Below are 62,721 nucleotides of genomic sequence, written 5' to 3' on the forward strand. Positions count from 1 at the left end.
ATATCGCTAGCCAGATATCCGGCCTTCCTCAGCTTTTTGATGTGTCCCTCCGTGACGGAGAAGACCATCCACTTGCCTCCCGCTCCGGACATGACTGGAGAAGGTTGAGGTGGTAGTGCGGACTTGGGTGCTGGAGCTCGAGTGCGCAAGAATGGATAGGCAAAGGAGGAAGAAGGCGTGGGTGAAAAGGTGGATCCTTATCCCCTTATATGGGTGGACGCAACAACGTGTCCCCACCAGCCTGGTAAAACTCGCTTATCTCCAAGCGTCGTAATCAATGGCGCGGTTGGGTTACCCACGCCCGTATTGATGAGAATCCCAGAATAAGGGGACACGATCTTTGCTTTAACAAGACGTGCCAAGGAGACCGCCTCGCGTAACGCGCTAAGATGGGACAGTAAAACGGTTTGAATAAAAGCTTGGCCATGGTGTGATGTCACACTACGGAATACGTCAGCAGATTAGATTTGTGTAAATATTATTCTCTCTATGGCAATATGTGGAAACTTATTTTGCAGAACCGGACACTATCCTTGTGTTCAAAATCTTCTATGAAGTACTTGGAGGAGGAACCCGCCTTGCAATGCCGAAGACAATTTGCGCGCCGGGCTCGTCGTCATTGAAGCCTGGTTCAGGGGCTACTGAGGGAGTCCTGGATTAGGGGGTGTTCGGATAGTCGAATTATACCTTCAGCCGGACTCCTGGACTATGAAGATACAAGATTGAAGACCCCGTCCCGTGTCCGGAAGGGACTTTCCTTGGCGTGGAAGGCAAGCTTGTCAATACGGATGTTCAGATCTCCTACCATTGTAACCGACTCTATGTAAACCTAACCCTATCAGGTGTCTATATAAACCGGGGGGTTTTAGTCCGTAGGACAACATACACATCAATAATCATACCATAGGCTAGCTTCTAGGGTTTAGCCTCTCTGATCTCGTCGTAGATCTACTCTTGTACTACCCATACCATCAATATTAATCAAGCAGGGCGTAGGGTTTTACCTCCATCGAGAGGGCCCGAACCTGGGTAAAACTTCGTGTCCCTTGCCTCCTGTTACCATCCGGCCTAGACGCATAGGTCGGGACCCCCTACCCGAGATCCGCCGGTTTTGACACCGACACTCAGCTTGGTGGACATGTCCTTCACATAGAAAATATGTGCCACATCATTGGCTAGGACGAATGGTTCGTCTGCATACACAAGATTGTTGAGATCCACTGTTGTCATTCCGTACTGCAGGTCTTCCGTTACCCCGCCTCGTGTCATATTCACCCATTTGCACCGAAACAAAGGGACCTTCAAACCACATCCATAGTCAAGTTCCCATATGTCCTCTATGTAACCATATTATATTTCCTTTCCAGTCTTGGTTGCTACATCAAAGCGGACACCTCTGTTTTGGTTGGTGCTCTTCTTATCCTGGGCGATCGTGTAAAATGTATTATCATTTATCTCGTACCCTTTGAAAGTCATTACATTCGAAGATGGTAACTGGGACAGCAAGTACAGGTCGGTGTCATGCATGGCACGTGGCTGCAACCAGCCGGCGAAAGTCCCTGTTTGTTCATGTGTAATCTAGTCGTCAGACTGCTCCGGGTGTTTGGAGCATAGAAAATTCTTGTGTTCGTCCATATACGGAGCCACCAAGGCGGAATTCTGTAGAACTATGTAGTGTTCTTGAGCGACAGAATGCCCTTCCATACATATTATTTGATCCCCTCCTAGCATGCCTTTTCCATCTAGTCTGCCCTTATGCAGTGATTCAGGAACACCAATCGGCTTAAGGTCAGGAACAAAGTCAATACAAAACTCAATGACCTCCTGATGACCCACAAGAATAGGGGAGCTATCGTAGTCCTTTCGATAAGTAAGAGTGTCAAACCCAACGAGGAGCAGAAGGAAATGATAAGCGGTTTTCAGCAAGGTATTCTCTGCAAACACTGAAATTATCGGTAACAGATAGTTTTGTGATAAGGTAATTGGTAACGAGTAGCAAGTAATAGAAGTAAATAAGGTGCAGCAAGATGGCCTAATCCTTTTTGTAGCAAAGGACAAGCCTGGACAAACTCTTATATGAAGGAAAGCGCTCCCGAGGACACATGGGAATTATCGTCAAGCTAGTTTTCATCATGTTCATATGATTCGCGTTCGGTACTTTGATAATTTGATATGTGGGTGGACCGGTGCTTGGTACTGTCCTTACTTGGACAAGCATCCCACTTATGATTAACCCCCATTGCAAGCATCCGCAACTACAACAGAAGTATTAAGGTAAACCTAACCATAGCATGAAACATATGGATCCAAATCAGCCCCTTACGAAGCAACTCATAAACTAGGGTTTAAGCCTCTATCACTCTAGCAACCCATCATCTACTTATTACTTCCCAATGCCTCCCTCTAGGACCAAACAATGGTGAAGTGTCATGTAGTCGACGTTCACATGACACCACTAGAGGGATAACAACATCCATCTCATCAAAATATCGAACGAATACCAAATTCACATGACTACTAATAGCAAGACTTCTCCCATGTCCTCAGGAACAAACATAGCTACTCACAAAGCATATTCATGTTCATAATCAGAGGGGTATTAATATGCATAATGGATCTGAACATATGATCTTCCACCAAGTAAACCAACTAGCATCAACTACAAGGAGTAATCAACACTACTAGCAACCCATAGGTACCAATCTGAGGTTTGGATACAAAGATTGGATACAAGAGATGAACTAGGGTTTGAGATGAGATGGTGCTGGTGAAGATGTTGATGGAGATTGACCCCCTCCCGATGAGAGGATCGTTGGTGATGACGATGGTGATGATTTCCCCCTCCCGGAGGAAAGTTTCCCCGGCAGAACAGCTCCGCCAGAGCCCTAGATTGGTTCCGCCAAGGTTCCGCCTCGTGGCGGTGGAGTTTCATCCCGTAAGCTTGCTTATGATTTTTTCTCGGATGAAAGACCTCATATAGCAGAAGATGGGCATCGGAGAGCCACCAGGGGGCCCACAAGGCAGGGGGCGCGCCCCCCACCCTCGTGGCTGGTGGGTGGCCCCTTCTGGTACTTCTTGTGCTCAGTATTTTTTATATATTCTGGAAATAACTTCCGTGAAGTTTCAGGACTTTTGGAGCTGTGCAAAATAGGTCTCTAATATTTGCTCCTTTTCCAGCCCAGAATCCCAGCTGCCGGCATTCTCCCTCTTCATGTAAACCTTGCAAAATAAGAGAGAATAGGCATAAGTATTGTGACATAACGTGTAATAACAACCCATAATGCAATAAATATTGATATAAAAGCATGATGCAAAATGGAGGTATCAACTCCCCCAAGCTTAGACCTTGCTTGTCCTCAAGTGAAAGCTGAAATCAAAAAATATGTCCACATGTTTAGAGATAGAGGTGTCGATAAAAATAAAATACGAACATGAGGGCATCATGATCATTCTTGGAACAACAACATATAATATATATATATATATTGTCAGGTGATCTCTTATGCTAAAGTAACAATGCAATCACAATTTCAAGTATGAATCATAAACTTCGTTGAGAACCAACAAACTCTAATCTCAGTCATTAAGGTAATTGCAATTTATCATAACATAGGAAAGAGTCAATAAGAGCTTTTCAGCAAGTCCACATACTCAACTATCATTTAGTCTTTCACAATTGCTAACACTCACGCAATATTTATGGGTATGGAGTTTTAATCGGACATAGAGAAAGATAGGGGCTTATAGTTTTGCCTCCCAACGTTTTACCTCAAGGGTAATGTCAACCATAATAGTTCATGAAAACTCACATCCAATTCGCTATATATATCTGGATCTTTCCAACACATTGTGCTTGCCAAAGGATAAAATGTAAAAAGGAAAGGTGGATAACACCATGACTCTTTGCATGAAGTATAAGACAAGAATAAAAGATAGGCCCTTCGTAGAGGGAAGCAGAGGTTGTCATGCGCTTTTATAGTTGGATGCACGAAATCTTAATGCAAAAGAACGTCACTTTATATTTCCACTTGTGATCTGAACCTTTATTATGCAGTCCGTCGCTTTTATTTCTTCCATATCACAAGATCTTATAAAGCTTATTTTCTCCACATTAATAAGTCATACATATTTAGAGAGCAATTTTTATTGCTTGCACCGATGACAACTTACTTGAAGGATCTTACTCAATCCATAGGTAGATATGGTGGACTCTCATGGCAAAACTGGGTTTAGGGATGTTTGGAAGCACAAGTAGTATCTCTACTTGGTGCAAAGAAATTGGCTAGCATGAGAGGGAAAGGCAAGCTCAACATGTTGGATGATCCATGACAATATAATTTATCTCAGATGTAAGAAAACATAACCCATTACGTTGTCTTCCTTGTCCAACGTCAACTCTTTAGCATGTCATATTTTAATGAGTGCTCACAATCATAAAAGATGTCCAAGATAGTGTATTTATATGTGAACCCCTCTTTCTTTATTACTTCCTATTAATTGCAACGATGACCAAAACTATGTTTGTCAACTCTCAACAACTTTATTCATCATACTCTTATATGTGAAGTCATTACTCTCCATAAGATCCATATGATCTCTTTATTTCTTTTTATTCTTCTCTTTTTTATTTTATTCCCTCAAGATCATAGCAAAATAATCAAGCCCTTGACTCAACACTAATCTTTATTATATATAGCTCACGGACTCAATTACATAGGAAGATCATAAAGCAAAACTCACAACTAGATCATACTAAAACTTTATTCTACTAGATCAAGATATTATCAAAAGGATCGAACTAAGAAAAATGGTAAAGATAGAAGTGATGGTGATACGATACCGGGGCACTCCCCCAAGCTTGGCAGTTGCCAAGGGGAGTGCCCATACCCGATGCTCAGTTCTTCTTTGTTGGTGAAGAAGATGATGGTTTTGTTGATGGCGTAGGCTTCTTCCTTAATTTGCGCTTGAGCACAGAATTTTGATCCCTCAGGTCATCGATCTCCTGCTCCAGGCTTAGTATCTTTTTGCATAATTCCTGCTTGTTTTCCTGCAAGAGGCAAAAAAGGATAAACCCGATCTTAGGTTTCTTTGCTCTATCTGGGAGGCTTGACTTTTTGAACTCCACATGCATGTCCCCAGGTTGAGGTAGTGGGACTTCATCTTCATCTGAGCTCGTCTCCTCCTTTCCCTTAGGTTCATAGTCCTCTTCTTCTTCCGTAGTCCAACCACAATGCTCCACATCCCCATAGACCTTAGGATCTGCAAGGTAATCAGCCACATAGCTTTCTCCTTCCGAATCCTGGGACGACATGTTGCTCAAATCTACAGCAGGATAGCTCGAAACAAAGATAGGAGATATTTGCATGATACGGTGGTCAAAACCTTCGGGAGGTTATATAATGAATTTTTACTGACTAAAAGAAGTATCGTGCAAGAAAACGGAGTTCGGAGAGCACACGAGGTGCCCACGAGGCAGGGGGCGCGCCCAGGGGGTAGGGCGTGCCCTCCACCCTCGTGGAAGCCCCGTGTCCTTTCCGGTCTGCTTCTTATTTTCTATTTTCTTAAATATTCCAAAACGGAGTAAAATTGCCATTATAACTGTTTTGGAGTTGGTTTACTTACCGTACCACGTACCTATTCCTTTTATGAGTCTGAAACGTTCTGGAAAGTGTCCCTTATGTATTCCTCCGGGGTTAGGGTTTCAATAATATTAGTTACAACATTTATAGGATTACCTGAGTTATAATGTTTGATTCTTTGACCGTTCACCACCCTCGAATTAGTGCCTTCGAAGTTGTTGCTTTTATGGCACCGAAACGATAGACCTCCTCGATAACGTGAGGACCTTCCCATTTAGAGAGAATTTTTCCTGCAAAAAATCTTAAACGAGAGTTGTATAGCAATACATAATCACCTACATTAAACTCACGCTTTTGTATCCTTTTGTCATGCCATCTTTTAACTTTTTATTTAAACAATTTGGCATTTTCATAGGCTTGGGTTCTCCATTCATCAAGTGAGCTAATGTCAAATAACCTCTTCTCACCGGCAAGTTTGAAATCATAGTTGAGCTCTTTGATAGCCCAATATGCCTTATGTTCTAGTTCGAGAGGTAAGTGACAAGCTTTACCATAAACCATTTTATAAGGAGACATACCCATAGGATGTTTATATGCAGTTCTATAAGCCCATAATGCATCATCAAGTTTCTTGGACCAATTCTTCCTAGATCTATTAACAATCTTTTGCAAAATGAATTTGAGCTCTCTATTACTTAATTCTACTTGACCACTAGACTGTGGGTGATATGGAGATGCAACTCTATGATTAACATCATACTTAGCAAGCATTTTACGAAAAGCACCATGAATAAAATGTGAACCACCATCAGTCATTAAATATCTAGGGACTCCAAACCACGTAAAAATAACTTCTTTAAGCATCTTAATAGAGGTGTTATGATCAGCACTACTAGTTGGAATAGCTTCTACCCACTTAGTAACGTAATCAACAGCAACTAAAATATGTGTATACCCATTAGAGGAAGGAAATGGTCCCATATAATCAAAGCCCCAGACATCAAATGGTTCAATAACAAGTGAATAATTCATAGGCATTTCTTGGCATCTACTAATATTACCAATTCTTTGACATTCATCACAAGACAAGACAAACTTACGGGCATCCTTGAAGAGAGTAGGCCAATAAAAACCGGATTACAATACCTTATGTGCAGTTATATCTCCAACATGGTGTCCTCCATAAGCCTCGGAGTGACACTTGCGTAGGATCTGTTCTTGTTCATGCTCAGGTACACAACGTATAATAATACCATCTACTCCTTCTTTATAAAGATGTGGGTCATCCCAAAAGTAATGTCTCAAATCATAGAAGATCTTTTTCTTTTGCTGGTATGTGAAACTAGGTGGTATAAATTTAGCAACAATATAATTAGCATAATCAACATACCATGGAGCAGTTCGAGAAGCATTTATGACATTTAATTGTTCATCAGGAAAGCTATCATCAATAGGTAGTGGGTCATCAAGAACATTCTCTAACCTAGACAAGTTGTCTGCAATGGGGTTCTCAGCTCCCTTTCTATCAATAATATGAAAATCAAATTCTTGTAGCAGGAGAACCCATCTAATAAGTCTAGGTTTAGCATCTTTCTTTTCCATAAGGTATTTAATAGCAGCATGATCAGTGTGAATAGTTACTTTAGAATCAACAATATAAGGTCTGAACTTATCACAAGCAAATACAACTGCTAAAAATTCCTTTTCAGTGGTAGCATAATTTCTCTGGGCATTGACTAGAGTTTTACTAGCATATTGTATAACATTCAATTTCTTATCAACTCTTTGTCCTAGAATAGCCCCTACAGCATAATCACTGGCATCACACATAATTTCAAAGGGTAAATTCCAATCAGGTGGCTGAACAATAGGTGCAGAAATTAATGCTTTCTTAAGTATTTCAAATGATTCTACACAATCATCATCAAAGACAAAAGGAATATCTTTTTGTAATAGGTTAGTCAGAGGCCGAGAAATTTTTGAGAAGTCCTTAATGATCCTCCTATAAAAACTAGCATGACCAAGGAAACTTCTTATACCTTTGATGTCCTTGGGACACGGTATCTTTTCAATAGCATCGACTTTAGCTTTATCAACTTCAATACCTCTTTCAGAATTTTTTTGCCCCAAGACAATACCTTCATTAACCATAAAGTGGCATTTCTCCCAATTCAAAACAAGATTAGTTTCTTCACATCTCTACAAAACTCGATCAAGGTTGCTCAAGCAATCATCAAAAGAGGATCCATAAATGGAGAAATCGTCCATGAAAACCTCACATATCTTTTCACAAAAGTCAGAAAATATAGCCATCGTGCATCTTTGAAAGGTAGCAGGTGCATTACATAAACCAAAAGGCATACGTCTATAAGAAAAAGTATCGAAAGGGCAAGTGAAAGTGGTCTTTGCTTGATCATCAGCTGACACAGGTATTTGAGAGAAACCAGAGTAACCATCTAGAAAGCAAAATGTGTATGTTTGGATAATCTTTCTAGCATTTGATCAATAAAAGGTAAGGGGTAATGATCTTTTTTAGTAGCCTTATTTAATTTGCGGAAATCAATTACCATCCTATAACCTGTAATAATTCTTTGCGGAATCAATTCATCTTTATTATTAGGAACGACAGTGATACCTCCCTTCTTAGGGACACAATGGACAGGACTTACCCACTGACTATCAGCAATGGGATAAATTATACCTGCCTCAAGGAGCTTTAGTGTTTCTTTTCTTACCACTTCTTTCATCTTAGGATTCAGCTGTCGTTGGTGATCAATAACTAGTTTGGCGTCTTTCTCCAAATTTATTTTGTGTTGACATAGAGTGGGACTAATGCCTTTAAGATCATCAAGAGTATATCCAATAGCAGCACGGTGCTTCTTCAGAGTTTTCAATAGTTTCTCTTCTTCATGCTCTGAAAGGTTAGCACTAATAATAACAGGATATATCTTCTTCCCATCAAGATAAACATATTTAAGAGTATCAGGCAATGGTTTAAGCTCAAACATGGGATCACCCTTGGGTGGAGGATGATCCCCTAAGATTTCAACAGGCAAATTGTGTTTCAGAATGGGTCCTTGTTTAAAGAATACTTCATCTATTTCCCTTCTTTCATTCATAAACATATCATTCTCATGGTCTAGCAAATATTGTTCTAAAGGATCATTAGGAGGCACAACAATAGAAGCAAGACCAATAATTTCATCTTTACTAGGCAATTCTTCATCACGGGGTTGTCTACAAAATTTAAAAAAATTAAACTCATGAGACATATCATCCAAACCAATAGAAACAATATCCTTATTGCAGTCTATCTTAGCATTAACAGTATTCGAGAAGGGTCTACCAAATATAATGGGACAAAAGCTATCTTGTGGGGAACCAAGAACAAGAAAATCAGCAGGATATTTAACCTTCCCACACAAGACTTCAACATCTCTAACAATCCCAATTGGTGAAATAGTATCTCTATTAGCAAGCTTAATGGTAACACCGATATCCTCTATCTCAGCAGGTGAAATATCATGCATAATTTCTTTGTATAAGGAAATAGGTATTGCACTAGCACTAGCACCCATATCACATAAGCCATGATAACAATGATCTCCTATTTTAACAGAAATAACAGGCATGCCTACCACAGGTCTATGTTTATCTCTAGCACCAGGTTTAGCAATTCTAGCAGTCTCATCACAAAAGTAAATAACATGCCCATAAATATTATCAGCCAAGAGATCTTTAACAATAGCAATATTAGGTTCAAGTTTAACTTGCTCAGGGGGTGCATAAGTTCTAGTATTACTTTTACGAACCACAGTTGAAGCTTTAGCACGATCCTTTATTCTAACAGGGAAAGGTGGTTTCTCAACATAAGCAGTAGGAAAAATAGGATCATTATAAGTGATAGTCTTTTCTTCAACTTTAATAGGTTCAACTACTTTTGTTTCAATGGGAGGATTATATTTAAACCACTTCTCCTTAGGGAGATCAACATGAGTAGCAAAAGATTCATAGAAAGAAGCTACTATCTCAGAGTCAAGTCCATATTTAGTGCTAAACTTACGGAAAACTCAGTATCCATAAAAGATTTAACACAATCAAACTTAGGGGTCATACCTAACTCCTTACCTTCTCGAGATCCCAATATTCAGAGTTGTGTTTAATTCTCTCCAATAAATTCCATTTGAATTCAATAGTCTTCATCATAAAGGAACCAGTACAAGAAGTATCGAGCATGGAGTGATTGTTGTCAGAAAGCCGAGCATAAAAGTTTTGAATAATCATTTCTATTGAGAGCTCATTATTGGGGCATGAATATAACATTGACTTAAGCCTCCCCCAAGGTTTGAGCGATGCTTTCTCCTTTGCGAGGCCAAAAATTATATATATAATTATGATCACGATGAACAAGATGCATAGGATAAAACTTCTGATGGAATTCCAATTTCAACCGTTTGTAGTCCCATGATCCCATATCATCACATAGCCTATACCATGTCAATGCATCTCCTTTCAAAGATAAAGGGAAGACCTTCTTATTGATAACATCATCGGGCATACCTACAAGCTTAAATAATCCACAAACTTCATCCACATAGATTAAGTGTAAGTCGGGATGTAATGTTCCATCTCCTGCAAAAGGATTAGCTAGCAATTTCTCTATCATACCCAAAGGAATTTCAAAGTAAACATTTTCAGTAGGTTCAGTAGGTTGAGGAGCAACTATTTGCTCTACCGGTCGGGGTGAAGATACCCCGAACAAGCCCCTCAAAGGATTACTTTTCATAGTAACAAGTGATAGTAAATTTCAACACACTATATAAATTTTCCCTTACCAAATTCCACCTACCAAAGGCGCTTCACTCCCCGGCAACGGCGCCAGAAAATAGTCTTGATGACCCACAAGTATAGGGGATCTATCGTAGTCCTTTCGATAAGTAAGAGTGTCGAACCCAATGAGGAGCAGAAGGAAATGATAAGCGGTTTTCAACAAGGTATTCTCTGCAAGCACTGAAATTATCGGTAACAGATAATTTTGTGATAAGGTAATTGGTAACGAGTAGCAAGTAATAAAAGTAAATAAGGTGCAGCAATATGGCCCAATCCTTTTTGTAGCAAAGGACAAGCCTGGACAAACTCTTATATGAAGGAAAGCACTCCCGAGGACACATGGGAATTATCGTTAAGCTAGTTTTCATCACGTTCATATGATTCGTGTTCGGTACTTTGATAATTTGATATGTGGGGGGACCGGTGCTTGGGTACTGTCCTTACTTGGACAAGCATCCCACTTATGATTAACCCCCATTGCAAGCATCCGCAACTACAACAGAAGTATTAAGGTAAACCTAACCATAGCATGAAACATATGGATCCAAATCAACCCCTTGCGAAGCAACGCATAAACTAGGGTTTAAGCTTCTGTCACTCTAGCAACCCATCATCTACTTATTACTTCCCAATGCCTCCCTCTAGGCCCAAACAATGGTGAAGTATCATGTAGTCGACATTCACATGACACCACTAGAGGGATAACAACATACATCTCATCAAAATATCGAACGAATACCAAATTCACATGACTACTAATAGCAAGACTTCTCCCATGTCCTCAGGAACAAGCGTAGCTACTCACAAAGCATATTCATGTTCATAATCAGAGGGGTATTAATATGCATAATGGATCTGAACATATGATCTTCCACCAAGTAAACCAACTAGCATCAACTACAAGGAGTAATCAACACTACTAGCAACCCACATGTACCAATCTGAGGTTTGGATACAAAGATTGGATGCAAGAGATGAACTAGGGTTTGAGATGAGATGGTGCTGGTGAAGATGTTGATGGAGATTGACCCCCTCCCGATGAGAGGATCATTGGTGATAACGATGGTGATGATTTCCCCCTCCCGGAGGGAAGTTTCCCCGGCAGAACAGCTCCGCCAGAGCCCTAGATTGGTCCTGCCAAGGTTCCGCCTCATGGCGGCAGAGTTTCGTCCCATAATCTTGCTTATGATTTTTTCTCGGACGAAAGACCTCATATAGAAGAAGATGGGCATCGAAGGGCCACGAGGGGGCCACGAGGCAGGGGTGCGCCCAGGGGGGTAGGGCGCGCCCCCCACCCTCGTGGTTGGTGGGTGGCCCCCCTCTGGTACTTCTTGCGCTCCGTATTTTTTATATATTCTGGAAATAACTTCCGTGAAGTTTCAGGACTTTTGGAGCTGTGCAGAATAGGTCTCTAATATTTGCTCCTTTTCCAGCCCAGAATCCCAGCTGCCGGCATTCTCCCTCTTCATGTAAACCTTGTAAAATAATAGAGAATAGGCATAAGTATTGTGACATAATGTGTAATAATAGCCCATAATGCAATAAATATTGATATATAAGCATGATGCAAAATGGACGTATCACCTCCTCATTTTCATGGCCCTTGGAGATGCTTCCTTCTGGCCTAGCACAGTTATGAACATATTATTTCTTTAAGACTCCCATGAACCTCTCAAAGGGGAACATATTGTGTAGAAATACATGACCAAGAATGTGTGTCATGATGTTGAAGAAGGATGGAGAGAACACCAACTCGAAACTGGCAAGACATTGCACCAAATCATTCTCTGACCTTGGTATGATTTCTAGATCGATTACCTTCTGAGAGATTGCATTGAGGAATGCACATAGCTTCACAATGGCTAATCGAACATTTTCCGGTAGAAGCCCCCTCAGTAGCTTCACAATGCGTTTTTCGGTAGAAGCCCCCACAATGGCTACTCAATTACCTTTTGAGAGATTGCATAGTATCTTTTTATTTCTTGTTTCTACCTTATAGTTCCTATTGTAGTAAACATCTTTTTATTCTGTTTCCCTAGCTAGACTAGACTATTTCCAAACTCCAGTTTGGGTGCGTACGTAGTTGCGTTAAGACTACCCATAGTGGGAGTAACATAGGTAGTAATATCACACAAAGTTGTGTTAGACAGTTTGCTGGGCAGGCTGCGGTGAGGATGGATTTGGTGAGCTCCGGGCGAAAGCCTAGCTCGACCTCGGTCATTGCCGGCATCGACGGCGTCCTAGGACGTCGTTCCCTCCTTGGAGGCGTCGTCGTGGAGCCCCTTCACCACCATTGTCGCCTCGGTTTCGGGCTCTCCAGGTGAAAACCCGAGTTTCGACCTTTGGTCGGAGCGGGCGTCGGTGGCATACTTGTCGCTTCCCTCTTGGGGGCGACGCCTTGGAGGTCTAGTCCTTCGTCAATTCACGGTGGCTCGGGTGGCTTTGCAGGTTCATCGTCGGCCATGCGTGTGTGCGGCCTCGGGGCCGGTGAGGAAGTCGGAGCGGCGGCTCCGGAAAACAATGTTGTGGAGTGTCGGATCTGGTCGTGTGGGCGGCAGCGTCGTCAGCTCAGGTGGAGCGCGGCCTCGGGGCCGGCAGGGAAGTCGAAGCGGCGGCTCTGGAGTGCACCTCTGTGCTGTGGAGTGTCAGTTTTGGTCGTGTGGACGACAGAGTCGTCGACTCGTGCGGGGTGCGGCCTCGGGGCCGACGTGTTATGTGGTTTGTAAGCCGGAGTGGCGGCTCCGGGTCGTGTGGTGGAGCGGCAACTCTGGTCGTTTGGGCGACAGGGAAGTCGGCTCGTTAGGTACGCAGCCTCGGGGCTGGTGTGTATCGATGTATCGGCTTTCGGCCAGTTTTCCTTATAAACTGGCCAATTCTCTTCTTCTTAATGCAAAGGCAGAGCTCCTGCTATTTCCTCGAAAAAAATAAATGAAAAAAAAGGCATATGGTAACATAGCTAATTATTACTAGTATAAGTAACATCACACATATCAAGGCAAGATAAATCTATAGCCTAATAAATGAAGTGTTACATGTTACCACACATATGTTACTCCCCACTATAGAGGTAGTAACATAGAGTAGTGACATGAGCATGTTACTACTCTATGTTACTATCCATTATGGCTAATGACAATGTAGTTGCAGGGTCAGTGATTCCCTCCTTTTTCCGTTCTGTGTGGGTTTGACACTTACTTATCACAAAAGTGCTACTACAGCCCTGTGTACCTGCAGGCCATCAGTGGTGAACTCAGCAGCTGGGAGTTCCTCGTGCATGACAAACAACCAATTTTTAGCACTTGGGTCTTGGTAGAGACACATATATATTCCACCATTGACTTGTCCGACAGAGCACATATGCTTCGAGCCATGATACAGTCAAGCAAAGAGTGACTCCAGTTGTCCATTAACCCGCATAACGCACACGCATCCATCGTGGCCATAGTTCTGTTATGTGATACTCCCTCCGTTTTTATTTAGTCCGCGTATTAGCTTTAATCAAAATCAAGCTTTGTAAATTTTAACCAAGTTTATAAACAAAAATATTAACATATATAATAACAAATCAATATCATTAGATTCATTATTGAATGTACTTTCATATCATATAGATTTGTTATGGTAAATGTTTATATTTTTTTCTATAAACTTGGTCAAATTTTACGAAGTTTGACTTCAGTCAAACCTAATATGCAAACTAAATAAAAATGGAGGGAGTACATCACCTATTGGGATATAGCTATGCGCTAGCCGCCAAGAAAAAAAAGAGCTTTGAGGGAACTTTTGTTTACCTGATCACTGTCCATCTTTTGCTCTCAAATTCAGTGCCAGACGCACTATCTCGATGCTCAATCCCGTCCTCTTAAGCCATCTCAAGTCTCATGGTCATATGGTATGTTGACAAAACCAAAAAACCTCCTCTCTCATCCGCTTGCAAAGCCCAAAAATTATCTATATGTCTCATGCATAAAGGGATCTTCAAAATTACTTTAGCGTCTATCAGAATAAAAACTACCGTGCAACGTCCTCCCGCCATGTTGCTATAGTAACATCATGAGGGTTTTGCATAAGCGAAGTGAGTGGTCTCATCATGCCTTCCCGAGAAATCCAGTTATAAGTCCAAATGTTTGTTGTCTCCCCATCTCCTATTCTTTTGATTATCCCTTATTGGATAATGTCCCTCCATCTAATATAGCTTTCCAAATCAGAGATGACCGTGAACCCATCTCAACTTCTAGTATGATCATGGACGAAAATGCAATGCCTTCAGTATTCTTGCACCTAGCAAAGATGGTTCATTAAGAACACGCCAAGCCTGACAAGACAACAAAGTAAGATTGAACACTTCTAGGTCCCGAAATCCTAGTCCTCCAAGAATTTTTAGCCGTGTCATAACGTCCCATGAAACCCAACATGGTCTCCTTCTGCCTTGTTTATTTCTTGTAACGCCCCGAGACCGATGTGCCAAGTGTCTTCCAGTTATTCGATGTTGTTGCCTTGTCATTGCTTGCATGTCATGCATTGCATATCATGTCATCATGTGCATTTCATTTGCATACATGTTCGTCTCATGTATCCGAGCATTTTCCCCGTTGTCCATTTTACAATCCGGCGCTCCTATGTCATCCGGTGTCCCTTTCTACCTCTTTTCGTGTGCGGGTGTTAAATATTTTCGGATTGAACCGAGACTTGTCATGCGGCCTTGGTTTACTACCGGTAGACCGTCTGTCAAGTTTCGTGCCATTTGGACTTCGTTTGATACTCCAACGGTTAACCGAGGGACCGAAAAGGCCTCGTGTGTGTTGCAGCCCAACACCTCTCCAAAGTGGCCCAAAACCCACCTAAACCTCCTCCATCGTCTAGATCGTTCGATCACGATCGCGTGGCTGAAAACCGCACCTCATTTGGACTCTCCTAGCTCCCTCTACCTATAAATATGTGCTCTTCTCTGAAATCTCGCGCAGATGAAACCCTAGCTTCGTCCTCCTCGCGCTGCCGGACAATTCCTCCCGCGCTGGCCGGACATGTCCGCTGCGCCGCTGCCACGTCGCCCGGCCAAATGGCGTTGCGCCACGTCGCCCTTTCCGCCGCCTCAGCCTCTCAGGCGCCGCCACCTGTCCCGCCGTCCTGTGCCCCGCTACACCGGCCCGCGTAGCCCGCGGCCGGCCCGCTCCCCGTCGCGACCGGGCCCGCGCCCTGCGTCTCTCCTCCTGCGCCGCCGCCGCCAGAGGCGCACCCCGCTGCCGCCGCCCGATGCTCCCTCGCCGCCGCCGCCATGCACCACCGGGCCGCGCCCGCGCCGCCGCATCCCGCAGCGCGCCACCCCGCCAGCTCGCCGTTCCGGCCGTCGCCTGACGCCGCTCCGGCACCGCCGTTGCCGGATCCGACGATCCCGAGCTCGCCGGCGACCTCCCTCTACTTCTCCGGCGACCGCGCCTTGCTCCGGCCACCGCGTCTCCATCTTCGGCTCCGACCTCCGGCGATCCTCGAACCACGTGCAGATCCAGATCCGGGTTGGTTGAGGGTTGACTTTTGCCCCAAACCCTAATTATTTTGCATATGTTCATCATGTCATAACTTTGCACCCGTTGCTTCGATTCGTGCGTGTAGCATATCAAAATGTTCGTCTCGACGAGTACATCATTTCATCTCATTGCATCATATTCATTTGAGCTCATCTTGATGCCCGGAATGCTGTTGGAAGAGGGCTATGTGATGATAGTTTCAGATCTGTTTCAGCAAATGCACTTTTGTCATTTTTGCTATGATTAATGTGTGCATGCTATGATTCTGAGCTCTACATGTGTTTTGATGTATGCCATGCCATCTTTACAGGGGTGTATGCCATGTATTTTTGTGATCTCTGTGGTGACTAGCACAAGCATGCAAAGTAGCTTACTCAATGATGCTGATTTTAGGGACTTAGAATTTCACTAAGTCCTTGCCCTGTCATTATTTTTATGCCATATGTTCATGTTGTTTCCTAGTGATCCGTGCCTCTTTGGAGCATGATCGGTAAGGATGTTTTGTTGATAATGTTGTGCTATATCCACCCATGTCTTTGTTTGCAATTATGGAGCACCCTAGCTTGAGTCAATCGAGCTCTACTTTTGCTATAAAATGTTCCTGGCAGATTGTTAACATGTTTAGCAATTTTGCCGAGCTTGTTGTTGTTGATTCGCGCATGCTATGTTGTTGTTCTTACCATGTCTAGTTTCAATGCCATGTCTATTTGCTGGGTGTATGCTTAGATTATCATGCAATGCCTCGTAGTGAGTGCATCGAGCTCGTAAACATGCCTACTTGATATCTGTTTTGCCATGCTCCAGTTTTTCACTAAGTCTGAATCTGTTTATGTTTTTGCTATGTTCACATGCTTGCAATTGTATTTTCTGATCCCTTTTGGCTTATGGTCAGTAAGGGACTTTTGTTATATGCTTTTAGTAGCTTCATGCCATGCCTTGCTTTGCCATGATATATTCCTGTAGCATGTAGTTTCCATGCTTTAAAGGTTGCTTCCTGATGATAAATTCCTGACTTCCAGTTAATTTCACTAAGTCTGAAACTTGTAATCTTTTGCACTTTTGCCATGCTTGTTTGAACCTGTTATTGAGTGAATTAGCCATAGCTCAGTGTTCATCTTTTCTCAAGCATCTTGAGTGGATCCCTGCCATGTATTTTGTTGCTATATTTGAGTGCTGTAGCACATTTATCTTGATGCATTTAGATAGCTACTTGCTGTTAATCGCAGACCGGTGCCATATTTGTTTTGCTTGCCATTTCCAAACCGTGCATCCGATTCCGGTGATCTTTATATAGATTTCGACCGAAATCAACTCCTCTTTCCAGTGGCACTCTTGATTTTCCAAGTTGAGGCCAGGTTCAATCATTCCTTTCAAATCATGCATATGCACCGCATCCCGCATATCATGCCATGTTCATGTGTTGGTTGTTTACTATGTTGTGTGCTTCTTTCCGGTGTTGCTTCTTCGGGTTGGTTCCGATAACGTCGCGTTTGTGAGGACCCATTCGACTACGTCCGTTTGTCTTCTTCATGGACTCGTTCTTCTTCCTTGCGGGATTTCAGGCAAGATGACCATACCCTCGAAATCACTTTATCTTTGCTTGCTAGTTGCTCGCTCTTTTGCTATGCCTATGCTACGATACCTACCACTTGCTTATCATGCCTCCCATATTGCCATGTTAACCTCTAACCCACCTTGCCCTAGCAAACCATTGTTTGGCTATGTTACCGCTTTGCTCAGCCCCTCTTATAGCGTTGCTAGTTGCAGGTGAAGATTGGAGATCGTTCCTTGTTGGAACATGTTTCTCGTTGGGATATCACAATATTATCTTGTTTATCTTAATGCATCTATATACTTGGTAAAGGGTGGAAGGCTCGGCCTTATGCCTGGTGTTTTGTTCCACTCTTGCCACCCTAGTTTCCGTCATATCGATGTTATATTCCCGGATTTTGCGTTCCTTACACGGTTGGGTTATAATGGGAACCCCTTGACAGTTCGCCTTGAATAAAACTCCTCCAGCATGGCCCAACATTGGTTTTACCATTCGCCACCTAGCCTTTTCTTTCCCTTGGGTAGGCCAGCCCAAGGGTCATCTTTATTTAAACCCCCGGGCCAGTGCTCCTCTGAGTGTTGGTCCACCTTATCAGCTGCCGGTGGCCACCAGGGGCAACTCTGGGCTGGCCTACCAGAAGTTTGGACAATCCGGTGTGCCCTGAGAACGAGATATGTGCAGCTCCTATCGGGATTTGTCGGCACATCTGGGTGGCTTTGCTGGTCTTGTTTTACCATTGTCGAAATGTCTTGTAACCGGGATTCCGAGCCTGATCGGGTCTTCCTGAGAGAAGGAATATCCTTCGTTGACCGTGAGAGCTTGTGATGGGCTAAGTTGGGACACCCCTACAGGGATTTGAACTTTCAAAAACCATGCCCGCGGTTATGGGCAGATGGGAATTTGTTAATGTCCGGTTGTAGAAAACCTGAAGTTGATCTTAATTAAAATACATCACCCGCGTGTGTAGCCATGATGGTCTCTTCTCGGCGGGGTCCGGGAAGTGAACACGGTGTTGGAGTAATGCTTGACGTAGGTTGCTCTAGGATCACTTCTTGATCATAGTCTCGACCGTGCTTTTGCCTTCTCTTCTCGCTCTCATTTGCGTATGTTAGCCACCATATATGCTAGTCGCTTGCTGCAGCTCCACCTCATACCTTTTACCTACCTTTAAGCTTAAATAGTCTTGATCGCGAGGGTGTGAGATTGCTGAGTCCCCGTGACTCACAGATACTTCCAAAACCAGTTTGCAGGTGCCGAGGTTACCGAGCAGGTGACGCAACCAAGCTTAAGGAGGAGCTCGATGAAGATCTTGTCCTTTGTGTTGTTTCGTTCTAGTTGATCAGTAGTGGAGCCCAGTTGGGGTCGATCGGGGATCTGTGTAGCATTTGGGGTAGTCTTCTTTTATTTTGGTTCCGTAGTCGGACCTTGAGTGTATTTGGATGAATGCAATGCTTTAATTCATGTATTGAGTGAAGTGGTGGTTGTAAGCCAACTATGTATCTCTTTCCCTTATGTATTACATGGGTTGTGTGAAGATTACCTCACTTGCGACATTGCTTTCAATGCGGTTATGCCTCTAAGTCGTGCTTCGACACGTGGGAGATATAGCCGCATCGAGGGCGTTACACTTCCCCATCAGAACTATTAGATAATGGATGTTACACTCTCGCAGAGGCCCCTTGGTAACCTTAAACAAGACATGGAAAATACTGGAATAGCTTGAGGCACAGCTTTGATAAGTACCTCCTTGCCTGCAGCGGATAACAATTTCTCCATCCATCCTCTAACCTTCTCCCAAAGTTCGTCTCTCAGATATTTGAAGGTACCATTATTCGAGTGTCCCACTTGGGTTGGCATGCCCAAATACTTCTCACCGAGAGACTCGTTCTACATATTCAGAATGGTTTTACTTCATGTCTCAAGTTCTAATGGCATCCTCTAATAAAAAAGATCGATGACTTTTCATTATTCATCCCCCGCCCTGAAGCATCACAATAGGTAAGTAGCAAGTTTGGTACCTCATTAGCACCCTCCACACTTGACTTAAAAAACAACTGTTGGGGCCACCTTAACTCCAGAAAGAACCGATGACTGATAATTGAATTTTAAAAGGCAGGAAAGGCCCTCTGCTACAATCAAGAAAAGGTAAGGGGAAATAGGATCTCCCTAAAGAATACCTTTGGTTGGTTTGATATGCTCCAACTTTTCACCAATGAAGAGGACTGAGAAAGAAATTGATTTTACCATCCCCATTACCGTGTCAACACAGGCTGGGGCAAAAACAAGTTTAGCCATGATGGTCTGGAGGTAGGGCCACTCCAATCTATCATAGGCCTTCATCATGTCCAGCTTTAGTGCACAAAAACTATTTGACTTGGATTTGTTCTTCTTCATAAAGTGGAGACACTCACATACACAAAAAATATTATCAGTGATCAAATCTACCTAGGACAAAATCTGGCTGCTCCTCCGAAGTGATATCAGGCAGGATAATTTTCAATCTCTTTATACTAAGTTGAATGGGCCTCACGCAGCTGCCTCTTCCTCCCCCAAAAGCCTAGGTGATGGTGTCCTGGACTAGGGGGTACCAACCTACTTGGCCCATAGTCCTCGGGCCGAGCTTATGGCCACCATTCTCACAAGGAAGGACTTCGGAAGTCTCGCACCTCGACGTGATCAAGATGGACTCTGCCAAAGACTTGGCGTGTACTCCAAGGACCGCTTCGGCCGTCGCCATGCGCATCTCTAGACCAACAACCGACCATGTAACCCTAGGCATCCCCCTGGCGTGTATATAAGCCAAGGGGTTTAGCCTGTAGAAGGGATCCGATCATAATCACATCCTCCTAGCCCTAGGGTTAGAACACTACTTACGATCTCGAGGTAGATTAAGCTTATACTCGATACACAATCATCAATACAATCAAAGCAGGACATGGGTATTACCTCTTTGAGAGGGCCCAAACCTGGGTAAATACTGTCTCATTCGTCCCTTGTTACCCATTGATCTGAGATCCACAGCTCGGGACCCCCTACCCCGAGGTCCACTGGTTTTAGTATCGACACTAGGGTTCCTTTGCCTCCCGCCGACGGCGCCGCTGGTCCCCCTCGTCCCCGGTGGCCTTAGGGCCATGGCGGCGCGGTGGATCCCGGCCCTTACCGGCGGAAGGGGTCCGTTTTTAGACGTTCCTTCAAGTTTTATTAGAGTTTTGTCCTACTCAGGAAGACGAGACGGCGGCGGCTCCCTGAAGATGAAATAAGCCTAGTCCCCTGCCCTGGTGGTGCATCTAGCATCGTCGGTGGGCGTGTGAAGGTGTGTCTGTGATGAATCTATCCTTGGTGGATTTGCTCGGATCTGGTCGTAGTTCGTCTACATTCATGTGTCTATAGGTTGAATCCTTCCGATCTAGGCTACTATTCAACGACAAGGTTGTTGTTCTAGTGCATTGGTCCTATGGGGCCTTAACACGGAGACTTTCCAACTATTTACTACAACAAGTTTTGCCCTGCTCTTGGGAGGGAGGGCGACGACGGCGGCGTGCCTTCGGCTCGCTTTAGTGCTTGTAGTCATTGCTAGGTGGTCTACGGATTTAGATTTTATTTTTATTATTTTTGATGTTCGTTGTACTTCCATGATTCAAAATGAATAGATAGAAAGTTTTCTCGCAAAAATAAAATCTGTTTGCAAAGACCTTGGAAACAAACTTGTAGAGCAGAGAATTTCTTTCATTTTCTGCCATGGACAGTCTTTCACCTGCAATCTGGGCCTGCGCCAAAAGCAAGCCAGAGAACACGACCCAACCCAGTAACCCACCAGAAACCCACGCAGGCCCGGCACGCGAAACCCACTCACCCATTCGCACTGCCGCCTCCGCGCGCTCACACCGCCGCACCTCCTCGCCGTTTCCGCGTTTCCTCCCACAACGGCGACCCCGATGCCACGGCCGGATGCCAAAACCGGCAACCCGGAGCGCGCGCCGTCGAAATATAAGGATGCCCCGTTTCCCTAGCCCTAGCCCCAGCCCGCGCCTCCTCCGACCCTCACCCGCCGCCGTCTCTCGAAACCCTACCCCACTCCGGCGGATAGATCCGGCACGTCCTGCCCTCTCCGCCGCCAGTCGCCAGAGATGGCCGCCCGCAACTCATCCGCGTTCGCCTCCGACCCGGTCCACCAGGCTGCCATGGCCGTCCCCAAGTCGCCCGTGCTAGCCGCCGACCCGCTCCACCAGGCCGCCGAGTCGGGGGGGATTGACGGCGTTCCTGGAGCGCTCCCGACCGAGCAAGGGGTGCCACCCCCGCCGCTGCAAGGCACGCCTGTGATGAAGACGGCCCCGCAGCAGGGCGCCTACATGGCGGCGCAGACGCCCCCGCAAGGCTCCCCCGTGACGCATCCGGTGATGCAAGGGGCAAACACGGTGGTGCCGATTTCCCTGCGGGAGCCGGTCATTACCGTGCCCCCGCAAGGCAGACCTGTGATGGCACCTCTGCCTTTCCCTGCCGTTCCTCCATCCTTCATCCATGATGCCGGATACATGATGGGGCAATCACTGTTGCCGGCCGGCCCTCAACCCATGGCGGGGCTGCAGCCTCCACCTGCCGGATACATGATGGGGCACCCGCTGTTGCGTGCAAACCCTTTACCGATGACGGTGCTGCATCTCCCACAGGCCGTACACATGATGGCACGGCCGCCTTTGCCCGCTGGCCCCCCTCCTCTCAAGCGTCACCGCCCTGACTACTTCGGTTTGTCCTTACTGCTCAATGCTCTGCCTCTGTTAGATTAATGCTTTGTTTTATTCCTGCAGATTCATATAAAAGTTTAAGGGACAACAGTAGTAGATGTGATAGTTTAGCAAAGAGAAATGAAACCGTATCAGATCTGTTGATGCTTATGGTTTTAGTTTATAGAGTAGATTTTGTTGATGCTTATGGTTTTAGTTTATAGAGTAGATTTTGTTGATGCTTATGGTTGTAGTTCATACAATGTTTTTTATGATTATAGTTGTAGCTTATACAATTGTCTGATTGTTGGCCATATGTACGGTCAGGCTTTCGATTATGTCTATATAAGCAGTATAGACATATCTTTGAGTTTTTTCTGGGAAGCTTAATAGTCAGCGCTGTGGTTGTTTCTCTTATGGTTCAACATGGACATTCGAAATGTTGTTGATTGTCATATCGTACCTGTTTTTAAGCATCACTGCATCACGTTTGTAGACTGGAGGTTTGAATTTGTTAATGACAGCTTATTGTTTCCTTAGCCTAAGTTTTCCTTTTAAATCTTCGAAGAAAAAAAATCCTAAGATAGTTATAGGATGGAGTTCTGGGATTTTTTTCTCTATGGTGGTGGTAGCATTTTGACATGTCGATTAAGTGTTGCCTAGCTTTTGTTCTGTTAAAAACATTGGCGCACAACTGACATCACATATTTCTACTATTGTTCTAAAGAGCTTTGAAATGGACCTCATATGACCAAATATATTATAAATCTGAAAAAAATGGAATTCGTCAATAGTGCTTCCGTCAATCTGGTCGGTCTAGCTTAGGGTTTGCATGCTGCTACGTCGTAGCACGATAGCACCCTTACTTTTGATGCAACAATTAATAGTTTAATAAAGCCAGTTGCTCTTTCCTCTTAGTACCCTTCCAATATTTTATTGAGTATGACTAATTGTCATTTGGGCATTAGTTTTATATTTGTTGTCGTCGTTGAGCTGCATGATATAGGTTAACTAAATCGCAATCTACTCAAAAAGCTCCCTACATTTATCAGTATGTGTGAATATCTTTAATGTGTGTTATGAAAAATCAGCGTGCATATGCCCATTTCAACCTCATAGATGACAAATGAGGTCATCATTAGCACGATACTGAAACGTTGATATACTCGTCATTTTTTAACTTATTTAAACCCTTTCCACATTGGTAACGCCGTAACAGTGAGATTACCTTTTCCCCCTCTCCGGATGTCCCTTTCTTGATGTGATCTAGTTAGATCCACATTTTAGTTAATGTTGTCCTGTTTCTTTTTATTGGGCTTGCTTTTTAAATGGTAGGCATAATTAATAATTTCAAGCAATCATGATCAGAGAACTGAGCGCTAGCCCAGTGGTAGGAGTTCAGGTTGTTCAACCTACACATCTGCGTTTAAATCCCCATGGGGACTCCGATTGGGTGCTATCCGCGTTTATTCGCGGAGTGGTCTTACTTCTACCTTATCCGCTTGGGTGCTATCCGCGTTTATTCGCGGAGTGGTCTCACTTCTACCTTATCCGCTTGGGTGCTCTCCACGTATATTGGCGGAGTGGTCTCACTTCTACCTAACAGTGGACAGTTAAGGGAGGGATCTGTCCCCCTTTAGCCCTATTTGTTAGCAATCACGAGTCACGTGCCGCCCAGTGTCTTTTAGAAGTTCATTCCTTCCCAGTAACATATATAAGTATATAATTTAGTTATTACACCCTTCTGTAGACATGCCTTTTGGACCGCGGATGACTGGTTGTGAGCAGGAAATGGCTGGATTTGATGAATCAATGGGACTGCCTTATGGGCCTTACATAAACAATGAGGTAACACAATAATCCCTTGTTCCTCATTAAGACTAGCAGCTTCGTCAGTAAATGTGAAGTACGGAATTATTTAATTGACCTGGTGCATCTTTACAGATGCCTTCTATTGGTTCTTATGAACCATATCTTCCTTCAGACGCATCAAACACCCTACATGTTGAAGGTTTCCCGCCCAACTGTACTAGACGGGAACTTGCACGTATCCTTTGCTATTATTATTTTGAGTTTATTTGTCATTTTATTAATAAGTGAATTATGTTGTATGTTTATGTTCTTACCAATCTTATGTCTCAGTCTTTTCTTGTGTTTTAGCTTGCACCATTTAGTGCTTCAGCTCCTTGACTCTTGCTTCTCTAGATATATTTCGCCCTTTTACTGGGTTCTGTGCAGTAAGGCTGGTCAACACAGGATATAATAGTCGACATGTAATAGCTTATGCTGACTTTGAAACTCCTGCCCAAGCCTTCTCTGCCATGAAGTCTCTGCAAGGTGAATATAACATCATTGTCAGTCGAAACTGTGTCCCTTACATTCTACTCCCTCCGTCCGGAAATACTTGTCGAAGAAATGCATAAAAATAGATGTATCTAGAATTAAAATACGTCTAGACACATTCATTTCTCCGACAAGTATTTCCGGACAGAGGGAGTAGTATTCTATACTTAGATTACCAATTCTTTTGAGCTTTGGTCTGCACATCCTTTGTATCAATATCATTGTGTGCCTAAGTTGTGATTATTACATAAGTACTTACGACAGTTGTCAACCCTTGGTGATTGTTTCATTGTTTGTTTGCACAACTTTCCTGTTCTTACTGAGCTAGAGTTTACATGCTAGAATCTGCATGCAGAATAGAGAATACATCCCTTTGCTGTATTCTTTTCTGCCATGTTTCACTTCCAGTAGGTTGCGTGTTAACTATTGTTTATATATCACACATCTTGCAAATATAAGTGTAGCATTTATTCATTTCATATCCAGCATCTGCCAGATAACTTTTACCTGAATATTGAGACAAGTGCCTCGTATTGCTACTACTATTTTTCCTTTTTTTTAGTATTTTAGTGCATCAACTTTGTTTCCTAGACGATTGATTTCAGACTTTCTACAGTTAGCATAATCCCTTGTTTTGTTTGTGTCTCACTATCCCAAAATATGTCAGTGTTATAGCACGAAGTTGGCACTTGTTTGGTTGTGGGCTTGAAATTAACAATGGCTCTTCTTTTTGCAGGCTATTTGTTTGACATGCATGACCGATACTCAGTCAAATTGGACCTCCAGTTCCTTCCTGGTCCGTCCAAGGTAAACTGATGGCTCGTGCTAGGCGATAAATCTTGTGGGTCTCAGTTTCTTATATATCAATCTGAAACCATCAATTTGCAAATTCTTCCTTGCTTATGTTACCTCATGGGTGAGAATGGACAACTTGATTAATTGTTTCTCAGGCTTTACCTGATACACTATGATGAGCCTATATTAGAACTGGAATTGGTTTTTTAAAGTTAAATGTTGTATGAGATGCTCTAGTTTGTCATTTTGTACCGTAACTTATCATGTATCTGCGTGGCCCATACAATACAGTTATGAGCAACTGAAGGTTTCATATCACCAATGTTTTACAAAAGTAAAAGGTTTCTGTTTGGTGGGCATATTATGTCTATAGTTTTATTGTGAATTACACAAGGGCCATGACATGGCATGTGCCTGGTGCTCTTTAAGGTGCTTATCTTGAAGATAAGCAAAGTTCTGTTCTGTCCAAAGATGTTTTCTGTTGTTGGGTTACTCAGGCAAGATCGATTGTGTTCGGTTCATAATCACTTAGTCACCTAACCCACCTGTCATGCTCTTCTGGCTAAATTGCCACAATTGTGTCCATCACACTTCGGCCAACCAAGTAACCATATGCCATGAGTAATGTAACATATAATGGATCTTTCCATTTTATGGCTTCTCCTTACATTTTTAACCCCAGTCTCTCGAATCCTTGGCGCTCAATTGAAAAATCACTGTGCTAGTCAATGCAGGTTGTGAGGAATGGCCTGACATGAATGAGCCTACCCAGTCTTATCTTGTGTAACTTAACAGTTGAAGTAGTAATAATTGCAGCAGGTTTGTAATGTTCACCTAGTTTCTTGACCTCGATTCTTTGTGGCAATCCTCTGGTTATTCCAACATGTGCATTATAGTAGACACTCTAATTTAGCTGTTGGATTCGTTCTGCACCAAGCTATTTTCCCATCATGCCTTATCTGGATCCCTCTAATGTATTCTCCGCTCTGGTCATGTCATGCGCTCATTTCAACATAAACTGAAGATTGTTTGGTAATCTATTTATTTTGTATGAACAAGACATCATGCTGGAGACATTGTATAAAGGCCTATGGCTGTCCACAGTTAGACATAGTAGCTTTCAAGACCTGCAGATTTAGTGTGTACATCTTTTAATTTGCAATGGTAAACAATAGGACCCTCATTAGTATTGGTATGCTATCTTGGCAGTTGGTACAGCCAGTAAGTTGTTGTTTCTTTTGCCATTCAAATTTGACTACATAAAACTAGGATCCTGTTGTATGGAATTTCTGGATCAAACCAAAACAATCTTTCTGCATCTAAGGACCATGTTGACATGTACTCCCTCTGTCCCATAATGTAAGACATTTTTTGACACTACACTAGAGTCAAAAAACGTCTTACATTACGGGACGGAGGGAGTAGTTGGGTTAGTCCAATGCTTACCTTCTTTAGCCTGCATATAATTGCATGGCGACACATTTAGTTATATCTCTGGCTCAAGAGAAGGGCTGGGCGACCCTAACTAGACCAGTGTCAACATGCCATGGGGGCTAGCATCGTCAGACCAAGTCGGCGTTCTTGCTTGCAAATGCTTGAGAGAGGAGGTTGGTAAAGAACGCGATGTGCCTTGACGATGCACATGGAGCCATGCTGACGGACAACACAAATAACCAGCCCGTCGTCCATAAAGAAAAATGGGGACAAAAACTTCCAGGCACCTCAACAACGCCACAGCAGGCATCACCGAGACGGGATTGGAGCTGGAGGACTTTTATTCGAGATGACACCGCCATCAGGGTAGGAGCGATGGCGCTGTGAGACCAAAACCTACTGCACAAAGGACGAGAGAAGATAATCCTCTCCCCTCCACACCGCAGCGACGGATTGACGGCCGGAGGCTGAGGGGAGAGGAGATTGCTCTTGTTGGCGGCTAGGGTTTCTTTCTTCTGTTAAGTGTGTTTGGATGAACTCAAGTTTGTTTTTTTGTCAAAAAAATTGTAAAGAATAAACGACTTCATGTATGATCATGCTTGTCCAAAAGTGGAAGTACCACTTCTTTAGGTGTAGTGTTGCCATGCATAAAAGAATTTTGAAAACAAGTATGTGAGGATAAATATTGGTAGGATGGGGTACTTACATGTTTGTGTTAAAATTTCACATGTGATATTGTGATGCGATTCTAACTTCTGCCTGGTCTGACTCCTGTGTGTATGGTGACGAGTGCAGGTCTGCTGCCTTTTGTAGTTCTGTATGCTAATGGGAAACCATAAGATGAAGGCCCTTGTGTTTTGCTGAGGTATGTGCATTAATCTTGTACTCTATATATTTAACGTCTGCTGGCTTTGATGTTGGTCTTCATTCATCTAAAACAAATGGTAGCTGTGTTGGCATGCCTTCCATTTTGTAGCACTGTCTACAAGGCGGACCTGTGTTGCACTGCTGCTGCTCCATCCATGATAGCGGATCTGTCTTCGTACAATTGCACTTCAGTCAATGATGTTGCATCAGCCTCTACAGGCCGGATACATGATGGGACAACCATTACCTCCACTCCCCCCCCCCCCCCCCCCCCCCCCCCATCCACTCAAAGCGTCAACGTCCTGCCTTTGGGTTGTGCTTGTTTACTGCTCATTTCTCTGCCTATGTAGGCAGATTAATTTTTTGTTTTGTTCCTTGAGATTCATATAGAAGTGCAAGGGACAACGGTAACAGATGTGGTAGTTTAGCATAGATAAATGGAATAGTATCTGATTTTGTTGATGCTTATGTTAGTAGTTTATACAATAGATTTTCTTGATGCTTATGGTTGTAGCTTATGCAATTGTCTGTTTGTTGGCTTTGTGTACGCCTAGGCTTTTTGTTATGTCTACAAAAACATGGGGCTACAGTAGCAGTATAGCCCTATCTTCAAATATTTTTCTGGGAAGCTTAATAGTCAACCCTATGGTTGTTTTCTAGCTTAACAGGGATATTTGAGATATTGTTGATTGTTAGATTTTTTTAGCTGTTTTTGAGCATCACTACATTAGGTTTTGTAGACTAATACATGTTTGGATTTGTTAACGAGAATATAGAACAGAAGCATGGCAGATTATTGTTTCCTTAGCCTAAGTTTTTCTGTTAAAGCTTTGAGGCAATCCTATGACAGTTATAGGATGGAGTTCTGGTGTTCTTTTCTACAGTGCTGGTAGCAGTTTGACCTTTGGGGTTAGTGTCGTCTAGTTTTTGCTTAAAACATTACCACACAGCTGTCAGCACATATTTCTACTGTTCTAAAGAGCTTTGAAATGGATCTATTATGATCAACTATATTGTAAATTGGAAAAAATTGGATTCGTGCCATTTTGGCATTAGTTTGATATTTGTTGTCAAGCTGCATGATAAGTTAAATAAATCACCATCTCCTCAATTGAGAACTTGGGATTTTCTTATCTCAAAAAGGCCCTTATATTTATCAGTATGTATGAATATCTTTTAGTGAGTGTTGCGAGAAATCAGCGGTCATATCGGATCTTGATCCCTTTACAGTCTTGTTGGTCCAAAAAAAATATATCTTGATTTGGCTGAAACTGCCGGCGTTCCATGTCATCTAGTGTTGTCAAAGAAATCGTCAAGAATGTTGCTTCTTCAAAAGTGGAAGCACCACTTTTTTTAGGTGCATTGTTGCCATGCATTATAAAAATGGCAGGTATGCGAGGATAAACAATGGTAGGATGTGGTTCATGCACTTTGCGCTCAAATATTTTTTGTTTTTGAAACTGAATAGTTTGTGCAAAAATTTGATCAATAAGCTGGTCTGTTCAACCAACTTAAATGTATTATTCCCATGCATTATTTTCAATGTTTTTCATGGCATTCATAAATTTAAATGTACCATTGGAACAATCAATTGACATTATGTTTACCTCATGTCAGGCATCAAGGTCAAGATCATATTTCTCTGAAATGCGTTGAAAGGATTCTGACGATATTGTCGTTGGTGATGTTAGAGTCGCTGAAGAGTTAATTGCGTTAGACATTGCTATTCACCCAAGATATGAAAAGCAAATGAGACCACATCAGTTGGCAGGTTTCCACTTTATGGTTGTTTCATGAGTATTGTTCTTTGCTATGCTGGATACGGTCACGGGTGTTATTGTGGTGATCTGTTTCCTGCTAGTACATTGTTGTTTGCAAGCTTGTATATTTGTAGGTATTGAAGCAACTTTGCTCTTTGAAATGCTAGTGTGAATATAGTTTTGCCCAGTTGAAGCATTTCCACTGCCCTCTACACTCACGTCACCTTTGTGTTTTTCTTTTCTTTAGACACTCCTTTTCTGGGCAGTCTGTGCATGACTGGATGCAAAGAACAGTATTTGAGTTTGGACTGAATTTACTGTAGGTGATATTTCTAGTGTATCTCTAGTAGCTACTAGCTACTAGCTTTATGCATAAAGTTTCATTACTACTTGAATTGGATTGTTCCAAGTGAAATACAGAGCTCGATGCCAAAATTAAGGATACCTAGTAAACCTATGAGAAGGAATTGATGAATAAAGTGCCTATTTGTTCATCAATTACTATGCTTGTGTTAAACAAGTGGTGGGTCGACTACTACATAATGGCCGCTGCATTTTATGATCATTATAGTTCTCCACATGTAACTGTCTGTGCTTCTACTTATGATTGCCTTGTATGCATCCCACATTTTTCTTGTCCACCTTGCATGGGGCTTATATGCAACATCAGCAGAAGTGCTACTTCCATTGCTGGTGCAAATTTATTTCTTCTCTCTTACTCCTTCCGTTCCAAATTACTTGTCGCAGAAATGGATGTATCTAGAACTAAAATACATCTAGATACATCCATACCTGCGACAAGTAATTCGGAATGGAGGGAGTATATGATAACTAATCAGTCATCTGTTTCTGTAGGCATGTATTACCGCAGAAAAAGGAAGATTTCCAACCCCATCAATAATCTTTCACTTACTGCAAATACCATTCGCAGTTCTGGATGTGGCAGTGTTACCGAGGAGTGGGACAGCTTGTATGCTCAGAAGGTCCAATTGTTAACTTTCCTTTCTACTCTGCCCGAGCCCGTTCTGAGTTATGGGCCGAGTGTTAAAACTAATATGGCCAATTCTATTGAGCACAGAGAACAGAAAAAGAGTGACATAATAGTTCTTGATTCGGATGATGATGATGAAAGCACAGGAGCACACAAATGACTGACGCCTGAGAAAAACAACAGCTCACACCTGAGAAAATAAACAGCTGATACCATCAGAACAGGCTGGTGCTCATGAGAGGTAACCGAAGAAATTGATGAAGTAAATGAGACAATGCATGCTAGAGATCAAAACAGTCAAATTGTTCCATATAGTCCAAGTGCAACTTCAATGAATCAGTATCCTTCGGCCAGCTATCAACCATCAGCAGTTCTGTTTGAGAGAGTTATATTGCAGAAAAGACCTGAGGAGGAACGTATCCATGATCTGGCTGTATGTACGTTTCACTTGCATTTTTTTACTGAGAGTTATATTGTTGTTTTTTGTTCTACATGTTTGTAATGTCAAACTAGTAGCATCAACTTTGCACTGCCTCATCAGTATCTCTGAGGGGCACTGCGAAACTGTTATCTTTGTTTTCAATTTTTTTTAATGCCACTTGATGATGTGGATACTAATTGATGATGAGGCAGTGCAAAAATTGAAAACAAAGATAACAGTTTCGCAGTGCCCCTCAGAGATACTGATGAGGCAGTGCGAAACTGGACCTGCGAAACTGTTATCTTTGTTTTCAATTTTTTTAATGATCAGTATCTCTGAGGGGCACTGCGAAACTGGACCTACTTGATGATGTGGATAGCTTGCATGTTAAGATAAATAGGATAGTGGGGATGAATCTCTTAGGTATATAGGATGAGTACTCAGTGGCACTTGAAAGCTCTAAGGTACAAATTATAATCACAGATTTATGACTTTTGTTGCTGCAGCATTTTGAAACATATCATTTTGTAATTTGATAGTTGTGCTTATAATAGCGTGCTCTGTCTGCAAATTGATTCAACTTGGTAAGTTTGAGAATAGATGAACTCAGCTCAATAAGAGAAATCTGCAAACTTAATCTTTAGTAAATTGTTTATTTGGATTTATGTTGTTTGCCGTAATGATTTAGTTATATTTATTGGCCAGCTCGACACACTTGAAGAGGCAGCCAATGAGAAAGAGGTGAACAATGTCTGCAATCATGAAATACAGATTCATGAAGATCTGGGCCATGTATGCCGTGTCCGCGATATGATTGTGAAAAGGCCTGACACAATCATTGATTATCAGTGGAAAAAGGTATGTTATTTGTTTAAGATACAGACATATGTAGTTTTACTTTTTTGCAAGTTCTTAGCGAATATCCTTTTTAGCAACAAGCAAAGTGGCTCACAGGCACGTGTGGGATTCCCATTTGGTGTGCTGAAACTGCTTTGAAATACATTTTTTTTTATTTTCGGCCCACAGGCACGTGTGGGATTCCCTCCGTTCCTTTATGTAAGGTGTATTATTTTCGGCACGGTGACCAAGGCATATAATTATAGACATGTTAGGACGAAATTACCCTTGGCAAATTTGTTGTTTAGTGGCAAGTAAATTAGTTAGTCTAGGAAAGTAAGAGATACATGCAATCGACACAGAGATACTTACCTTCTATTCCTACAAGCAGAGATACAGACAATTAGAAGAGAGATACTTTCCCTTTCTTGGAGGGCTAATAAGGGAATTATGAGGAATTAGAAGAAATGCACCTTACATTCTGGTATTTTATCACATAACAAATACACCTTATATAAAGGAACGGAGGGTTACTCAGTCGATTGTGTTCGGTTCATAATCACTTAGTCACCTAGCCCACCTGTCATGCTCTTTTGGCTAAATTGCCACAATTGTGTCCATCACACTTCGGCCAACCAAGTAACCATATGCCATGACTCTCGATCCATGTTCCTTTGTGTGTGGGCGCCGTGCAGGGTTGGGGTGGTAGGATTCCTTGCGGTTTCGGGTGAGGCTCGCGTTGGCAGGGGAGGGATGCGCGGAACTGCCCGCCGGGCGTCCTGATTTCCGGTGGATGTTTGGGAATTGTGAAGATCTTTTTGGTTGTGTTGTGCCATATTGTGTCCTCATCAGTGGCGGGTGCGTGTACCCGCCGCCCGTGGCAGATAGTAGGGGATCTCTCCGTCCAACCGCGCCGCCGGCGAGGAGTCATTTTTTTTAGAATGGGCATGTGAGGATTCGAGCGGAGGAGGAAGATGGCGAGATGATGAGCCTTAATGGTGATTGTGTCTGAGGTTGGTAGTGGGCCTCTTAATTGTGTTAGATGTACATTATGGAGGCCCAGTCATGAAAGCCCACTGAGAGCCACTGCTGTCTGACGGGCGGGAGCACACAGAGGGCCCCTCTAGGAGGGAGATGGCGGTGGCGGCAGGTGCAGCGTGGTAACGTATTTGCGGTCAGCGGTGGTGAGGCGCGCCGCGTAGGAGGATGGTTGGGAGGCGGAGCGACAGGCAGCGTCGTGGCGCATGGCCGCACCCGCACCACGGGTGAAGCAGCAGCCGCTAGGGAGCTGAGGCAAGCCGAAATCGTCCCTTAGTTTCTGTATACTTCTCTTGTCAGCTGTCACCGTAATTGTCAATAGAAATTGCCAATTTTGGTTGCTAATTCCGCAGGTTAGCACAGTAGGCCGAAAAATGTTGTATCAGCCGCTTTGTCTCTTCTTCTAAGAAAATGATGCATCTTTCCATGTTTATTCTAGAAACAAAAGTAGGAGATGCTAGCTCTCTAAAATTATTCTCAGATGGTGCGACACTGCAACTGCTCCGTACAAATGTGCAACTCAAGCATAAATGTTGGGTGTGCGTTAGTTCAGAGGAAATTATTTGGCCATGACCCTAAAAGCAGGAACCTATTTGCCCATCAATTTGACCTTGCAATGTTTTTCAAATTTATACATGAATTTGAATTGGATTGGATTAGATTGCATGACATAGTAGTTAAATGGATGTTCGGTTTGTCTACACAAAGACTGGTATGTTTGATTCATGTCATTGCCATATCATCCTTACATTTTCACTGTCAGTTTACCATTGTGATTATATTAGTGTATTTTCCATGGCATTTATGGCAATGTCCCTCAATGTATCCATGAAAAGCTTGTTTTATTTGCGTGTGTAATATGTTTTTGGGAGTCTATTTCTGCTCAGATATGTTTAATATACCGTTCCTCTATGCATAGGATACAATGCTTATAATATATAGCTGTTTAGCTGCTAACTCATCACATTAGTGTGTGGTTTCGCAGATTCACACGGCAATCATTTTGTACAACTACTCTGGCCATGAGTAATGTTAATGTAACATATAATGGATCTTTCCATTTATGGCTTCTCCTTACGTTTTCAACCCCAGTCTCTCGAATCCTTGGCGCTTAATAGAAAAATCATTGTGCTAGTCAATGTAGGTTATGAGGAATGGCCTGACATGAATGAGCCTACCTAGTCTTATCTTGTGTAACTTCACAGTTGAAGTAGTAATAATTGGAGCAGGTTTTTGATGTTCACCTAGTTTCTTGACCTCGATTCTTTGTGCAATCCTGACGCCTGAGAAAAATAAACAGCTGATACCATCAGAACAGGCTGGTGCTCTCATGAGAGTGGTAATTGAAGGAATCAATGAAGTAAATGAGACAATGCATGATAGAGACCAAAACAGTCAAATTGTTCCATATAGTCCAAGTCCAACTTTAATGAATCAGTATCCTTCGGCCAGCTATCAACCATTATCAACATTTCTGTTTGAGAGATTTATATTGCAGAAAAGACCTGAGGAACGTATCCATGATCTGGCTGTATGTACTTTTCTCTTGCAATTTTTTACTGGTAGTTATATTGTCGATTTTGTTCTACATGTTTGTAATGACAAACTAGTAGCATCAACTTTGCACTACCTCATCACTATCTCTGAAGGGCACTACGAAACTGTTATCTTTGTTTCCAATTTTTTTTAATGTTCATCCATAATTATTTGACGCATCTTAGTTCACAAGTACCCCTTTCTCTTGTACTGAAAATAATGGAGTATAATTGTTTGATATTTGCTGAATCTACTCCAATTCAAAGCTGAAAATTTTCATCTTCCAGTCGTAACTCTTCCTGCTCAATGTAGGTTGCTACCCATAAGGAGAAAATAGCAGAAACACAAGTTTCCCCTCCACTTCCTAAGGAGAAAAAAGAAAACGAAAAGTTGATCCAAGGTCCCAAGTAGATGGGGATGTTGAAATTGTGCCAAGAAAAGAAAAAGAAAAAATGAAGCAAATCCAGCAGTATTTGATTTGCCCTCAGAACCTTACAATCCTGTGGGGTAAGACGTGCCTATGGAGGAAGATGAGCCTATGGGGGAAGATGAGCCTATGGGGGAAGAACATATACAAGAAAAGGAAAGTGATGGTCTTGAAGAATTTTGGAATGAGTACTCAGTGGCACTTGAAAGCTCTAAGGTACAAATTATAATCAGACTTATGACTTTTGTTGCTGCAGCATTTTGAAACATATCATTTTGTAATTTTATAGTATTCTTATAGTATTCTATTGATTTAACTTGTAAAGTTTGAGAATAGATGAGCTCAGCTCAATAAGAGAAATCTGCAAACTTTATCTTCATTAAATTGTTTATTTGGATTTATGTTGTTTGCCATAATGATTTAGCTATATTTATTGGCCAGCTCGACACACTTGAAGAGGCAGCCAACGAGAAAGAGGTGAACAACGTCTGCAATCATGAAATACAGATTCATGAAGATCTGGGCCATGTATGCCGTGTCTGCGGTATGATTGTGAGAGAAGGGCTGACACAATCATTGATTATCGATGGAGAAAGGTATGTTATTTGTTTAAAATATGTGATGATGCTTCTGTAACTCTGAGGCCGTTTAGCAACATATGTAGTTTTAATTTTTTGGAAGTTCTTACCAAATATCCTTTTTAGCAACAAGCAAAGTGGCCCACAGGCACGTGTGGGATTCCCATTTGGTGTGCTGAAACTGCTTTGAAATACATTTTTTACTTTGTACTCCCTCCGTTCCTAAATATAAGTCTTTCTAGAGATTCCCCTACGGACTACATGTGGAGGTATATAGACATACTTTAGAGTGTAGATTCACTCATTTTGCTCCGTATGTAGTCTGTTGTGGAATCTCCAAAAAGACTTATATTTAGGAACGGAGGAGTATTACACTATTATGTTGTTTCAAGAAAATCTGTTTTTATAAGAGCCAAGTGCCTAAAGGGGCACAATATGCCAATCATACCTGAGAATTGACACATTTGCTCATCTTATCCGATAAAATTGACACATTTGCTCATGCCGCAGAGCCTGACGCTAGACCTCGTGGGTTGTTATTTTGGTTATTCCTGTAGTTCGAGCATGAAGAAACTTTTCTAGTATAGCACATCTAGTTGTTATTTTCTGATATTCGGTATCTACTGTTATGCATTATAATTTTTCAGAAATGTCATGATGGCATAATATAAACTTTGGAATGAATTGAAGTTTAAATGTATGACTGGAACAATCAATTGACATTAAGTTTACCTCATGTCAGACATCAAGGTGAAGATCATATTTCCCTGAAATGCGTTGAAAGGATTCTGATGAGATTGTCACTGGTGATGTTAGAATCGTTGAAGAACTGAATGCGTTAGACATTGTTATTCATCCAAGACATGAAAAGCAAATAAGACCACATCAGTTGGCAGGTTTCCACTTTCTGGTTAAGAATTTAGTCTCTGACAAACCAGGAGGTTGCATTCTAGCTCATGCCCCTGGTTCGGGGAAAACATTTATGCTGGTTAGTTTTTTTCAGAGCTTCTTGGCAAAGTATCCCTCTGGAAGGCCTCTCGTTGTACTCCCTAAAGGCATATGTTGGAAATCCTTAACGCTTGGCAAACCAATAGGAGTATCCTCTTGGTTGGATACACCCAGTTCTCTTGGATCATTAATAGTGATGGGTGTGTCACCATCGCAGCTGCATGCTGGGACATGTTGCTTATGGTTCCTAACCTACTTATAATCACTGCACAGAGTACATACTCCACGTAATTGGTCCTTACACTTTTCCAGAATCACGTCGCAGAAGTGTTCAACATCTTGAACCTTTTGTGCCCAAAATTTCTCAAGATAGTAGCATATATCCTATTGTTGATAATGAATCAAGTATCAATATCAGGTCGCAGGATTTGAAAAGGGGTCACTAATAAATTCACTGAGTCAGTAGAAGAGGCCCTACTGCATGATGATAACTAAACAAGAAAAGCACATGTCATTACAGTCTCAGAGAACTAACAAAAGGCGTGCTTCACTACTACAAGGGTGATATCTTGGATGAACTACCTGACCTAGTAGACTTCAGTGTCAGAAATCATTCATAAGTTGGAAGACTATAAGAAGTAAAAAAAACCGTAGTAGGAACTGCCCTGTACATGCATCCATGTCTGTCAGAAATATTAGAAGTTGATGCTGCAGATAGGGCTTTCAGCTTGATAGATGTAACTGTTGATAGTCTGGTCCGGTCTATCAACGTGGCCGACGGTGTGAAGGCCAGCCTTTTCACCAATATCCTGGCACTTGTGGAATCTGCGGTAGAGAAGGTCATTGCATTTAGTCAGTACATTACTTCCCATGAATTTTTTGAAAAGTCTATTGGTTAAGACAAGTGGCTGGCAAGTATTAGAGTTCTTTGTGATCCGCGGTAATAATAAATCTACTTCAGAAGGTAGAGAACTGACAATGGATCAGTTTAACAACTCTATTGATGCAGAAGTCTTGTTTGGCTCTACCAAGGCATGCGGGGAGGGCATCTCCCTGGTGGGCACATCAAGAGTCGTCATTCTAGATGTTCACTTGAACCCCTCTGTTACCTGTCAAGCAATCAGGCTGGCGTACTGGCCTGGGCAGCAAAAGAAAGTGTTGGCTCGTAGCAGCTGATTCTCTGGAGAACACCTATGAAAACTGCATTCAAGAAGGTGATACCAAAGCTTTGGTTTGAATGGAGCGAGCAGTGCTGCACATCGGAGGACTTCCAGCTGAACGAAGTTGATATCAACAACAGGGGGGATGAGCTGCGGGACAACAGGACGATGTGCTAGGACATCAAGGCTTTTTGTATGCAAGGTGAAGGCAGGCTGGCTGTTGTACGTACACCATGTATATATGGCTTTCCGATTGTTCCAGATTGTCATTGTTGTCAAGTAAGGCTCCTCTAGAACCAAAAGAAAGAGGAAACATACTTGACTTGGTACATCTTTACAGATACCTTATATTGGTTCTTATGGGCCTTCTCTTCCTTCAGATGCATCAAACACTCTACATGTTGAAAGTCTCCCATCCAACTGTACTAGACAGGAGCTTGCACGTATCCCTTTATGCATATGATTCTCTTGCTATTTTTTTTGTCATTTTGTTCATAACTAAACAATATTTTATGTTTATGTCCTTACCAATTTATGTCTCAATCTTTAATTTTCTGTTTTTGTTTTCACCATTTAGTGCTTCAGCTTCAGCTCCTTGATTCTTGCTTCTCTACATATATTTTGCCCTTTTACTGGGTTCTGTGAAGTAAGGCTGGTCAAAGAGGATATAATAGTCTGACACTTTATAGCTTATGTTGTCTTAGAAACTCTTGCCCCGACGTTTTCTGCCATGAAGTTTCTGCTATAACATTTTTGTCATCCTAAGTTGTGTCTCCTACTTCCTCCGTTCGGAATTACTTGTCGCAGAAATGGATGTATCTAGATGTATTTTAGTTCTAGATACATTCATTTTCAAGACAAGTAATTCCGAACGGAGGGAGTACATTCTAGTATCCTACTTAATACTAATGTCACTAAATCTTTTGAAGTGTTGTTTGCACATCCTTTGCATCGATATCATTGTGTGCCTAAATTGTGACTCTTATGTAAGTACTTATGGTAGTTGTCAATCCTTGTTGGTTGTTTCAATATTTGGTTGCACAATTTTCATGTTCTTACTGAGCTAGAGTTAACATTCTAGAATCGGCATGCACGATACATCCATTTGCGAGTTATTTACTCAAAATCACCACACTTTGGGCTAGGGTAACAACTTGGTACCACATTCAAGCCAGGGCTCAAAAAACCACCTGGAATGTGCCTAATGCATAACGCTGAGAACCGATTGTTTGATTTGCCCACAAAAACAGTGAAACTGACAAGTTGGCCCCACCTGTCGGGCTGACGTGGTGTACCTATGTGGATAATTGGCTGAGGTGGCCCAAGGCCCCACCTGTCGGATGCATCTCTTCCCCTCTCTTCCTGTCAAAAAAGCAAAAGACCTGACAATTGCCATATCCTGCGCCGCTGTCGGAGCCCAACCCCGGCGAGCCACCCCACCATTGGTGAGCTGCCCCACCGCAACGGCTACCTGCCATCCGTGCTGTGCCACCCCGCTGGACCTCAGTCTACCTCCATGAAGGTGGATGCATCATCGGGCACCAGCGGCTGCTCGGATCCAGCGAGGATCCGCCCCGTCGCCCACACCGCTGCTTGGCGCCGGCGCCGAGTCGAAGAGGACGTCTCCTCGTGTGTTCTTGCCTCTCCCGCCACTTGCTGCTTGCTTGAGCACGCGCGCAACCAGGGCCTCCTGGCGGGTGCGGCGAGCATGGCCATGGCCATGGCATTCCACGACGGCGCGCGCGGCCAGGGACTTCGGGCGGGTGCGGCCATGGCTCTCGCGGCGAGCACGGGTGTGTCCATGGCGCCCCTGACGGCACGCGCGGCCAGGGTTTCCCGACGGGCGCCGTGAACACAGGCGCGACCATGGCGCTCCGTGACAGCACGCGCGACCAGGGCCTCCCCGCAGGCGCGACCCTGACGCTCCACCATGGCGCGCGCGAGTTCGCGACCAAAACTCGTCGGATCCAGGTGCTGCAGAGGGTTTGGTGATGTATCATGCCTGTCTCCAGTCTCATGGATTGACATCAATATTTGGAAAATTGATGCCTTTTGCAATCACTTGAGATGGAATTTGCCATGGAAGAGATCACGTAGCTTTTATATGTACAGTTAAATATTTTTTGTATCAAAATAGCTGGAATAGCTTAGTTGGCTAGAGTGTGTGGCCCTTAACCACAAGGTCGGAGGATCAAGCCCTCCTTCTAGCGAGTTTTTTTTCCCACTTTTCGTGCATGTATGACACAAAAAGAAAACTAAATGTATTCTTTTAGTATCATGTATTTGTACTATACACTCTAATTATAGTAGTTGGATTCTTCCTACACATAGCTATTTATCCCCTCATTCCTTGTATGGACCCCCCTAACATATTCTCTGCACCGGTCATGTCATGTGCTTATTTCAACATGTAGCTTTGAAGACCTGGAGATTTTAGTACATATTAAACATTTGAACAGCTTCTTTTAATTTGCGATGGTAAATAATAGGGTATTAGTATGCCATCTTGACAGTTGGTACAACCACTAAAGTGTTCTTGCTTTTGCCATTCAAATGTTGACTACATTGAACTAGGACCCTTCTGTATGGAATTTATGGATCTAATTAAAACAACCTTTTCTACATCTAAGGACTGTACTACAGTTTAGTTAGTCCAATGCTTACCATGTTTTGCCTGTGTATATGCAATATACATTTAGTTTATATTTCTGGTTGAAGAGAAGGATTGGGCGACACTAACTAGAGTGTCAAGATGCTTGCATTGTCTTTACATGTTGAAATACACGTTATTGGATTCCATCACTCATGTTTTTAGATATTATGGAATAATGGCTATATCAGATCGTGATCCCTCTACAGTCACAGTTGTCCAAAAGAATTCTTTATTTGGCTATCACTGCCTACGTCCCTTGTGAGCTAGTGTTGTCGAAGAAATCGTCAAGAATAGATGACTTTTGTGTATGTTGCTTCTCCTAAAAGTGGAAGCACCATTTTTTTTAGGTGTGTTGTTGCCATGCATTATAAAAATGACAGGTATGTGAGAATTAACAATGGTAGGATGTGGAACATGCAGTTTGTGCTCGAAATTTTCCTTTCTTTTCGAAACGGAACAGTTTGTGCCAAAAATTGATAAATAAGCTGGTATGTTCAACAAACGGTGGGATGTTTTGCATTTTTGTGAGAACTTCAAGTCTACCTTTCTATTTCTACCGTCTTTTGCTTTCAATATAAATAAATAGATAGATAGATGATGTGGCCTGGCTAGTGGCTACATTGTGCAAGACATGGGTTTAGTAACAAATACGGAACTTTGGTTATCATTATTTTCATTATTTTACATGGTATTCATGAAATTTAAATGTATCATTGGAACAATCAATTAACATTGTGTTTACCTCATGTCAGGCATCAAGGTCAAGATCATATTTTTGTGAAATGCGCTCAAAGGATTATGATGATATTGTCATTAGTGATGTTAGAGTCGCTGAAGAACTCATTGCGTTAGACATTTCTATTCATCCAAGACATGAAAGTAGATGAGAGCACATCAGTTGGCAGGTTTCCACTTTCTGTTTAAAAATTTAGTCTCTGACAAACCAGGAGGTACCATTCTAGCTCATGCCCCTGGTTCGGGGAAAACATTTATGCTGATTAGTTTCATTCAGAGCTTCGTGGCAAAGTATCCCTCTGGAAGGCCTCCTGTTGTACTTCCTAAAGGCATATTAGGTACATGGAAAAGGGAATTTCAACGGTGGCAAAGCCAATCAGTTGGAAATCCTTAACTCTTGGCAAGCCAATAGGAGTATCCTCATGGTTGGATACACTCGGTTTTCTTGGATCATTGACAGTGATGGGGGTGGCACCGTTGCAGCTTCATGCTGGCTGGGACATGTTGCTTATGTTCCGTAACCTACTTATAATGGATGAGGGCCATACAGCTCAGAATGAGTCGACTAATGTGCTAGAATCACTACGCAGAGTACATACTCCACGTTAGTCCTATCTGATACACTTTCTCAGAATCACGTCGCAGAAGTGTTCAACATCTTGAACCTTGTACGCCCAAAGTTTTTCAAGATAGTATCATCTTGACTGTATAATGAGTCAAGTATCAATATCAGCTCGCAGGATTTCAAAAGGAGTCACTGATAAATTCACCAAGTCAGTCAAAGAGACCCTGCTGCAATGACGGTAACTTCACGAGGAAAGCACATGTTATTAGAAGTCTCAGAGAACTAACAAAATACGTGCTTCACTACTGCAAGGGTGATATCTTGGATAAACTACCTGGCCTAGTAGACTTCAGTGTCTTCTTGAAACTCAGTCCCAAGCAGAAAGAAATCGTTCATAAGTTGAAAGCCTTTGAGAAGTTCAAAAAACCCACAGTAGGAACTGCCATGTACTCCCCCCGTCCCATAATGTTCTGGAACCTCGACTAGTGTGATAGCGCAAGCACCATGGCCGGCAAGGTGGAGCGGCCGGAGCGGACGTTCCCCCGGGCGCTGGCAGTAGCGGTTGTTCTGATCGCTATCAGTTACCTGCTGCCGCTTATGGCCACCACCGGCGCCACGGACGCACCGCCGGATACCTGGGTCAATGGCTACTTGGTCGACGCCGCAGGCACGTACAAATGCCGCTTAGTATCAGAATTATTACAGGTTGTTCTTATCATTGTGGGGCAAAAGTTTTTCATCATTTTGTTTGTTCTCATTCTCCTTTGCTTCCTTTGTTTTTTATCATGTGCCGGCACAAACGTCTTATATCTTGAGACGAAGGTAATAGCAATCATCTATCTTATGCATTAGAAACAAAAACATACGATATCTATGTATCAATATACTTACTGCTGCCTCCTTGCAAATAAATATATATATACTTGCTGCCGCCGCTCATATTCCTTTGTATGTGTGCCTAGTTTTTTTCTTGGTCGATATTGTTGGGCTTATACAACGGTCTCCTTACACGAGGGTAAACGTCACATTTCTGAAACATGTTTTTCTTCTGTGAAATTGCTAATCAGGGAAATTCTACTTTTATGATGTGCATCTAGCTTAACTTTAGTGATTATACTATTTTATATTAATGGGTTTATGCAAAAAATGTATGAAATATATGCTCTCGGAGTTTGCAGAGGGTTTTACACAAAATCCATAGTTTCTTCTCTTTGCTTTACTCCAAAAAGATGTTAATTTTGCAAAGTTTCATCGATGTTCCCATGATATAAAATGTACACTTGCATAGTAAAAACACTTATTTTGCGTGCCTGAATAACTTATATATATTGACTACTCAAATTCTAGGTTTATTGTTTTTCCATCTGAGACACGTAGTATGTTGTTCCACCAAATGTTGCAAGTGTATATGTTAAATCACGACGAACACTATTTAATATATTTTAAAAATATCATACTTTGAAGAGTGAGTGCAAAGAGGGCGATATATGGATTTTGCATGTAATTCCACTTTGGAGTATTGGATTCTATATCAAAGTTGACTAGGGTTTTCTATGCCTGCAATTCTAAAATGTGATACTCCCTCCGATCAATATTAATTGATACTGCTTTAGTACAACTTTGTACTATTTGAGTTTAGTTTAGTGAAAAGTGCACCACATACATTTCCACCTTGTTGCCCTTTTTTTGGAGACATAAGAAAAAACTCGGGCAACTTAGTATTAGCGAACCAATATTTTAATGCCTTCTTGAGACATAAAACCGTAGATATGTTATTCTAGGGGACATAATAAAACTGTAGAGATGCTTGTTCTAGAATCAAGCCGGGCTGAATACAACCATGGCAGTTTATGATCTGACTATCTTTTTTTTGCTCTTTCAAAGGAAATATAATTTTGTCTATTCTGGCAGGCATCATAGGGGGCCCATGGCTCAAGTATTGGAAGGGGGCGGCGTGGCGATCTCCTCCATCGGCATGTTTAAAGCCCAGATGAGCAGTGGCTCATTCTAGCTCTTCGGGATGGCGGAACTCAGCCTCCTCCCTGCTGTTTTTGCTCGCCGCACCTCCTACACCGGGACCCCGTGGGTCGCCATCGCTGCAACGACCGTTGTCATGATCGCCATCTCCTTCCTTGGCTTCGATTATGTCGCCAACTTCCTATATAGCTTTGGCATGTTGCTCGAGTCCACCTCCTTCTGGCTCCGTGCCAAGCACCTGATGCTGAAGTGCCCCTACCGTGTGCCACTATTGTTGCATGTGCTTGTGGCCATGTGTGTCGTGCCGTCGGCTTTCCTGGCCTATGTCTGTGTGGTGGCCGGGTGGAGGGTGTCCGGCGTTGCTGCTGGGCTGTTAGCGCTTGGTGTCGGTTGGCATGGCGTCATGAGGTTGTGCAGGGCCAAAAGGTTGCTCAAGTTCAACAACGCGGTTGTTTCTGTCCATCGAGAGGGTGTCGAAGAGAATGTTTGAACATTAGAGTTCTTTAGCTGAACTGTAAAGGTTCAGAAGTGGCAGGTCTCTCTCATGTAATTGGGTGAGCTAGATTTGGAGCTAAAAAACAATCCCTACTCTCGAAGAACATAAACAATGATCCATGGTGGTACAAAATGAGGAGGGAACCACAAGGGGGTTGCTTTTGTCTATATGTTGTCCTCTTATCATTTTGTCCGTGTAACATGCACTAATTGATGTCCTCCCCCCCACCCGTGTCTCTCTCCCTACCGACTCAGGGGCGAAAACTCTATCGTTGCCACACCTTTCCACCCAAGCCTTCATCGTCTCGCCATCACAGGCTCTAAGGCGTGAGGTGGCTAGATGTGGTGCCTCGTTCATGTGTATGGCGCCATTGAGGTGGTGCGCGGCGGCGCGGGTCGCAAGTGAAAGTGCAACTAATCCCCGGATGATTTTGGTAATTCATAACAACATCACTGAACTAATGCCTACTCAAAGAATATTTCAGGAAAGTTCAATTTAGGTATGGCAATGTGATGTGAATGTGGACCAACAAAATGCTAAGGAATGATATTGACAAAACTTCAAGACTCTAAATTTATGGGTTAGTGATCCAAGATCACATTGAGTCCATAGAAAAGCCAATATTATTAAAAGGGGATGAGGTTTTGATCATGATGTAATGGGCAATGCTACACTTAAGTAAAAAATGTTACGTGTTTTATGTAAAGTGTAACGTGGGTAATCAGTGTTGGAGAAGGGGGAGGAAGGGGCCCCACCCACCTGAAAATCAGGGGGCAAAATTAATTAGTTAGGAGGGTTACGTTAGTCTTTGTAAGCCTTACATAGATGTAGGATTATTATGGTGTAATTGCTTAAGTGCTTAGAGATATTGCTCCAAAATCCTCAATCACACTTCACACCCTCACATTCATCTATGTCCTAAACCTAAAGTCATTCTCGGTCCCACAAAAACACATATAGCCGGACGCACCAAGATACACTTTTTAAACCATAGCGCCTCGGTCTCACCGAGATGGCCCTTCGGTCCCACCGAAGAGCACTTGCCAACTTTCTATTGCCAATTGAAATTCAATCGAAATTTTCAAGTGGTTTCAATTGGTGACACCGAAGTGTGAAAGTGCTTAGGTCATCATTGTTCAGTCCCACCGAGAGGTTTCATCCTGTCTTATGAAAAGCCAAAAGTTCACAAATCTCTATTGGTGCACGTATTCAACATACAAGCCAATGCTTGCATCAACGCAAAAAGCAAATTGCAACATGAATGCAACATTTGAAGCTGACACCTAGAGCAGCAGATCATTGTATGCTTGGAGCAAACAAATATGAGATTGTAACGTGTTGGAAAAAACCCACCAGATCATGACCGACGTTCAATCTACTTTTCTATTTTTGAGACAATTTTACTTTTTAAAGCCAAATCTACTTTTTTTAGACAAGTTGATTTTTTTGAGAAAATCTCGCGGAATCACAACGTTTACAAGGATGAAAGGAAATTTACTGGGCTAACCTAACCAAACATGACGGCCAACCCCTAAAGTTAATGCATGCTTCGCTGGACAGTGAGCTTCATAGTTTGAGCTCCTAAATTCATGGACTAGCACGTTATTTGATTTCCCCAATGATTGCACCATATTGTGCGCAACTTCCACTCCTGACTTCGTCCACCACAATCTTGCAATAGGAGGCCACATGTATGCGTTGATTGTAAAGATCCTCTGAAAGAGCCAATGCCTCTCTCACCACCATAGCTTCAAGTGTAGTTGGGTCTGAAATATAGTAGGGAAGACAATTGTCGAGGCTCCTTGGAACACCCCATTTTAATGTGTGCTCATTGCCGCCACTGCCCCATGAGTTCCACTCTGTCCCACTGCGGCATCAACGTTCACTTTCGAAAAGCTTACTAGAGAGGATAACCACCTGTTATTAGCTGGTGCAACCCAAGTAGAAGCAGTTCGGGTAGGGTTTGCCAACCTTTGAATTTCCTCCAAGTAAGATGTGATGAAACCATTGATAGCATGGGGGCATTGAAATATACCTTATGTCGAGCTTACCTTCGAGCCCCCGAGATCACCCATAATGTGACCACAAGCCGAACAAAATCGTTAGTCTGAAGAGTGGCATGCATGGTGAAGATACAATGTCTTGCATTCTCCTCCTGGTTCATACTCAACTGTTCGACCACTAGGTCCAAAGGTAGGGCCTAGGTACAACGGGACATGCTGACAACTTAAAACAGCATGCCGCCAGGTATCATGCGCCCCGCATGGAGCTCATGCTCCTGCGGTAGCCATGTTCCTGCGATGAAGCACTTCGCCAGATGGAATTGAGTGCCGCGCTAGTCACCAAATGAACACTTGAAGTTTCGATGGAACCTAAACATTCCATATCGAATTCCACTCACTGTTTTCTGAAGTAGTGTGAGATGAGCCTTCCCTTTCTTCAAGCCATTCTTCTATGTTAAGTTTTGTTCTCACAATCATACGGTAGGCCGAGCGGACTATACATATGCCTCGATATTTTTTGTTCCGCGCCCAAAAGTCTGAGATTCTACTAGTGCATAGTGGAATTCTGAGTATAGCTTATCTCTACTACTATTAAACAAGCAAACATATTCATCGCTACGTGCACCCAGCCTAAGCTACACAGAACAACACGGAGAAATTACAGCCTCCCGATCAGATAACATAATTTGATCTAACGGTCAAGATTACACAAACCCACATCAAAAGTACACTTAGCATTTTATTCTGGGCGGACGAAAACTCTGCCACTAGCGAGCGGAGGAAAGATTGGTTTGGCAACGACATAATCCCACCCTCAATTAGCGCTAACCTCTCACCTCTAATCCCATCCCCAATTAGCGTGTCCCAACCTTCCCAAATTGCGGTCTCAGCTCTGCTCCGCCCTCGCCCACCCGCCCGTTTCACATGCCCCCAAATCCACCGTGGCCGCGCCACCGTAGCAGCAGCACCACCCCGTCATCGACGGCAGGAGGAACAGCAGCAACGAGGAGGCGTTTCAGGAGGTGGACCCGACCGGGCGGTTCGGGCGGTACGCGGCCATGCCGGGATGGGCTCCGTCAAGAAGGTTCGACCAGGAGGAGTGCATCGAGGTGGCGTGGAACCGGGTGCGCCTGCGCGCGCTGGACCCCGCCATGGTCGACCGCCGCCATGCCGAGGTGCGCCTTCTCCGCTCCCTCCATCGTGACCACATCATAGGCTTCCACGAGGTCTGGCTCGACCACGACGCTGGCGTGCTGAACTTCATCACCGAGGTCTGCAACTCGGCGAGCCTTCGCGAGTATTTCGACCGCCACAAGCACGTCTCCGTCAAAGCGCTCAAGAAGTGGGCGCTCCTTGAGGGCCTTGACCACCTCCACACCCGCGACCCCTGCATCATCCACCGCGACCGTACTTGCAGCAACGTCTTCAGCAACGGCAACACCGGCCATGTAATACCTGCCCCAATCAATCTCGCTCGCCTAGCTAATTGCCTATCCTCTCACACTTCTTGGTTCGGACAGCCTCAACGGCGACGAGGACAACAGTAGGATCTAACGTACGGTTCTTGGTCCACCCTTTTCATCGTACTGGATTAGGAATGCTTGCTTGTACCTGGTGCTGATGGTTGGGGTTCTGCAGACTTGGCAGAGATTGTGAATTTTCTCGGTATCATGCAAAGCGATTCAGTTGAGAGGAATGCAACTCTTTGTTCTTTGAGGCTTACTTTTCTTTAGTGTTAGATTTTGTTACATATCTGCTGTGTGACGAGAATTGCAAACTCAGATTCAGCGGGCGCCATCTTTTGTGGTGTTGCATGCCAGAGGCAGGCAGTTGGAGCTTCTCCGTCTAATTGTTAACTTGGTGGAAGCTAGCTGCTATACCGACAACCTAGAGTGGAGGTTGGTTTAACACTTCACTCTTTGTAGTATAATTTCTCTATGCTGATTATACAAAACCATTAGTCAGATTCTCATAATCGGTAGCTATTTTCTGTTAAACATTTTCCAGCATTGTTAGCAGAAAAGGTTTTTGATGCAAAATGTACTTCATTGTACAGAAAGTATTAGATGATGTTTTAACCTCAGTGTTGGAGCATCTGACACATACATTACCTGACAAATTGCTCCCTCACAGTGTCGTTGATGAGCAGTTAGAAAGGATGTACAACTTGTAGATTCCATTGCCATACATTACCTGACAAATTGCTCCCTCGCAGTGTCGTTGATGAGCAGTTAGAAAGGATGTACAACTTGTAGATTCCATTGCAGAGAAACATGCTTAGATTTTTTCAGAAGAGTGCAAGTCTTTTCCTGCTGCTGTCCAAATACAACCAATTTACCCCCTGTAAGTGAACCCAATTTTATGTTCTTGTCAGATGCATTATTTAGAAGGCACAAATTTCTAGCACACATATAATTTTGAAAAGGTATGAATCTGTGTTGCTGTTTTGTGACCCCCCAGATGACAAGCAATTTCAAGAACCACCACAATTTCAGTGTGAACATAGAATAAATATAGTATGGGTGTTTAAAAATCTTTCCTTTATGACTGTTTGGAAATCTAAAGTATCAGTATTGTTCTATTTCTAAATGATTTTTTAGTATCAGATATAAAAATAGCAGTCAAATTTCGGAATAATTACGGTGCATAGTTGGTTAATTTATTCAGAAAGGGGAGAACCATAAGTAGTTGTTTGCACTTTAAAGCTTTGCTCGGTTTCTTGTTTAGCTCATTTCTGTTGACTTTTGTACAGCCAAATCAGGAGCTTGGATGATGTCAGGTTGAATCTCGAGGTTCTCAAGTACTTGTGATGGTATTCTCTTATATATCTAACTAAGAAGATGTAGATAATAAAAAAATTATTTGTTTTGTATAACTTTACTGCGCATATGTGTATGAGTGTATGTTCAGATTGTTCAACACCCCCTTTATTTTTCTAGAATCCCGTGCCATTTTGTATTTGTACAGCTTGCATTGAGGGAGTGCAGCAAATCCAGGACTCACCATGATGATGTGCATTCTAAGAAAAATATAATCAAATTCCTATCACTTAAGATACCTTTACTAGCGGAACAATGGAATTGTGTGTACAAAATCTTTCTTTTATAGCAATTATGCTGATAAAATATTCGTCCTTCATGTTTTGCAGAATAGTTCAGTGAAATGTACAAAGGGATAACCTTGGATGCAGTACTGGAGCATAGGCGGGACACTACTGGTCCTTGCCCCCACCTCCCTTCCTAGAGGAAATTTTACCAAATATGCTTATATTTCTGCTAATCGTTCTACTAACCCTCTGGCGTCTCTGATCACCCTAGCCTTTTTTATGTCATACACTCATTTTGGCCCCTCCTAATATCTGGTTCATGCTCCCCCACAGCTTAGATTGTGAAGACTTGCTTAGTCCATCCTTTTGCTTTGCTTACTAATGATGCCCCAAGATGCAAAATACTAATTATTTTGCTTTATGTGTGTGCTACATTTTAGATGCAATTGCTGATCAACATCTTTGGCTTCACGGTTATTCATGGAAACTGGATGTGGTGAGTGTCGTCAAAATTTTATCCATTTTTTATTTTCTTCACATTTTTAGTAAAATGACTATTCAGACAAGCTTAAAAAATAGATAAATTGGTTTCATAACGTTTGGATTCTAGAGGCTTGTCATGCACTGCAAGTCTACATGTTGATCCATTTGAACCAATGCATGAGCTCAGTCGAATTCACATCAATGTCCTTTAACACTGCAGGCAATGAAACAAAAGGAGTTGCACTGGTTGGGAGGCATGGAGAGTTCAAGTACTATCTGGGATACTACTTACATTGCTAATAAGTTAACGTCTGGTCCTAATACTAGGATTTCCAGCTATCTTAGTTTCAAGCCCTGTATGCTGATTTGATTGAAGGTGGAAATGGGACTCCTTTTGGTGCTTAAGTAGTAACTCAATGATAGCGGGAACTGGTTGAATTATCAATATACATTTGGGCATAGAGCATGAGGATGTATGAAACTTCTGAACACTTTCAGGTTGTCTATAAATTAACAGTCTTGGCCACTTAAGAAAAGTGAATTGCAACTAAATTGTTGAAAATGCAGCTCTACGATTAAGTACTTTGCTGAAATTTTCAGGTTGTCGGACAAACTGCAACTATGAACAGTATGCCTCATTTGACTCTTGTGGGGGTAGAGCGATAAAATAAACATGTCATCACTAGGCGAGTTCAAACACTGGATGGCAAGGCGATCATCTATTTGAATACACTTATTCGTTTCAAGGAGGTAGAAGGCGGTGCAGAAGCTGCAGTTTTGACCCCACTTGTGCTAGCCAATTTTTTTTCTTTGAGATTTGTGCCAGCCAATTTGGGTATGAGTGATGCTCACGGAGGCCATTCTACGTAGCTGATGGACTGTCATGTCTATATAATTCTTATATAGCTGACAATTCAATCATGAAACGCTAGGGCTCCATGGAAGGAAAAGGAAAATGCGTCTGCAAAATCAGTAGATTTTGTGATGGAAGGATTGGTAGATTTGATATTATCTTACAACCTATAAGAACACCGAATGTGTGAAACAACATTCGTTATTGTCCAGCAACGCGACCATAAATCCACAATGATTGCAACACTGTATTTATTTGACCATATATTTTCAGAATATTTCATGTTTTGTTTATATATACTTATGATACTTAGTTTAAGTTTGAAACGTGCCTTGCACGTGCATGTTTACTAGTGCGTCAAAAGGGGTAAAAAATCGAGCGAACAAGTTCCTCCCTCCATGACGCCGTAGCACAGTCGATGAGCTCCCTTGGTATACATGAGTGGGCGGGGTTTGGACCTCGGTATCCAATTCTGTTTTTGTGAGGGGTCGGTATCCAATTCTGTGCCATGGACAGTCGAAAACCTGCACTATGGGCCCACAGAGTTTGCACCAGAAACCCACCCAGGCCCAGCACGCGAAACCCTCGCACCCATTTTGCACTGCCGCCACCGCGCGCTCAACACTCGCCAGGCACATCGCCGTCTCCGCGTTTCCTTCCTCAACGGCGACCCCGATGCCACGGCCGGATGCCAAAATCGGCAACCCGGAGCGCGCGCCGTCGTATATAAGGATGCCTCGTTTTCCTAGCCCTAGCCCGCGCCTCCTCCGACTCGCACCCGCCGCCGGCCCCCAAAACCCTAACCCACTCCGGCAAGTAGATCCGGCACGTCCTGCTCTCTCCGCCACCAGCCGCCAGAGATGGCCGCTCGCAATTCATCTGCGTCCGCCGCACATCCGGTCCACCAGGATTCCATCGCCGCCCCCAACTCGCCCGCGCCCGCCGCCGACCCGGTCCACCAGGCTGCCGTGGCCAACCCCAACTCTCCGGTGCTCGCCGCCAACCCGGTCCACCAGGCCAGCGCGGCGGCGGCGGCGGGTTGTATGGCGCTCTGGGGCCCTCCCAACCGAGCAAGGGTCTTTGACGGTGCTGCCGCCCCCGCCGCCGCCGCCGCCACAAGGCGCGCCTGTGATGAAGACGGTCCAGGGCGTGAACATGATGGCTCCGACGCCCCTGCAAGGACCCCCGGTGATGCAACGGGCAAACACGGTGGTGCCGATGCCCCTGCGGGAGCTGCTCATGACCGTGCCCCTACAAGGCAGACCTGTGATGGCACCTCTGCCTTTCCCCGGGGGTCCTCCATCCATGATGGCACCTCCATCCTTCTATGATGTCGCTTCACCAATGACGGTGCAGCAGCCTCCACATGCCGATTACATGATGGGCCAGCCGCTGTTGTGTGCCAGACCTCCACCGGTGGCGGCGCTGCATCACCCACATGCCGTACACATGGTGGCACAGCCGCCTTTGCCAGCTGGCCCCCCTCCTCTCAAGCGTCACCATAGTGACTACTTTGGTTTGTGCTTACTGCTTAATGCTCTGCCTCTGTTAGATTAATTCTTTGTTTTGTTCCTGCAGATTCATATAAAAGTTTAGCAAAGAGAAATGCAACCTTATCAGATTTTTTGATGCTTATGGTTGTAGTTTATCGAGTAGATTTTGTTGATGCTTATGGTTGTAGTTTATACAATAGTTTATTATTATTATTATTATTATTATTATTATTATTATTATTATTATTATTATTATTACTATTATGTTGGTAGCTTATACAATTGTCTGTTTGTTGGCCATATGTACGGTTAGGCTTTTGGTTATGTCTATGTAAAAAGCATATGGCTACAGACATATCTTTGATTTTTTCTGGGAAGCTTAATGGTCAACGCTGCGATTGTTTCTCTTATGCATGGTTCAACATCGATAATCAAGATGTTGTTGATTGTTAGATTGCACCTGTTTTTAAGCATCACGGCATCAGGTTTCTAGACTGAAGGTTTGGATTTGTTAATGAGAATTGAGAACATAAGTAGGATAGTTATAGGATACAGTTCTGGGATTTTTCTCTCTATGGTGTTGGTAGCATTTTGTCATGTGGATTAAGTGTTGCCCAACTTTTGCTATGTTAAAAACATTGGCGCAAAACCGACAGCACATATTTCTACTATTGTTCTAAAGAGCTTTGAAATGGACATCATATGACCAAATATATTATAAATCTTTAAAAACTTGAATTGGTCAAGAGTGCTTATGTCAATCTGGTCGATCTAGCTTAGGTTTTGCATGCTGCTGCATCGTAGCACGGTCGCACCCTTACTTTTGACGCAGCAATTAATAGTTTCATAAAGCTAGTTCCTCTTTCCTATTAGTACCCTTCCAATATTTTATTGAGTATGACTAATTGCCATTTGGGCATTAGTTGTATATTTGTTGTCATTTCTGAGCTGCATGATAGGTTTAATAAATCACCATCTCTTCAGTTGGCAGCTTAGATTTTTGTCATCTCACAAAGTCCCCTACATTTATCAATGCGTGTGAATATCTTTAATGCTTGTTATGAAAAATCAGCGTGCATATGTCCATTTCAACCTCGTAGATGATATGCTCCTCATTTTTTAACTTGTTTAAACCCTTTTCACATTGGTAACGCTGTAACAGTGAGATTGCCTTTTCCCCCTCTCCAGATTGTCCCTTTTCTTGATATGTGATATAGTTAGATCCACACTTCAGTTAATGCTCTCATGTTAACGTGTGTTTTGAAAAATCAGCATGCATATGTCCATTTCAACCTCATAGATGACAAACGAGGTCATCATTAGCAAACGATACTGAAACATTGATATGCTCGTCATTTTTAACTTATTTCAACCGTTTTCACATTGGTAATGCTGTAATAGTGAGATTGCCTTTCCCCCCTCTCCAGATGTCCCTTTCTTGATCTGTGATATAGTTAGATCCACACTTTAGTTAATGCTGTCCTATTAATGCGTGTTATGAAAAATCAGCGTGCATATGTCCATTTTAACCTCATAGATGACAAATGAGGTCATCATTAGCAAACGATACTGAAACGTTGAAATGCTCGTCATTTTTTAAACTTATTTAAATCCCTTTCACATTGGTAATGCCGTAACAACGAGATTGCCTTTTCCCCCTCTCCAGATGTTCATTTCTTGATATATGTGATATAGTTAGATCCACACTTTAGTTAATGCTGTCCTGTTTATTTTTATCGGGCTTGCTTTTTAAATGGTAGGTACAATTAATAATTTCAAGCAATCATGAGTTGAGAACTGAGCGCTAGCCCAATGGTAGGAGTTCAGGTTGTTGAACCTACATATCTGTGTTTGAATCCCCACGGGGACTCCACTTGGGTGCTATCCATGTTTATTCATGGAGCGGTCCCACTTCTACCTATCTGCTTGGGTGCTATCCGCGTTTATTGGTGGAGTGGTCTCACTTCTACCTAACAGTGGGCAGTTAAGGGAGGGATCCGTCCCCCTTTAGCCCTGATTGTTAGCAATCACGAGTCACGTGGCGCTCAATGGCTTTTAGAAGTTCATTCATTCCCAGTAACATATACATGCATATAATTTAGTTATTACACCCTTCTGTAGACATGCCTTTTGGACCGCAAATGACTGGTTTTGAGCTGGAAATGGCTGGATTTAATGAATCAACGGGACTGCCTTATGGGCCTTACATAAACAATGAGGTAACACAATAATTCCTTGTTCCTCATTAAGAGTAGCAGCTTCATCAGTAAATGTGAAGTAGTGGATTATTTTATTTGACCTGGTGCATCTTTACAGATGCCTTCTGTTGGTTCTTATGAGCCACATCTTCCTTTAGACGCATCAAGCACCCTACATGTTGAAGGTTTCCCACCCAACTGTATTAGACGGGAACTTGCACGTATCCTTTGCCATTATTATTTTCACTTTATTTGTCATTTTATTAATAAGGGAACTATGTTGTATGTTTATGTTCTTACCAATCTTGTGTCTCAGTCTTTCCTTTTGTGTTTTAGCTTGCACCATTTAGTGCTTCACCTACTTGACTCTTGCTTCTCTAGATATATTTCGCCCTTTTACTGGGTTCTGTGCAGTAAGGCTGGTCAACACATGATATAATAATCGACATGTAATAGCTTATGTTGACTTTGAAACTCCTGCCCAAGCCTTCTCTGCCATGAAGTCTCTGCAAGGTGAATATAACATCATTGTCAGCCGAAACTGTGTCCCTTACATTCTACTAGTATTCTATACCTGATACTTACGTTACCAATTCTTTTGAGCTTTGGTCTGCACATCCTTTGTATCAATATCGTTGTGTTCCCAAGTTGTGACTCTTACATAAGTACTTACAGCTGTTGTCAGCCCTTGTTGATTGTTTCATTTTTTCTTTGCATAACTTTCCTGTTCTTACTGAGCTAGAGTTTACATGCTAGAATCTGCATGCAGAATAGAGAATACATCCCTTTGCTCTATTCTTTTCTGCTATGTTTCACTTCCAGTAGGTTGCGTGTTAACTATTGTTTATATATCACACATCTTGCAAATATAAGTGTAGCATTTATTCATTTCATATCCAGCATCTGCCAGATAACTTTTACCTGAATATTGAGATAAGTGCCTTGTATTTCTACTACTATTTTTCCTTTTTTTTTAGTATTTTAGTGCATCAACGTTGTCCCCTAGATGATTGATTTCATACTTTCTACAGTTAGCATAATCCCTTATTTTGTTTGTGTCTCACTATCCCAAAATATGTCAGTGTTATAGCACGAAATTGACACCTGTTTGGTTGTGGGTTTGAAATAAACAATGGCGCTTCTTTTTGCAGGTTATTTGTTTGACATGCATGACCGATACTCAGTCAAATTGGACCTCCACTTCCTTCCAGGTCCGTCCAAGGTAAACTGATGGCTCGTGCTAGGCGATAAACCTTGTGGGTCTCAGTTTCTTATATATCAATCTGAAACCATCAATTTGCAAATTCTTCCTTGCTTATGTTACCTCATGGGTGGGAATGGACAACTTGATTAAATTGTTTTTCAGGCTTTACCAGATACACTATGACGAGCCTATATTAGAACTGGAATTGGTTATTTAAAGTTAAATGTTGTATGAGATGCTCTAGTTTGTCATTTTGTACCGTAACTTATCATGTATCTGCGTGGCCCATACAATACAGTTATGAGCAACTGAAGGTTTCATATCACCAATGTTTTACAAAAGTAAAAGGTTTCTGTTTGGTGGGCATATTACGTCAATATAGTTTTACTGTGGATTACACAAGGGCCATGACATGGCATGTGCCTGGTGGTCTTTAAGCTGCTTATCTTGAAGATAATCAAAGTTCTGTTCGGTCCAATGATGTTTTCTGTTGTTGGGTTACTCAGGCAAGATCGATTGTGTTCGGTTCATAATCACTTAGTCACCTAGCCCACCTGTCATGCTCTTTTAGCTAAATTGCCACAATTGTGTCCATCACACTTTGGCCAACCAGGTAACCATATGCCATGACTCTTGATCCATGTTCCTTTGTGTGTGGGCGCCGCACGGGGTTGGGGTGGTAGGATTCCTTGCGGATTCAGGCGAGGCTCGCGTTGGCAGGGGAGGGATGCGCGGAACTGCCCGCCAGGCGTCCTGATTTCCGGTGGATGCTTGGGTATTATGAAGATCTTTTTGGTTGTGTTGTGCCGTACGGTGTCCTAATCGATGGCGGTTGTGTGTACCCGCCGCCCGTGGCAGATAGTAGGGGTCTCTCCGTCCAACCGCGCCGCCGGCGAGGAAGGAGGAAACGGCAAGGAGTCATTGTTTTAGAATGGGGCATGGGAGGATTCGAGCGGAGAAGGAAGATGGCAAGATGATGAGCCTTAATGGTGATGGTGTTTGAGGTTGGTAGTGGTCCTCTTAATTGTGTTTGATGTACATTATGGAGGCCCAGTTGGGACAGCCCACTGAGACACTGCTGTCTGACGGGCGGGCGCACACAAAGGGCCCCTCTAGGAGAGGGAGAGGGAGATGGCGGCGACAGCGGCAGGTGTGGCATGGTATCGTATTCGCGGTCAGCGGTGGCAAGAGCACGTCGCGTAGGAGGATGGTTGGGAGGCGGAGCGACATGCAGCGTCGTGGCGCATGGCCGCACCCGCACCATGGGTGAAGCAGCAGCCGCTAGGGTGCTGAGGCAAGCCGCAATCGTCCCTTAGTTTCTGTATACTTCTCTTGTCAGCTGTCACCGTAATTGTCAATAGAAATTGCCAATTGTGGTTGCTTATCCCGCAGGTTAGCACAGTAGGCCGAAAAACGTTGTTTCAGCCGCTTTGGCTCTTCTCCTAAGAAAATGATGCAAGTTTCCATGTTTATTCTAAAAAGAACAAAAGTGGGAGATACTAGCTCTGTAAAATTATTCTCAGATGGTGCGACACTGCGACTGCTCCGTACAAATGTGCAACTCAAGCAGAAATGTTGGGTGTTCGTTAGTTCAGAGGAAATTATTTGGCCATGACCCTAAAAACAGGAACCTATTTGCCCATCAATTTGACCTTGCAAAGTTTTTCAAATTTATCCATGAATTTGAATTGAATTGGATTAGATTGCATGACATAGTATTTAAATGAATGTTTGGTTTGTCTACACAAAGACCGGTATGTTTGATTCATGTCATTGCCATATCATCCTTACATTTCCCCTGTCAGTTTACCATTGTGATTATATTTGAGTATTTTCCTTGGCATTTATGGCAACGTCCCTCAATGTATCCATGAAATTCTTGTTTTATTTGCGTGCATTGTAATATGTTTTTGGGAGTCTATTTCTGCTCAGATACGGTTCCTCTATGCATAGGATACAATGCTTATAATATATAGCTGTTTAGCTGCTAACTCATCACACTGGTGTGTGGTTTTGCAGATTCACACGGCAATCATTTTGTACAACTACTCTGGCCATGAGTAATGTTAATGTAACATATAATGGATCTTTCCATTTTATGGCTTCTCCTTACGTTTTCAACCCCAATCTCTCGAATCCTTGGTGCTTAATAGAAAAATCACTGTGCTAGTCAATGTAGGTTATGAGGAATGGCCTGGCATGATTGAGCCTACCCAGTCTTATCTTGTGTAACTTCACAGTTGAAGTAGTAATAATTGCAGTAGGTTTTGGATGTTCACCTAGTTTCTTGACCTCGATTCTTTGTGCAATCCTCTGGTTGACTCTTACATAAGTACTTACGGCAGTTGTCAACCCTTGTTGATTGTTTCATTGTTTGTTAGCATAACTTTCCTGCTCTTACCGAGCTAGAGTTTACATGCTAGAATCTGCATGCAGAATAGAGAATACATCCCTTTGCTGTATTATTTTCTGCCATGTTTCACTTCCAGTAGGTTGCGTGTTTACTATTGTTTATATATCACACATCTTGCAAATATAAGTGTAGCATTTATTCATTTCATATCCAACATCTACCAGATAACTTTTACCTGAATAGTGAGATAAGTTCTTCGTATTGCTACTACTATTTTTCCTTTTTTAGTATTTTTGTGCATCCACTTTGTTCCCTAGATGATTGGTTTCAGACTTTCTACAGTTAGCATAATCCCTTTATTTTGTTTGTGTCTCACTATCCAAAATATGATAGTGTTATAGCATGAAATTGACACTTGTTTGGTTGTGGGATTGAAATAAACAATGACGCTTCTTTTTGCAGGTTATTTGTTTGACATGCATGACCGATTCTCAGTCAAATTGGACCTCCAGCTCCTTCCTGGTCCGTCCAAGGTAAACTGATGTCTCGTGCTAGCAATAAATCTTGTGGGTCTCAGTTTCTTATATATCAATCTGAAACCATCAATTTGCAAATTCTTCCTTGCTTATGTTACCTCATGGGTGAGAATGGACAACTTGATTGTTTCTTAGGCTTTACCTGATACACTATGATGGAGCCTATATTAGAACTAGAATTGGTTTTTTTGAAGTTAAATGTTGTATGAGATGCTCTAGTTTGTCATTTTGTACCGTAACTTATATATCTGTGTGGCCCATACAATACAGTTATGAGCAACTGAAGGTTTCATATCACCAATGTTTTACAAAAGTAAAAGGTTTCTGTTTGGTGGGCATATTACGTCAATATAGTTTTACTATGGATTACACAAGGGCCATGACATGGCATGTGCCTGGTGGTCTTTAAGCTGCTTATCTTGAAGATAAGCAAAGTTCTGTTCGGTCCAATGATGTTTTCTGTTGTTGGGTTACTCAGGCAAGATCGATTGTGTTCGGTTCATAATCACTTAGTCACCTAGCCCACCTGTCATGCTCTTTTAGCTAAATTGCCACAATTGTGTCCATCACACTTTGGCCAACCAAGTAACCATATGCCATGACTCTTGATCCTTGTTCCTTTGTGTGTGGGCACCGCACGGGGTTGGGGTGGTAGGATTCCTTGCGGTTTCGGGCGAGGCTCGCATTGGCAGGGGAGGGATGCGCGGAACTGCCCGCCAGGCGTCCTGATTTCCGGTGGATGCTTGGGTATTGTGAAGATCTTTTTGGTTGTGTTGTGCCGTACGGTGTCCTAATCGGTGGCGGGTGTGTGTACCCGCCGCCCGTGGCAGATAGTAGGGGTCTCTCCGTCCAACCGCACCGCCGGCGAGGAAGGAGGAAACGACAAGGAGTCATTTTTTTAGAATGGGGCATGGGAGGATTCGAGCGGAGGAGGAAGATGGCAAGATGATGAGCCTTAATGGTGATGGTGTTTGAGGTTGGTAGTGGTCCTCTTAATTGTGTTTGATGTACATTATGGAGGCCCAGTTGGGACAGCCCACTGAGACACTGCTGTCTGACGGGCGGGCACACACAGAGGGCCCCTCTAGGAGACGGAGAGGGAGATGGCGGCGGCAGCGGCAGGTGCGGCGTGGTATCGTATTCGCGGTCAGCGGTGGCAAGAGCACGCCGCGTAGGAGGATGGTTGGGAGGCGGAGCGACAGGCAGCGTCGTGGCGCATGGCCGCACCCGCACCATGGGTGAAGCAGCAGCCGCTAGGGTGCTGAGGCAATCCGCAATCGTCCCTTAGTTTCTGTGTACTTCTCTTGTCAGCTGTCACCGTAATTGTCAATAGAAATTGCCAATTGTGGTTGCTAATCCCGCAGGTTAGCACAGTAGGCCGAAAAACGTTGTTTTAGCCGCTTTGGCTCTTCTCCTAAGAAAATGATGCAACTTTCCATGTTTATTCTAAAAAGAACAAAAGTGGGAGATACTAGCTCTGTAAAATTATTCTCAGATGGTGCGACACTGCGACTGCTCCGTACAAATGTGCAACTCAAGCAGAAATGTTGGGTGTGCGTTAGTTCAGAGGAAATTATTTGGCCATGACCCTAAAAACAGGAACCTATTTGCCCATCAATTTGACCTTGCAAAGTTTTTCAAATTTATCCATGAATTTGAATTGAATTGGATTAGATTGCATGACATAGTAGTTAAATGGATGTTTGGTTTGTCTACACAAAGACCGGTATGTTTGACTCATGTCATTGCCATATCATCCTTACATTTCCCCTGTCAGTTTACCATTGTGATTATATTTGAGTATTTTCCTTGGCATTTATGGCAACGTCCCTCAATGTATCCATGAAATGCTTGTTTTATTTGCGTGCACAGTAATATGTTTTTGGGAGTCTATTTCTGCTCAGATACGGTTCCTCTATGCATAGGATACAATGCTTATAATATATAGCTGTTTAGCTGCTAACTCATCACACTGGTGTGTGGTTTTGCAGATTCACACGGCAATCATTTTGTACAACTACACTGGCCATGAGTAATGTTAATGTAACATATAATGGATCTTTCCATTTTATGGCTTCTCCTTACGTTTTCAACCCCAATCTCTCGAATCATTGGCGCTTAATAGAAAAATCACTGTGCTAGTCAATGTAGGTTATGAGGAATGTCCTGGCATGATTGAGCCTACCCAGTCTTATCTTGTGTAACTTCACAGTTGAAGTAGTAATAATTGCAGCAGGTTTTGGATGTTCACCTAGTTTCTTGACGTCGATTCTTTGTGCAATCCTCTGGTTGACTCTTACATAAGTACTTACGGCAGTTGTCAACCCTTGTTGATTGTTTCATTGTTTGTTTGCATAACTTTCCTGCTCTTACCGAGCTAGAGTTTACATGCTAGAATCTGCATGCATAATAGAGAATACATCCCTTTGCTGTATTATTTTCTGCCATGTTTCACTTCCAGTAGGTTGCATGTTTACTATTGTTTATATATCACACATCTTGCAAATATAAGTGTAGCATTTATTCATTTCATATCCAACATCTGCCAGATAACTTTTACCTGAATAGTGAGATAAATGCCTCGTAATGCTACTACTATTTTTCCTTTTTTTAGTATTTTTGTGCATCCACTTTGTTCCCTAGATGATTGGTTTCAGACTTTCTACAGTTAGCATAATCCCTTTATTTTGTTTGTGTCTCACTATCCAAAATATGATAGTGTTATAGCATGAAATTGACACTTGTTTGGTTGTGGGATTGAAATAAACAATGACGCTTCTTTTTGCAGGTTATTTGTTTGACATGCATGACCGATTCTCAGTCAAATTGGACCTCCAGTTCCTTCCTGGTCCGTCCAAGGTAAACTGATGTCTCGTGCTAGCAATAAATCTTGTGGGTCTCAGTTTCTTATATATCAATCTGAAACCATCAATTTGCAAATTCTTCCTTGCTTATGTTACCTCATGGGTGAGAATGGACAACTTGATTGTTTCTTAGGCTTTACCTGATACACTATGATGGAGCCTATATTAGAACTGGAATTGGTTTTTTTGAAGTTAAATGTTTTATGAGATGCTCTAGTTTGTCATTTTGTACCGTAACTTATATATCTGTGTGGCCCATACAATACAGTTATGACTAACTGAAGGTTTCATATCACCAATGTTTTACAAAAGTAAAAGGTTTCTGTTTGGTGGGCATATTACGTCAATATAGTTTTACTGTGGATTACACAAGGGCCATGACATGGCATGTGCCTGGTGGTCTTTAAGCTGCTTATCTTGAAGATAAGCAAAGTTCTGTTCGGTCCAATGATGTTTTCTGTTGTTGGGTTACTCAGGCAAGATCGATTGTGTTCGGTTCATAATCACTTAGTCACCTAGCCCACCTGTCATGCTCTTTTAGCTAAATTGCCACAATTGTGTCCATCACACTTTGGCCAACCAAGTAACCATATGCCATGACTCTTGATCCTTGTTCCTTTGTCTGTGGGCACCGCACGGGGTTGGGGTGGTAGGATTCCTTGCGGTTTCGGGCGAGGCTCGCATTGGCAGGGGAGGGATGCGCGGAACTGCCCGCCAGGCGTCCTGATTTCCGGTGGATGCTTGGGTATTGTGAAGATCTTTTTGGTTGTGTTGTGCCGTATGGTGTCCTAATCGGTGGCGGGTGTGTGTACCCGCCGCCCGTGGCAGATAGTAGGGGTCTCTCCGTCCAACCGCGCCGCCGGCGAGGAAGGAGGAAACGACAAGGAGTCATTTTTTTAGAATGGGGCATGGGAGGATTCGAGCGGAGGAGGAAGATGGCAAGATGATGAGCCTTAATGGTGATGGTGTTTGAGGTTGGTAGTGGTCCTCTTAATTGTGTTTGATGTACATTATGGAGGCCCAGTTGGGACAGCCCACTGAGACACTGCTATCTGATGGGCGGGCGCACACAGAGGGCCCCTCTAGGAGACGGAGAGGGAGATGGCGGCGGCAGCGGCAGGTGCGGCGTGGTATCGTATTCGCGGTCAGTGGTGGCAAGAGCACGCAGCGTAGGAGGATGGTTGGGAGGCGGAGCGACAGGCAGCGTCGTGGCGCATGGCCGCACCCGCACCATGGGTGAAGCAGCAGCCGCTAGGGTGCTGAGGCAAGCCGCAATCGTCCCTTAGTTTCTGTATACTTCTCTTGTCAGCTGTCACCGTAATTGTCAATAGAAATTGCCAATTGTGTTTGCTAATCCCGCAGGTTAGCACAGTAGGCCGAAAAACGTTGTTTCAGCCGCTTTGGCTCTTCTCCTAAGAAAATGATGCAACTTTCCATGTTTATTCTAAAAAGAACAAAAGTGGGAGATACTAGCTCTGTAAAATTATTCTCAGATGGTGCGACACTGCGACTGCTCCGTACAAATGTGCAACTCAAGCAGAAATGTTGGGTGTGCGTTAGTTCAGAGGAAATTATTTGGCCATGACCCTAAAAACAGGAACCTATTTGCCCATCAATTTGACCTTGCAAAGTTTTTCAAATTTATCCATGAATTTGAATTGAATTGGATTAGATTGCATGACATAGTAGTTAAATGGATGTTTGGTTTGTCTACACAAAGACCGATATGTTTGATTCATGTCATTGCCATATCATCCTTACATTTCCCCTGTCAGTTTACCATTGTGATTATATTTGAGTATTTTCCTTGGCATTTATGGCAACGTCCCTCAATGTATCCATGAAATGCTTGTTTTATTGGCGTGCACTGTAATATGTTTTTGGGAGTCTATTTCTGCTCAGATACGGTTCCTCTATGCA

General features: G+C 42.9%; 1 protein-coding gene, 1 non-coding gene and 3 pseudogenes across 4 annotated transcripts; all 5 read left to right on the forward strand.

The window, feature by feature from the left end:
* Window positions 1-21,317: 21,317 nt before the first annotated feature.
* Window positions 21,318-37,716, forward strand: LOC125510225 (uncharacterized). Of its 2 annotated transcripts, XM_087521415.1 has the most exons (14): window positions 21,318-22,229; window positions 23,958-24,055; window positions 24,152-24,254; window positions 24,413-24,544; window positions 25,287-25,357; window positions 26,071-26,164; window positions 27,575-27,644; window positions 27,728-29,417; window positions 30,262-30,830; window positions 31,524-31,676; window positions 33,994-34,224; window positions 34,542-34,872; window positions 35,098-35,252; window positions 35,977-37,716. In XM_087521415.1, exons 1-6 carry the CDS (start codon window positions 21,614-21,616, stop codon window positions 26,101-26,103), a joined length of 1,053 nt encoding a protein of 350 aa, XP_087377541.1. In that variant the 5' UTR covers window positions 21,318-21,613; the 3' UTR covers window positions 26,104-26,164; window positions 27,575-27,644; window positions 27,728-29,417; window positions 30,262-30,830; window positions 31,524-31,676; window positions 33,994-34,224; window positions 34,542-34,872; window positions 35,098-35,252; window positions 35,977-37,716. The 2 variants fall into 2 exon arrangements, with proteins under 2 accessions (XP_087377541.1, XP_048531302.1); XM_048675345.2 differs by lacking the exon at window positions 26,071-26,164 and having other exon boundaries at window positions 21,319-22,229; window positions 27,756-29,417.
* Window positions 37,717-39,478: 1,762 nt separating this feature from the next.
* On the forward strand, window positions 39,479-39,552 carry TRNAK-CUU (transfer RNA lysine (anticodon CUU)). The gene has a single exon. It is a non-coding gene; the product is annotated as a tRNA-Lys (tRNA).
* Window positions 39,553-43,222: 3,670 nt separating this feature from the next.
* On the forward strand, window positions 43,223-43,762 carry LOC147972347 (putative polyamine transporter At3g13620 pseudogene; annotated as a pseudogene).
* A 2,857-nt stretch (window positions 43,763-46,619) lies between these two features.
* LOC125510226 (putative serine/threonine-protein kinase WNK5) lies at window positions 46,620-50,448 on the forward strand (annotated as a pseudogene). The gene is made up of 6 exons (XR_007284529.2): window positions 46,620-47,219; window positions 47,367-48,114; window positions 48,524-48,583; window positions 48,920-49,313; window positions 49,521-49,798; window positions 49,901-50,448. The product of XR_007284529.2 is annotated as a putative serine/threonine-protein kinase WNK5 (transcript).
* Window positions 50,449-53,787: 3,339 nt separating this feature from the next.
* Window positions 53,788-55,231, forward strand: LOC125510228 (RNA-binding protein 1-like; annotated as a pseudogene).
* The last annotated feature ends 7,490 nt before the right edge of the window (window positions 55,232-62,721 follow it).

Source organism: Triticum urartu, chromosome 5A, assembly GCF_056163025.1.
Source record: "Triticum urartu cultivar PI428250 chromosome 5A, HENAU_Tu73, whole genome shotgun sequence".
Classification (NCBI taxonomy): Eukaryota; Viridiplantae; Streptophyta; class Magnoliopsida; order Poales; family Poaceae; genus Triticum; species Triticum urartu.

Coding starts and splice junctions, on each gene's coding strand:
- LOC125510225 (XM_087521415.1), top strand. CDS start 21,614: ATGGCCGCCCGCAACTCATCCGCGTTCGCCTCCGACCCGGTCCACCAG. Junction 22,230..23,957: donor TCACCGCCCTGACTACTTCG/GTTTGTCCTTAC, acceptor ACCCTTCTGTAG/ACATGCCTTTTGGACCGCGG. Junction 24,255..24,412: donor TACTAGACGGGAACTTGCAC/GTATCCTTTGCT, acceptor TTGCTTCTCTAG/ATATATTTCGCCCTTTTACT.